The 72,089-nt window shown below is 38.4% G+C and overlaps 4 protein-coding genes across 6 annotated transcripts in view; 1 reads left to right on the forward strand and 3 right to left on the reverse strand.

Annotated features, from left to right (window-relative positions):
• Positions 1-6,978: 6,978 nt before the first annotated feature.
• On the forward strand, positions 6,979-15,724 carry kpna7 (karyopherin alpha 7 (importin alpha 8)). Its single transcript, XM_062032549.1, has 12 exons — positions 6,979-7,139; positions 7,199-7,342; positions 7,435-7,520; positions 11,930-12,098; positions 12,170-12,269; positions 12,398-12,480; positions 12,543-12,629; positions 12,786-12,962; positions 13,040-13,273; positions 13,357-13,539; positions 13,622-13,768; positions 15,610-15,724. The coding sequence occupies exons 1-12, from the start codon at positions 7,071-7,073 to the stop codon at positions 15,694-15,696; spliced, it is 1,566 nt and encodes a 521-aa protein (XP_061888533.1). The 5' UTR covers positions 6,979-7,070; the 3' UTR covers positions 15,697-15,724.
• Positions 14,345-22,439, reverse strand: xpa (xeroderma pigmentosum, complementation group A). Its single transcript, XM_062032550.1, has 5 exons — positions 22,049-22,439; positions 21,870-21,975; positions 21,632-21,797; positions 16,456-16,573; positions 14,345-16,268 (listed from the first exon to the last, which is right to left on the reverse strand). Exons 1-5 carry the CDS (start codon positions 22,293-22,295, stop codon positions 16,114-16,116), a joined length of 792 nt encoding a protein of 263 aa, XP_061888534.1. The 5' UTR covers positions 22,296-22,439; the 3' UTR covers positions 14,345-16,113.
• A 2,790-nt stretch (positions 22,440-25,229) lies between these two features.
• On the reverse strand, positions 25,230-51,024 carry LOC133639321 (sodium/potassium/calcium exchanger 2-like). 3 transcript variants are annotated; one of them, XM_062032553.1, is made up of 10 exons: positions 50,779-51,024; positions 45,538-46,655; positions 37,812-37,847; positions 37,627-37,738; positions 36,791-36,874; positions 36,440-36,522; positions 33,603-33,743; positions 33,406-33,495; positions 29,082-29,248; positions 25,230-27,790 (listed from the first exon to the last, which is right to left on the reverse strand). In XM_062032553.1, exons 2-10 carry the CDS (start codon positions 46,456-46,458, stop codon positions 27,541-27,543), a joined length of 1,884 nt encoding a protein of 627 aa, XP_061888537.1. In that variant the 5' UTR covers positions 46,459-46,655; positions 50,779-51,024; the 3' UTR covers positions 25,230-27,540. The 3 variants fall into 3 exon arrangements, with proteins under 3 accessions (XP_061888537.1, XP_061888538.1, XP_061888539.1); XM_062032554.1 differs by lacking the exon at positions 50,779-51,024 and adding an exon at positions 49,155-49,697; XM_062032555.1 differs by lacking the exon at positions 36,791-36,874.
• Positions 51,025-69,980: 18,956 nt separating this feature from the next.
• LOC133639337 (sialic acid synthase-like) overlaps positions 69,981-72,089 on the reverse strand; it is a 4,018-nt gene continuing 1,909 nt past the window's right edge. Inside the window, exons 2-6 of the mRNA XM_062032575.1 lie at positions 71,602-71,817; positions 71,420-71,519; positions 70,933-71,087; positions 70,585-70,851; positions 69,981-70,392 (exon numbers count right to left, since the gene is read on the reverse strand). Of these exons, the coding sequence (XP_061888559.1) occupies positions 70,174-70,392; positions 70,585-70,851; positions 70,933-71,087; positions 71,420-71,519; positions 71,602-71,817 (957 nt within the window). The 3' untranslated portion in view covers positions 69,981-70,173. The remainder of the gene's footprint in view (positions 70,393-70,584; positions 70,852-70,932; positions 71,088-71,419; positions 71,520-71,601; positions 71,818-72,089) is intronic.

Below are 72,089 nucleotides of genomic sequence, written 5' to 3' on the forward strand. Positions count from 1 at the left end.
TGGATCTGATTAATGTACCGGAAATGTGCACGCGTCCGCCATTGTAGTCAATGGGCTCCTTCTTTTTCTCTATCCTCCTGTTGTGGGGCATTCATCCTCCGCTGTTCCCATTTCTAATATAAAGTAGCGTACAGTTCTAATTTATATCTGTCAGTAGACTCGATATGGAAGAGCTAAAAACTACTAGTACAACAAAGATGACGAGGAAAAGGCGCTGTCGAAGTGGAACTACATAAATAAGACCGCCCACAAAACGGCGCATCCTGAAGACACGGTCAAAAAGCGGCTTGAAAATGCTGTGTAAAACATAATCTAGGCAACATTTTGACCAAAGAAAAACCATTACATGTTAAGTAGAACACAAGGAAGTGTTTTAAATGTGGGGAAAAGTCATTATATGACCCCAAAAGGGACAAGCGGTAGAACATGGATGGATGGATGGATGACCCCTTTATTGCGCCCTATAATTTGATGCGCCTTTGTATGAAAATAGACCTGAATAGACTCGCACATCAGCAGTGCGCCTTATAATCCGGTGTGCCCTATGGTCCGAAAAATACAGTACAGTACAAAGAAATGAGTGTCACTACACAACATCGGTTGCTATTTGTCTGTGTCTTCCTATATTCTCCTCAAATTATAGTAATGACTGTTTTTTTATTGATTACATTAATTTTGTACAACTGACCCCTTAAGGCAGGGATGTCCAAAGTGCGGCCCGGTGGCCATTTGCGGCCCGCAGGTCATTTTTTAACGGCCCCACGGCCCATTTTAAAATACGATTAAAAACATAAAAAGTGGTATGAAAGACCAAACAGGTGAAATGTAACAAGAAAATGTTGCAATGTTTACTCTAATAACACAAAGCTGCAATGCAGGCTGTTTCTTTCTTTAAAAAAAAAAAAAAAGAATGAAAATTAATGTTATTATGAATTATTGACCTATCCAAGGCTCCAATTACGTCACATTAAATATTGCACTTTGAGATATTTTTTTGGGAAAATGTTGCATATTTTGTGTTTGCCATATAAAAAATTGAGCTGTCTTTTTTTTTTTTTAAAGAAGGGCCTAAAACGAACAAACAAAAAACATAAACAACAATATAACTTATAATTGACGGATAGATCTGAAGTTGATCTCGAGATTATTGTGTTAAAAGTAAACCGTAAAAAAAATGTATAATTTATTTTTTAACTCTTTAATGAGTAGGACCCTTTTGGTTCCCCAATCATTTTTGTGTGATTTGTTTTTAAGTGTCATCGCTCAAAAAATAATAATGAATTAAAATCAATGGTGTTATGAGTTATTGATCTTTTTAAGGCTCCAATTATTATATAATCTCAAATATTCCACTTAAAAATGTTATTGGGTGAAAATATTGCATATTTTGTGTTTTTTCCATTTAAAAAACGGGTTTTCTTTGACAAAAAGAGCATACAACTTAAATCTTTAAAAACATTATATTGACAGACAGACCTAATGTTGATCTATGGATTTAAAACTTATATAATAATACAAATAATAATACTGAATAATGACACATTTTTTATATTTTTTTTAACAAAACCCTTTGGGGTCCCCGGGATCAAGTCTGAGTGGAGGCCTAAATGTATATTTTTTATACATATATTGTATTGGTTTTTAAAATGAACAAATATCAAAATGGCCCCCACTTGCTTTGATTTTTCAGTGTGCGGCCCTCAGTGGAAAAAGTTTGGACACCCCTGCCTTAAGGTCAATGAGGCCTAAGTATCAGAACATGCTCTTTTTGGTTTAAAAGGTAAGACAAAAAAAATATTATATTTCAAAAATCGGCCTCCATGTTCAAAATGAAATAAAATTGTTCTGTCTTTCTGTATATGTACATAATGTTGTATATCAATACATGTACTTGACTGAAATAAAATTAAAAAAAAACACTAAATAAACGTGCTCTTTTCCTTTTACAATTTTCATGTCATGCTAAAATTGTATTCCGTTATACGTTCGATTACAAGGCAGGAATTCACAATTTTTTTCTGGTAAACATTCAGTGATGTAGACCTGGGCCGATAATCAATAAGTAAATTAATAGAATGGAATCATAATGAACTTGCCGGCATTGATAAATTGCCAGATCCTTGTATATTTGCTTTTTCAGCTCTTGCTTTCAAACATACGAGAGCTTTCACTCTATGCATTGCTCTCAGCACCTGAGCGTGTTTGCTCAATCACAGAATTAAATGAACGGACGGAGTGAACACTCTTGTCGGTCATCTACAATTGTTGTTTTTGTGAGTAGAGGTGGGACTCAGCGACAGAGCCATGCTATTCGTTAGTGAGAAGAACCAAAAAGTAACAAAACTAAGGAGGAATACAAATGATTGCAAATCCAAATGTCCTATTATGGGAATATTTTGACTTCTAACTGAATGAGCAAGATTAGCCTATCAACACGGATGAACGAGGCATGCAGTATGCCGAATTTTCTGGAAAGTAATGGCACCAAAAAAAACCCTACCCAACATGGGAAAAATTACACTTCAATATGTATTTATTGATGTGCAGTTTTTGCTGACATATTTAGAGTCCATTTTATGTTTATCTACTCATTTAGAATAATAAAAAAGCTATTGACCTTCCAATTACAATGGTAAAAAGATGTATAAATAAATACAAGTATGATGCATTTCAAATAGTTACTTGCAATATTATTATATATTATGATTACATTAGAGCTTAAATTGGTCTCAAATAATGCTGACAATTATATTGTTTATTGCCAAAAATCTGTGGGTCAACATATCATTTGTTGTCGGCTCAGGTCTTAGTACATGTTGTGATAGCCTGGTAAAAATTGTGTTTTTAGTAGCTAAAGATATAGGCTATTTTGGTAGAACTTTTTTTTTACCAATATTTAACTCCCTCATCGATCAGTAATTGCTTCTTGTACTCTATGGCATTCTCTATTTTTATTGCATTGGATGATAAGTATTTTTTTAAAAAGTATCTATTATTACTAGTGTGTACCCCTACTGTAACTGATCATTTCTGCATGTACTGCATCGTGTAGTTTAGTAGTGTATGAGTCTGAAAGCCTGTAAACCTGCACAGTGGAATTTTCCGCCAATCATCTCCCATTGTTCAAACTGTAAAGACAACAAGGCGAGACCGAAGTAGTCCACACCCTTTGGAGTGTCTCTGAGGAACCGTTAACACTTCTAGGGTCAACAAGTTAGCAGGCAGATCGGAGTCTTAAGAGCAGCTCATATCAAAGTATTTTTGTATATTACCTCATTCTTACAACAAGCATTTGTGAATAGCTACGTCTTTGCTTACATTGTCGTTCAGTGAAGATGTTGAAACAAATAAGAGGATGTAAATGATCAAAATGGTGACTGGTGAGGTAGGCTGACAACTAATGAGACACATTTCCCTATGCAGTATCCTCCCATTATGTTTCCCACCCATGATGAAGGGAAACGGCTGTCATTAAGAAAATGACCAAAACATATATAGCGCAAAGGTAAAACGTGTGAAAAAAATACCCACACAAACACTGTTCACACCTGCAAGTTACTCAATATGGCCGCCACATGCTCCATACACACTGCTCATGCTTCATTGGGCAACATGACTTGGTGCCAATTTGCCAACACAGAAAATAGTATAGGCAGGTCAGAGACTCGTTTACATGAAGATGATTGTTTTAAAGCTATCTCAGATGCACTTATATGCTGGCAAATGGGTGATGGTTTATAGTTACGAAAATGACATTTACACTGTAAAATTAGCCTGCCTGCATGCAACCAGGACTTGGGACCAAAAGGGCCTTAACTGTGCTGCAAAAGTGTTAATCACCCATCCACTGTGCTGCATTAATTTTTAATTAATTTTTAATTTTCCTGAGGGAACTCTCCTGAAGGAATCAATAAAGTACTATCTATCTATCTATCTATCTATCTATCTATCTATCTATCTATCTATCTATCTATCTATCTATCTATCTATCTATCTATCTATCTATCTATCTATCTATCTATCTATCTATCTATCTACTAATGAAAACATAAGGATCAATTATGTGTTGTTTAGTATACGTAGACACACACAAACTATCAGAAAAACATTCTGTAATGCTTCTTGCTTGGGGGTGCAGTGCACATTTTGAGATAAGTCGCCTCAAATGACCATATTCTAGAGGTTATTGGAGGTGTTGTAACAGTATTGAGTGTTTGTACATGCACTACCAGGAGGAATTTAGTATAAATCTTTCTCGTGGGGAAAAAATACAAAAGCTCCTATTGTTCAGCCTTTCCTATGGATGCCCATTTATTCCATTAAAATCACAATTTAAACTTTTTATCTCATATTCATGACTTTTTATCCCAAAATATCGACTTTTTGTTTCATCATTTTGAATTTTTAATCTAAAAATATCGACGTTTTATCTCATAATTATGACTTTATCTCGTATGTTCGACTTTTTTTCTGCTCATAATTTTTTCTTTTTGTATTTTATAGTCATGACTTTTCATCTCATAATTTCGACTTTCTTATCACATAATTTTGACTTTTTATCTCAAAATATCGACTTTTTGTTTCATAATTTTAACTTTTTAATCAAAAAATATCTACTTTTTTATCTCGTAATTATGACTTTATCTCCTATGTTCGACTTTTCTTTCCTCATAATTTCGTCTTTTTGTATCTTATAATCATGACTTTTCATCTCATCATTTTGACTTTCTTATTTCATAATTTCAACTTTTTATCTTTCTCTTTTCTCTTCATAATTTCGTCTTTTTGTATCTTAGAATCATGACAATTTATCTCATAATTTCAACTTTCTTATCTCATACTTACGACGTTTTATCTCAAAATATCGACTTTTTGTTTCATAATTTAGATTTTTTAATCTAAAAATATCGACTTTTTATCTCATAATTTTGTCTTTTTGTATTTTATAATCATGACTTTTTATCCCATAATTTCGATTTTTTTTATCTCAAAATATCGACTTTTTGTTTAATAATTTTGACTTTTTATGACTTTATCACCTTAATTCGACTTTTTCTTTCTTATAATTTCGTTTTTTTTAAATTATATAATCAGGATTTTTAATCTCATAATTTCGATTTTCTTATCTCATAATTTCGATTTTTTTTTTTATCTCAAAATATCGACTTTTTGTTTCATAATTTTGACTTTTTATCTCAAAATATCGACTTTTTGTTTCATAATTTAGACTTTTTCTCTCAAAATATCGACTTTTTGTTTCATAATTTTGATTTTTGTAATCTAAAAATATCGACTTTTTTATTTCATAATTATGACTTCATGTTGTACTTTGTTGGACTTTTTTTCTCCTCAAAATTTCGTCTTTTTGTATCCTATAATCATGACTTTTTATCTCATAATTTCGACTTTCTTATCTCATAATTTCGATTTTTATCTAAAAATATTGACTTCATGTGTCATAATTTTGATTTTTTAATGTAAAAAAAAACACGATTTTTTTTTAATCTCATAATTTTGTCTTTTATAATCATGACTTTTTATCCCATAATTTCGACTTTTTATCTCAAAATATCCATTTTTTGTTGAGTAATTTTGACTTTTTATGACTTTATCACCTTAATTCGACTTTTTTTCCCTTATAATTTCGTTTTTTTGTACCTTATAATCATGATTTTTAATCTCATAATTTCGACTTCATATCACGTAACTAATTTTTATTTCCAAAGCGTTTTGACACTATTTCCACATTCACACACTGATGGCGGGAGCTGCCATGCAAGGCCCTAACCACAACCCATCAGGAGCAAGGGTGAAGTGTCTTGCTCAAGGACACAACGGACGTGACAAGGTTGGTAGAAGGTGGGGATTGAACCAGGAACCCTCAGGTTGCTGGCACGGCCACTCTCCCAACCGCGCCACGCCGTCCCAATGAATTAATTATGATTTAGCATTGGGGTATTTTTTTAAGAGGCGAAAACGACCTACCACACTTTCCTTTACTGAGGAAGAGACCGTCAGTTGTGACGTCACACGCACTAGGTCAGGGGTCGGCAACCCGCGGCTCTAGAGCCGCATGCGGCTCTTTAGCGCCGCCCTAGTGGCTCTCTGGAGCTTTTTTAAAAATGTATGAAAAATGGAAAAAGATGAGGGGAAAAAAAAAGTTTTTGTTTTAATATGGTTTCTGTAGGAGGACAAACATGACGCAAACCTCCCTAATTGTTATAAATCACACTGTTTGTATTAAACATGCTTCACTGATTCGAGTATTTGGCGAGCGCCGTTTTGTCCTACTCAATTTGGCGGTCCTTGAACTCACCGTAGTTTGTTTACAAGTATAACTTTCTCCGACTTTCTAGGACGTGTTTTATGCCACTTCTTTTTCTGTCTCATTTTGTCCACCAAACTTTTAACGTTGTGTGTGAGTGCACAAAGGTGAGTTTTGTTGATGTTATTGACTTGTGTGGAGTGCTAATCAGACATATTTGGTCACTGAATGACTGCAAGCTAATCGATGCTAACATGCTATTTAGGCTAGCTATATGTACATATTGCATCATTATGCCTCATTTGTAGCTATATTTGAGCTCATTTAGTTTCCTTTAAGTCATCTTAATTCAATTTATATCTCATGACACACTATCTGTATGTAATATGGCTTTTAATTTGTTGCGGCTCCAGACAGATTTGTTTTTGTATTTTTGGTCCAATATGGCTCTTTCAACATTTTAGGTTGCCGACCCCTCCACTAGGTGGACAAACTGGACATGTGTTATGCTGCCATCTATCGTCGACATAGAGCTATTGGCAACGCAGACTTTAAACTGTAGTTCTTTATCGCGGGCAAAAGTTTAAAGTTTCCATGTCATAACATCTAATATAGTTAGAAGCACGTTAGTTCGAGAGAAAAACGCTGATTTATAAGCGCAAATTGACTTAAAATGACGCGCACCGCGTTAATGAGACAATTGCTTCCACCTGCCGCCGTCGTGTTATTTATAACATGGCCACGATCGATCTCTTCACGTTAGCTGCTGAGATTATTTGGGACGTGACCTGGAACTAAACCTGCCATGCCCACCAAGGATGCCGCCAAGCCGGAGCGCCTCAGTAAATTTAAGAACATGGGAAAAGACACGGCCGTGAGTTTATTGTTTTATTTCTTAAGTTGTACATTACCATTTCGTGGTGTTCTCTCCAGAAACTGCGCGAAAAGAGGGTCTCCGAGTGCGTGGAGCTGCGCAAAATGAAAAAGGACGAGAACTTCATGAAGAGGAGACACATAAGGCTGTCTTCACTGCCCGACGACGACGCCCTGTCGCCAACATACATCTCCGACGACAAAGTCAGCTGAATGACTTCACTTGATTTAAAGCCACATTACCACCATTCATCTTCCTGACGTGCACGTACTGTAATGCGTCTTCTTTAACGCAGGCCCCAACTTTGAGCATTGAGGAAATTGTCAAAGATGTTGAATCTGAGTGCAAGGATGCTCGAATTCGAGGATGCCAGGCTGCCAGGTGAGCGAAACATGCTAAAATAGTACATTCGTGGTTTTGTTATATCTGGTCGAGTGGTTCTAAAACTTTCCCCACTAAGTACCACCTCTGAAAACACGTGGCTCCTTCAAGCACCACCCTAATGACTGACATTAACAATACAGTAGCATAATAGGCCTAACCAAGCAGGCACAAGACATTGAAACATTGACATCTGTTAGACCAGGGGTCGGCAACCCGCGGCTCTAGAGCCGCATGCGGCTCTTTAGCGCCGCCCTAGTGGCTCTCAGGAGCTTTTTTAAAAATGTTTGAAAAATGGAAAAAGATGAGGAAAAAAAAAAGGCTTTGTTTTAATATGGTTTCCGTAGGAGGACAAACATGACGCAAACCTCCCTAATTGTTATAAAGCACACTGTTTATATTAAACATGCTTCACTGATTCGAGTATTTGGCGAGCGCCGTTTTGTCCTACTAATTTTGGCGGTCCTTGAACTCACCGTAGTTTGTTTACAAGTATAACTTTCTCCGACTTTCTAGGACGTGTTTTATGCCACTTCTTTTTCTGTCTCATTCTGTCCACCACACTTTTAACGTTGTGCGTGAATGCACAAAGGTGAGTTTTGTTGATGTTATTGACTTGTGTGGAGTGGTAGTCAGACATATTTGGTCAGTGCATGACTGCAAGCTAATCGATGCTAACATGCTATTTAGGCTAGCTATATGTACACATTGCAGCATTATGCCTCATTTGTAGCTATATTTGAGGTCATTTAGTTTACTTTAAGTCATCTTAATTCAATTTATATCTCATGACACACTCTGTATGTAATATGGCTTTTAATTTTTTGCGGCTCCAGACAGATTTGTTTTTGTATTTTTGGTCCAATATGACTCTTTCAACATTTTGGGTTGCCGACCCCTGTGTTAGACTGACCATACGTCCTCTTTTCCCCGGACATGTCCTCTTTTGCGGTAAGGACTGTCCGGGCGGAGTTTTTTAAATGCCTCAAATGTCCGGCATTTTCAGTTATGGTTGCGTGTATTTTCAATGTACGTCCAGGGTTAAAAAGGGGTTAAAAACAAATTGTGCGCATAGCAGCATTGGTGAGGGAGGGACAGAGAGAGCGAGAGAGTTATGATAAACGCGCGTGCGTTGCCAGGCTCTGCTTTTTATCCATAGATTTATCACATTTAATTTTGTATTATCTATAGCAGGGGTGTCAAAAGTGTGCCCCGGAGGCCATTTGCGGCCCACAGCTAATGTTTTAAAGGCCCACGGCACATTCTAAAAATACTATTAAAATAAACAAAAACATAAGTGAAATAAAAAAGCTTAAAGGTGAAATGTCATTTAGAAAAACTTGCAATGTTGACTAATAAAACAAAGCTGTTTTTTTTTCTTTCAAACTGTCATTGCTCAAAACATAATATTGAATCAAAATCAATGTTATGAATTATTGACCTATCCAAGGTTCCGATTACTTCACATCAAATATTCCACTTTGAAAAATATTTTTGGTTGAAGATTTTGCATATTTTGTTTGCCATAAAAAACATAGTTTTGTTTGACAAAAAAGGGCGGAAAACAAACAAAAAAACAGCATAAAAAAAAACAAACATTTTGAAATGAGGAATAAATCTGAAGTTGATGTAGACTCCAGAGATTTATGCGTTAAATATAAAATGTCTGTATGCCCTGGCACACCATTATCATTTCATGACCCAAGCAAAACACTTTTATACTGAAATAAATACACTTACATCTTATTAAATAAAAACATAGAAAAAACTACCAGCAGTGGTAAAGTTTAGATCCATGAAGGAAAGAAGAAAGTGAATGAATGTTTATAATCTATACATTTACATATGTATCCAAATTTGTTTTATTTTTAATGAATTAAGTAATGTTTATGACAACCTTTTTCCAAAACACAATATAGAATGTGAGATATAACAGGATAATGCATATTTATCATTTTTTTCAAAACACTTACAAAAAAGTGGGACCCCAAAAATTTACTGTGGGACCCCATTTTTATGACTTGATGGGTCCCTGGGACCCCATTTTGAAAATCCCTAGCGCCAACACTGCTGTCAACAGAGGAGAAAAAATGCTTTATTTAAATAAATATATTTATAAAGCAAGTTCGAGTATCATTGGCAAATTTTCACCTAGTCCCGGCCTTGGCGTGCTGCCCGCCTTGGCACGCATACGTGTCCTCTTTTTGGGATTTCAGAATATGGTCAGCCTACATTTGTTGAATTAGGTCCTGACGTTGAGCAACTCAAACATACGACTCTGGGTCAGTCTGCGTTCTCAGCGAAGGCCTCACATCTGTGGAACTCTTTGCCACTGGAGTTAAAGTCACAGTCGGACATTCACTTTTCTCCACAAAACTGAAAAAGTGGCTTAAGGAAAATCAGAAGTGTGAGCACTAGAACTGGATGGAGTATGGACAAATGGGGCCAATTATTTTCAATGTGTTTATTTTTGTACTGGTCATAATCCTTTTGTATGCATTTCACTTTTCTCAACTTTTTTTTTTTGAAAGCCTAACCAGAGACAATGGTTGCAATTAGCCTGTGGCTAGAAGTCTTATGTACTTGACATTGTTACCTGTGGGTAGCAATGTTTAATTGTACTGTCCCTGTCTAGTAAATATACAAATAAAGTTGGAACAACACGCATTTTGACAATGTTTTATCAATGTGGCATTCTGAAGAACTCCATTGACCATTGAATTTTGGTCATTTCCCAACCAATGTTCTACAACACAGATACAACCTACTTTTTGACGTTAATTCAATGTCAGGTTGTGACGTTTTATTTGACCATTAAAATTTGGTCATTTCCCAACAATGTGAATCCAACATTGGCCATCAATGTTGTCTCAATTTATGAATGCAATGTTTTAAAGGACATGCATGTGTAAACGTGTCAATTTATTGTGCCTGCTGGGATGTATTTAAAAACAAGGCAGATGTTTTATTTACAAGTATATAACATTTTTGGCCACTAACATTACACTGAACAGTAACACTGTTTGATTATAGATAAAATTAAATTTTTTTGGCCCGCGCAGGATTTAAAACAGTATGTGGAATTTGGAGAAAAAAGTTGAAGCATGTGATACATCCATTTTTCAGAGTTAAAGGACAACATTTAGCCATAACGCAGTGCTTTATTAATAATAATAATAATAATACCTGAGATTTATATAGCGCTTTTCTAAGTACCCAAAGTCGCTTTACATGTTAAAAACCCATCATTCATTCACACCTGGTGGTGGTAAGCTACTTTCATAGCCACAGCTGCCCTGGGGTAGACTGACGGAAGCGTGGCTGCCAATTTGCGCCTACGGCCCCTCCGACCACCACCTATCATTCATTCAACATTCATTCACCAGTGTGAGCGGCACCGGGGGCAAGGGTGAAGTGTCCTGCCCAAGGACACAACGGCATGGTAAGAGGCGGGGAGCGAACCTGCAACCCTCAGGTTTCTGACACGGGCGCTCTACCCACTACGCCATGCCGCATGTCTCCTGGCTTTCGTGGGCCAGACCTGCCCTTGAGGCTTTGAGTTTGACACATGTGACTTGAACCCTATAGCATTATTCTATTGGACACTATAGTGCAGTGATGCTGAAGCGGTGTGCCACCGGAACATATCTTTTCACTTTATTGGACGGCGTGGCGAAGTTGGTAGTGGCCATGCCAGCAATCGGAGGGTTGCTGGTTACTGGGGTTCAATCCCCACCTTCTAGTCACGTCCGTTGTGTCCTTGGGCAAGACACTTCACCCTTGCTCCTGATGGCTGCTGGTTAGCGCCTTGCATGGCAGCTCCCGCCGTCAGTGTGTGAATGTGGAAATACTGTCAAAGCGCTTTGAGTACCTTGAAGGTAGAAAAGCGCTATACAAGTATAACCCATTTATTATTATTTATAAATATTGACTGGCTAAAAAAATAAAAATTCATATTGCTATTGCAGCTACACGTGACAGGGAGAAAAATTAAACATCCATGTGTAAATAACCTGCAAGCACATTCACCTGTTGCTACTCTTTCAAATGTGCTTTGGCGCGGTTAACAGTGCTTTAGTGGATCATGATCAAAATCTGTACTAGGAGTTAAACATTTGGAAAAAATGTAATTAGGAACATCTGCAATGTTATTGCTAAGAGACAAAGCTAATGTTTTCTAACAATGCATTATTATGGTACTATAATACACTTATCAGAAGAGCCATAATGACTTTGAATCATGAACAACTTCACTGCTATTTCACGATACATTGTGAAGTTAACATGTTGGTGTCTCAGTCTTAACACTAAATCTAACCCAACTGTTTCAGTAGTCTTTCAGTTATGACTAATAGGGGAAAGTTGGTTTAGAAGGGTTAAAATGTGGTACCTGTCATTGTCTCCTCCAGAAAACTACTTTCTCAGGAGCGTGACCCTCCCCTGAAGGAGATCATAGACACCGGACTCCTGTCTCGCTTTGTGCTCTTTTTGAGTATGGCTGACGAGCCCGCTCTTCAGTTTGAAGCAGCCTGGGCTCTGACCAACATCGCCTCTGGAACATCTTGGCATACGCAGCAGGTGAGGCACTGCTTTGGAACACATGTATGACTAACTGAAATGTTTGAAAATAATCTGATTTCTGTATGTAGGTGGTTGAGCATGGAGCTGTACCCAGCTTAATTCTTTTGCTTGCCTCACCACTGTTGCACATCAGTGAACAAGCTGTCTGGGCTCTTGGCAACATTGCAGGTGAGACAACATATTTTTGATTTGAGGGCATCATGTCAGGAATTGTAAGATAATACGGACATTAAGCTGTTATTATATAATTGTTTTGAAAATACCCTTTTCACTAATCACAAATGTAATCTTGGCAGGTGATGGCCCCATATATCGAGACATCCTCATTGAATGTAATGCCATTCCAGCCTTACTGGCACGTGTCTCTCCAGAGACCCCAGTAAGATATTAAATATTACCCATACTTCTTGGAGGTTGCCATAAATATCTTGTCACTTCTAGGTTGGATATCTACGTAACCTAACATGGACGTTGTCAAACTTGTGCAGAAATAAAAACCCATATCCATCCATATCTGCCGTTCAACAGGTATTTACCTGGCTGTATCACATCTTAAGACTGTCTGAGCTGATTATTCAGAATTGGGAGTGAGGAGGGAGTGGTATCACTGTTTTTAAAATTGCATTGAGTAGGTTGAGGATGGGTTTGTGGATGAATGTTCTAACTAGTGTTAAACTCCCACAGCTGCTCCCTACTCTGATCCAGTTTATCCACCATTTGGACAAGGACATATTGTCAGATGCATGCTGGGCAATCTCCTACCTAACAGACGGTGACAACGATCGTATTGATATCGTGGTGAGAACTGGCATTGTCCCGCGGCTGGTGGAACTCATGAGCCTAAAGGAGCTGAAAGTCACGGTAACTTCCTATCTTGGTTTGACTTCTAAAAACTGGCTTAGTTGGCTAAACTGTTATTTTGGACTGGTCCACCTCAGACCCCTGCCCTTCGTGCCATTGGGAATATCGTGAGTGGCTCAGACCTGCAGACACAAACAGCCATTGATGCTGGAGTTCTTGGCATCCTTCCTCAGCTCATGAAGCACCAAAAGATTAGTGTGCAGAAGGAAGCTGCATGGGCGTTGTCTAACATTGCAGCCGGGCCATGTAAGCAAATCCAGCAGCTCATCACATGCGGCCTGATCACCCCTCTGGTAGAGTTACTTAGAAATGTAAGTTTTGTTCCAGTGTCTGAGTATACCCTATAAATGGTTAAACAGGCCGCAGTTAACTACATTTAGTTTTTTTCCTCAAGGGAGATTTCAAGACTCAACGAGAGGCAGTGTGGGCAGTGACCAACATCACCAGTGGGGGCACTGTGGAGCAGGTGGTCCACCTGGTGCATAGTGGGGCACTTGAGGCAATCGTCAACCTGCTAGAAGTAAAGGACGCCAAAATTGTTCTGGTGATATTGGATGCCATCACCAACATTTACATGGTGAGGCAGCACTGCACTTTGATCTAAAAACTGACTGATCGGTTTGAGCCAGGCTTTAAGTTCCCGCTTTAATGCATTGTAGGCAGCAGAGAAGCTTGGTGAAATAGAGAAACTAAGTTTGCTACTTGAACAGCTGGGGGGACTGGACCGCATTGAAAGTCTCCAGAACCATGAAAATGAGATGGTGTACCAGGCAGCACACAACCTCATTGACAAGTATTTTGTGGAAGTAAGTGGTCACATGGCTATTTGATACAGTAATGACTCTTTACTAAGAGCAGAGTTATAAACTTGATGTAGACTGTAATCAATACTTTTTTGTTTCGACTAAATTTCCTTAAGCCATTGAGTCACTATTTTATGTATTAATTGGATGGCTGCCCAGAGTTCTGCCATAGTGATAAGTAGGGATGATACTCGAAACCGGTTTTCCCGGTTGTTCGATAAGAAAAGAATTTCTCGGACTCTAATCCCTTTTTGAGAACCGGTACCAGTTATCGAGACCACTATAGTAAAGAAAAAGAGTTGGTTCTTTATTCGAACCCCTCTGAACGAATCCCGTCCCGACCAGAAATGCTCCGTGGGACATCACAAGAAATCAGTCATGTAGCTCAGTCATTAGGCGCAGATAGCGAAAGCAGGAAAAAAATGGACGGGAAAAAGTGCTCCAAGGTGTAATAAAGTTCAAAACAAAAGGTATAATCCAATGAATAACTTTACTGGGAGATTTGAGCAGGGTAGAAAACACATGAAGGACACTTCTACGACCCACCGGAAACATAGCAACCAGGCTAGCAACGCACCTCCTTTACGGCAGCTGGCGCAACGTTCTTATAGCAACCGCAGCACATACATATATGACATGATCTCCCTTTTTCAACTTTTGTTTTTCTTTCCTTGTAAACAAAACAAAATCACACTGTATATGTGTTGTCTGTCTAATTATAAATAATGCAGACGAGGCGTGTTGGCTGAGTTCTTGACGTTTACTTTCACGGGTGACGACATGCAACAACACTTTTCGGGGCTACCGCGCATGCTCGTCACTCCCGTTGCATGATGGGCAGTGTAGTTGTTATATTCCCTAGCTCATAACATCTTTCCCCCTATAAAGAAATAATGTTAACTCAAAGTGTATTTCTTTTTTTAGCTTTAACTTTTCATTTTTTAGCATTGTAACCACATTTGCAAACAACTTTTCTCTTCATAGAATTTTCTTTCAATAAAGAAATAAAGTGCAAAAATGTCAAAGCATCATAACAAACAGTTATGTCAAATAGCAGCAGAAGTGCACTTTTTGGAGAGCTGTATTATTTTCAGTTTTGTGCCCAAGGGACTGATTTTATAACACTAGTATTTATACACCTATAGTGATCACAGAGACAGGTTGTTTTTGTGTTACCTTATATATTAGTTTTTCTGAAAAATCCCACTTAATATACTTTGGGTAACAACAGTCAATATTTATTTATTTTATTTTTTTAGGGGGGCAACAGTCAATATTTATTTATTTTTTAGATTAAATTGTTCTTATATAATAAAAGTGAGCTTTTGTTAAACCAAATATTGTGTTTTTTTCCATATACAACAACCTATCTGGACTCGATAAGAGAATCGATAAGGAATTGGTTCGATAAGAGGATTCGATAATAGACTTTAACTCGATAATTTTTTATCAAACATCATCCCTAGTGATAAGTCTAAATTAAATTGCTTATGTTCTTTTATATTGCCAGCATAATGCTAAAACACGAGGTGTTTGCAGCAGGGCAGTACACTTGGACCTCAATTGCTTGGATGTAATCTCCATGTCCCTTGTTTTGGGAATTGGGACAAATTGCAGAACATGTATACATTTTAAACTTATGACTTGACTGTATTCATGTATACTTAAAAGATGCTCCATAGTCATACATATCCAAAGTTTAGATTTAGACAGTTTGAAATATTCGACACTTTATTTTTCAGTTGTGACAATATTGTATAATAGCACCATACAATCATCTATTTTGGTTTTACAAACTGCTATATTCATATTTACAACATTCCCATCTAATTTGTTCTCCACAGGGTGAGATCGAAGAGCTGCAAGTTGATGCCACTGAAGATTCATTGGTATTTGATGGTGCCAAAACTCACAAAAGATTTGATTTTTAAAATAAAAACTATTTTCATACCAAACAAATGTGTGAAATTGATGCATTTTTAACTATTTGACAAATCCAATTTACCCACCAGAAAAGCTGTCATCTTAGTAATTTTTTGTTTAACTTAAGTTAAACGTAGCATGGCTACAGCTCAAAAACATATGAAATGTGACCATAAATCATCAGCTCTTGATTACCTAGCTATGCTAAAAGGGACAAGAGGTAGGAAATGGATGGATTAACCATTCTTATAACCGCATTATGTTCTGCAGACAAATACCAGGTTATTTGTTTACAGCAATCTAGTGCAGGTAAACCAAATATAAATTGTTGCCAGTTTTTAAATAACTTCTTTCAATACTTGAACTTGACCTGAATGGTTTGAGATGTGGAAAAACTAAGTGGTATTGAACCTGGTATGTCCGTTTTACATCTTCTCATAGGTGAGTTCATGTCCACAGGTGGAGCAGGTTTTCTTGTAGAGATCCTCCTCCAGATCTACCACCATCTCTGGTCCATACTGATGTTGGTGGGCGCTGGTATCTTTGGTCCACATGCTGCTCCTCACTGCTCTGCGCAGCTCTGACAAAACACATTTACCACAAAGTACTTATCCCCCAAGATATGTACAGTAAGAAATATATAATCTGTGATGATTTTGTACTTGTAAATATATAAACAGTTCATAAATATGGTAAACTTACAAAACAGCAGGTGATTAAATATTTTCCCATCTGTAGGTTTCTTTTGGATCCAGCAATCAACCAACCTTTTACTTTCTTGTTGAACCGTTTTTGTTTCTGCACTTCTCTGTTCTCTTCCCTCATCTCCTTGGCTTCCTCCAAAGCTGTCTCAGAACCCCACACCTCCATACATCGCTTTTCCACCTACTCAGACAAGACTTGTTAGAAACTGTCACCCCAAACAAAACAAATTGAAAGTGCATAATGAGAAACATTGTGCAAGGACTGTCTACTTTTAACACAGCTCAGTTCTCTGAACGTCGGATTATCTAGTTGTGTTTTGCTTTCTGGGACCAATCACCATGAGATGGTAATTAAATAAATACACTTGTTTTCAAATGTAGAAACCAGTTTACTAATTTAGCAGTTAACTACTTTTTAAACTTATAGGACAAATATTCAAAGTAATGTCATTTCAGCAGTGTTCTCCACACTTCTTTCTGGTCCTGAGAAAACATGTTTGCTCTGCTAGTAGGTTGGTTTTGGTCAGTCACCAAAAAGGTTGCCTATGACTTTAAATGTAAGCACATAATTGTAAATACAAAAAACATACTTGTCTCTACAGCAAAGGGAGAGTGTTGCTCTTTACTCTTTGGGGAAAGACATCAAAACATGTTTGATATCTACATTATATTTGGTTTGTTTCATCTCAGCTATAATTGTTGCTACGGCTGCATGATTAATAGACGATGTTTTATTTAGTGCGATAACCGTAAGAGGCTGAATTTTTTTTTCCCCACCATCTGCATTTTTATGACAGGCATGTGCACCAATCAGAATTGTTGAGCCTCGTGTTTGTCTCTCACTCTGTGCATGACTCAGCAGTTGAGTGTGTTTAACAGTAGAATTAACTGAACATGGTGAGCTCTCTAGTCATTTACAACCTTTTTTTTTCGGTGGGGGGAGCGCCAGATTTACACACACAGGAAGCACAGACAGCCTCGCAACTCGCCAGTAAAAAATGTTGCAAAGTAACACATGGAGGAAAAAAATAACGATAAAGCCAAATATGTAAGATTTGAGCTTCAAAGTGGATGGAAAATACCCACTCATCAAGGACAAAGAAGCAAGAATGACATCAAGTGATGTTTTGCTTACTTTTTGCTTTTATTTCCAAGTTAAAGTTTTGCTAACAGAAATAAGAGTCAAATTATTTTTTTTGTTTATTTAGGATAAATGTATTAACTTTCCAATTACAGTACAATGGTCAACAATTCTACAGTAATGAGAAATACAAGTGTATATCCTTTTAAATGGTTAACTTATACCTGCATTATTATATACAAACCCCGTTTCCACATGCCCTTTCCCAACTACTCTGGCACGTGTTGCAGCCATGAAATTCTAAGTTAATTATTTGCAAAAAAAATATAAAGTTTATGAGTTTGAACATCAAATATCTTGTAGTGCATTCAATTGAATATGGGTTGAAAAGGATTTGCAAATCATTGTATTCCGTTTATATTTACATCTAACACAATTTCCCAACTCATGGAAACGGGGTTTGTAATATGATTACATTATAATCACTGTATAGTTTAACCGGTTATTAAGTTTAGGAGCATGAAAGCTAAAGCTCTGAGTCTTTCTGCATAGAGCCAAATGTTTTTTTAAGTCAACTATTGCATATTGCTCCAATGTGTGGCACCTTGAGACAAGAATGTTGATTGACGGTCTTAAGGAGGGAATGGGGGGCTCAAATATACACTGTCATAACAGTAAATAAAATAGCTAAATAACGTATTGACAAAGTTGCACTTCAATATTCATCATGGAGGCAGTGGTAGAGTTGTACATTATTTGTTATTTATTTGTTGTATTCGCACACATTCGGCAAAATGGCTCCTTGGTGTTGATAAGCTCATCTTGTTCCAAAGGTTTAAACTGAACTATTCCCATATCGGTGGCATTTGGTTGCATGATCATTTTATCCATGTCCACTATCCAATCGCCTCACAAAGAGTCAAAGACACTTAATGAGGACAAGATGAGTCACCCCCTTCTTTTCATTCCGCTATGGCACAAACGCGCATAGCTGCTAAAAGCGACAAAAAGCGTGAATGCTCTTGAAGCATGCACACAGCGATTTATCGACGCTGGAAAACTTACCGATTAAATTTGTATTTATCGTCGATTAATTGACTTATTGAATATTGGCCCAGGCCTCAATACACTTACTATACAATGTCTGCTCTCACTGGGATGACGACTAATGGGATGTTCAGAACTTCCGTTTAGATAAAGAATAATAATCCTCGCAAAGGGTTAAAAAAAAAAAAAAGATGGGTGCAAACGGGCGTCTTTTTGTGGCTTTCTTGCCATCACCTGGTCTAAATTGGCTGTCAAAGTTGACAAACTTCTTGGTATATGGCTACAACCTTCTACTATCCAGGTGAGAGGCATGATTTATAATCTAGAAATAACAATCACCAGCTCAAAAGGTGAGAGAGCAGCTCACCAGCTGATTATGTAAATATCGCAGCATCGGCTGGTTACCTCCCTGTGATCAATGCGAGGCTAAAAGTACGTCCTTTATGTTAGCGCTTAATATAACAATATCACTTACGTTTTGTTAATATTCAGGTCACGAAATGGAAATGGAGTATTGTTGGGGCTTTTTGGACATTTTTTATTGGGTTTTATGGGCGCAAAGATGTCATGACTCCCATTAACTCAATTGTTAGCTGACTTTACTAGTGTTTATTTACGAGTTGAATTTTTTTTTAAAGTGTTCTTGTCTTACATAAGGATTGCGAAAAAATGGATGTAATTTTTTTTTTTAATGCATTTTAAATCGTAAATAAAAGTCATCTTACAGCGGAGCCAATGGTAGGTCCTTTATTCCAGTGGTTCTCAACCTTTTTTCAGTGATGTACCCCCTGTGAAAATGTTTTTAATTCAAGTACCCCCTAAACAGAGCAAAGCATTTTTGGTTGAAAAAAAGAGATAAAGAAGTAAAATACAGCACTATGTCATCAGTTTCTGATTTATTAAATTGTATAACAGTGCAAAATATTGCTCATTTGTTGTGGTCTTTCTTGAACTATTTGGAAAAAAAGATATAAAAAAAAACTAAAAACGTTTTGAAAAATAAACAAGTGATTCAATTATAAATAAAGATTTCTACACATAGAAAGTGCCCTATTTGAGGATTGTAATAGAGATCCATCTGGATTCATGAACTTCATTCTAAACATTTCTTCACAAAAAAAGAAATCTTTAACATCAATATTTTTGGAACATGTCCACAAAAAATCTAGCTGTCAACACTGAATATTGCATTGTTGCATTGTAATGAATGGAATAGCCTACTTGATTTGATGTTCAGTTTATGAACTTACATTCATATTTTGTTGAAGTATTATTCAATAAATATATTTATAAAGGATTTTTGAATTGTTGCTATTGGGTACTGATAGGGTACTCGTTATCGAGACCACTATAGTAAAGAAAAGAGTTGGTTCTTCATTCGAATCCCTCGGAACGAATCCCGTCCCGACCAGAAATGCTCCGTGTGACATCACAAGAAATCAGTCACGTAGCTCAGTCATTAGGCGCAGATAGCGAAAGCAGGAAAAAAATGGACGGGAAAAAGCGTTCCAAGGTGTAATAAAGTTCAAAACAAAAGGTATAATCCAATGAATAACTTTACTGAGAGATTTGAGCAGGGTACAAACACATGCAGAACACTTTTACGACCCACCGGAAACATAGCAACCAGGCTAGCAACGCACCTCCTTTACGGCAGCTATCGCAACGTTCTTAAAGCAACCGCAGCACATACATATATATACAACACATCTCCCTTTTTTAACTTTTGTTTTTCTTTCCTTGTAAACAAAACAAAATCACACTGTATATGTGTTGTCTGTCTAATTATAAATAATGCAGACGAGGCGTGTTGGCTGAGTTCTTGATGTTTACTTTCACGGGTGACGACATGCAACACTTTTCGGGGCTACCGCGCATGCTCGTCACTCCCGTTGCATGATGGGTAGTGTAGTTGTTATATTCCCTAGCTCATAACATCTTTCCCCCTATAAAGAAATAATGTTAACTCAATAAAGTGCATTTCTTTTTTTAGCTTTAACTTTTCATTTTTTAGCATTGTAACCACATTTGCAAACAACTTTTCTCTTCATGGAATTTTCTTTCAATAAAGAAATAAAGTGCAAAAATGTCAAAGCATCATAACAAACAGTTATGTCAAATAGCAGCAGAAGTGCACTTTTTGGAGAGCTGTATAATTTCCAGTTTTGTGCCCAAGGGACTGATTTTATTTAACACTATAGTATTATTTATACACCTATAGTGATCACAGAGACAGGTTGTTTTTGTGTTATCTTATATATTTGTTTTTCTGAAAAATCACACTTAATATCCTTTTGGGTAACAACAGTCAATATTTATTTATTTTATTTTATTTTTTTAGGGGGGTAACAGTCAATATTTATTTATTTTTTAGATTAAATTGTTTTCTTATATAATAAAAGTGAGATTTTGTTAAACCAAATATTGTGGGTTTTTTTCCCATATACAACAACCTATCTGGACTCGATAAGAGAATCGATAAGGAATCGGTTCGATAAGAGGATTCGATAATAGACTCGAACTCGATAATTTCTTATCAAACATCATCCCTAGTTGAAAATTGCTTGAGTATTTAAAACAAGATAAGAAAGAGATACAATTTGGAGATTCTTCATCTTTGCATTAGTTTTATTTTTTTCCAAGAAAATCTTGAATATATGATTGAATGTGATTTTCGTTTTAATCTGTAACATGATTTCTTACGTTTCGAAAACATTAGCCTATTTCATATTTCATTAATTGCTAATTATATCACAAACTTTAAAAAATAACTGTAGCTTCTTGCAATTCGGATTTGACTGTTAATTGGAAAGCCCTAATATTTAATTATTATTATATATAATATATAGTTATTATTATATATAATATTTAATTTATTTTTCATATTTATGTTATTTATTTTAATTTTACTTTTATTATATATTGACCATAATACATGTGGTATAAATGGTCTGTATTTGTCTTAAATAATAACAATAGTAATAATATTTTTGACTGACAAAAAATTGCCAATAAGAAATTATTGGTATCGGTATCGATGAAAATGCGAGAAAAAGTATCGGTATCGTATCGAATCCTAAAAGTGTGGTATCGCCCATCCCTAGCGGGTACCTGTAGTTTAAGGTAGAGCTTCATGTCCCCCCAGTGTGGATTGTGAGGGTTTTTCTTCAGTATAAATCGGAGCGTAGGCTCTCGCTTGTCTATGTCACAGTCCTTCAGAAGGTAGTGCTGCTTTGCCTCAGTCCGGGAGATCAACTTATGCTTCACATCATTGTCTCTATGCAATAAAAAAAAAAAAGATCAGCTTTATTTGAACAATGAGATCAGTAAATGGTGTTGATGTGTGTACCTGCACTTGTCACACACAGACAGGTCAAAGCTGTTGCTAAGGTAGGAGTCCATAAAGGGCTTTTGACAGTCATCACACACAAGATAGTCTGGCTCTATGACCGGGGCTGCAACCAATGGATCAGAGAATAATAAACACAAAGGGCTGAAAAAACAGATGATAAAAATGGGTCCCCTTACCAGGCTGGTGCACAACCTTATTGGTCCTTTGCTCTTCTTCGCCGCCGTCCTCCTCCTCGATGAAAAAGCCCGCACCAGAGTCAATGGTTTTGCAGACTTTGGCCGTAGTGGCGCCCTGGACTGCGGCCAGAGGACGGCTTGCTATTCGGGCTTGTCGGAGCATCAACGCCCGCTGTCGGTTTCTTTCGATTTTTGCCCGCATCGCAGCGGAAAGTTCAGGTGTGGAACTTTGTTCAACCGTCTCCATGTCACTCGTAAAGAGGAAACTCAATTAACTGAACATAAATTATGTCTCCTTGTGAAGACACGAAGTATTCTTATTCCATTTTGAACAATTACAAAAGTGACAGTCCTGCTTCCGGGTAAATCTTCTTCTTTTCTTGCTTGCTTTTCGGCTTAGACACATTTTACTACCGCCAACGTGTGGTGAGTGGTGGGATTACATATGTAGATGCTCGGCCTGTCAGGACTCCTTATTAATGTTTCTTTTTGACTGAAATTATGACCCCATTAGATACAGGGGCATTAGATACAAACACATTTTTGACTTAAAAAAGTATACATTTTAAAATATCATAGGCATGCCTTGAATAGATTGTATACAGCGGCGTCAAAGTGTAACAAGGATGAGGCAATATAGAAGAACGATAAAGATATAAATAATCTATTTATGGCAACATAGGAGAAAGTTATGTGCAAGTTTCACTTTTGCATCTCATTGCACGATTGTAGCTGAGATAGTCTCCAGCGCCCCCCGCGACCCCGAAGGGAATAAGCGGTAGAAAATGGATGGATGGATGGATGCACATAACGGTGGCGCGTTCAAAGACCCTCGATTAAAATTTGAAACACAGGTGTCACTAGAGACTAGAGCAGGGGTGTCAAACTCATTTTAGATCGAGGGCCACATGGAGAAAAATCTACCCCCAAGTGGGACGGACTGTTAAAATGGCGGTACAATAACTTAAAAATAAAGACAACTTCAGATTGTTTTCTTTGTTTAAAAATAGAACAAGCACATTCTGAATTTGTACAAATCATAATGTTATTTTTTTACACTTAATAGTATTCTATCTTTAGTTGTCGTTATTTATATTTTCTGAATAAATTATGTGATAATGTTCATCAGTCAACTCATTGGTGTTCATTTTCAATCTATCAAGATAAAAAAAATTATATCAAAATCAAATTACAGGATGTTATTTATGTAGTTTGATAATTTTCCCCGACTGATGGACTAACATCATGTGGCTTATTTTGTACATATGTAGCATCATCTACAAAGATACAAAGAATTGCTATTGCGACATCCAGTGGACATATTTAGAACAGCTGTTTCTTTCATACAAAAATTTCAGGATACTTTTTATACTTAGCAAACTTATACCGCGGGCCGGATAAAACCTGTTCCGGCCCTCGGGCCGTATGTTTGACACCCCTGGACTAGAGACTTAACTCCCTGGAGATGCACTAATAATAATAATAATAAAAATAATAATAATAATAATTATAATATCAATAATAATGATGATGTTTTAAAATGTGTATCTATTTATTAGGAGACATATTACCACTGATAATCGTTTGTCCATCCATCCATTTTCTACCGCTTATTCTCTTCGGGGTCGCGGGGGGCGCTGGAGCCTATCTCAGCTACAATCGGGCGGAAGGCGGGGTACACCCTGGACAAGTCGCTACCTCATCGCAGGGCTGGCAACACTAAATTGGCCCTAGTGTGTGAATGTGAGTGTGAATGTTGTCTGTGTATTAGCTAATACATACTTTAAACTTCAAAGTAAACGAAAACTTGATGAATTTATAATCTCTTTAAGTGAATAATGACAGGTTGTATGGTTATTCAAATTCATTTTCTGGCCACTTCGTATTCAAATTGATGGCACTTTTTTTGTAAAAAAAAATAAAAACAAAACAAAAAACATTTTCTTCAGAAACAAACCCACATTGATTACATTTAATTAGATATATTCTAGAAATGTTCATCCTAATCTTTAAAAAATATATATATATATTTGTTTTTTACATGTGTTTTAAAAAGCTAGTTTCAACCAGATGCATGCAATAATATTTGTTTAGTGCATGTAAACATACCAACTGTGTAAGTATGGGGCAGCCAGGTTGAATTTAGGGACCCATGGGGGGGCCCTACAGGAGTCTTGTGTATGGGAGCCCAGAGTTTGGTGCTACGCACCTGCTTGTATGGCATGGGAAAACAGTTTCTGTTTTAATTAACCGAAAACTGCAAAAGACGGATAATCTGAGGTAAGACAGAATGTATATAATTTCCTGCCATCCATGGCATTTGCAGAGCCTTGTTGAAAATGATTAGACCTAAAAATGACATTGATCCAACATGTGTTTATAAGAAATTGCCATGGTGTTCAATGTAAAATGGAAGAGAAATGGAATGTAAGTGAAGTGCAGTTGACCAAGATGACTGATACTTCCATTAGAATAATGTGAGATCCGCTTCTTACTGCTTTTGTCCAAACACCAAATTTAGGAGTGTTCATTTATTTATTTATTCTTATTTTTTAAATAAGCAATACACAGTAGTTTTGACATTGCGATACACGTTTCAAGTAATAATACATAAAAACAATTCCATACTTGCATAATTTAGGATGAAAATTACAACAAAAAAAAAAAAATGTTATGAAATCTAAAGAATGGACTCTTGGTGATGTTTCTGCAACGTTCACTCTCAGATAATCATACTGCATGAATGGCCTAAAGTTGCTAATGAGTTGACTATGATCACATACAGGACGTTATATACAATCTTTGATTTTTTTTTTTACTGTTTTATACACACAATAGCAAAATTAAACACATATTCAGACAATAGCTTCGGTCCAGTTCAATTCTTATGGAGGGTAAAAAGAAACTGCAGATCAAGTACAAATTGATATACCCAATAGGAAATAATGAATTGATAAAGCTGTAGTTCTTTATATGGAAATTAGATTAATGTAATTAAATAAGATAAACCCTGCTACATAAGAAAATATAGCTGAATATGAGTTGTGTTTACAACAAAAAGTACCAGCACCTCACCCCCTTACACTTTTACTCTAGTTTGTGTTGTTAAAAAAGTTTCAAATTGTTTTTCCAGTGCATGACCATAACAATTTTTTTTTTTTTTTTTCCATTTTTGGTATTACAATATGTATTGTCCCTTTAATGGACATTTAGTGGATTCAATAAATTCAGTCAAGTATGTCATACTCTATGTCTGACATAAAAATAGCCTTTCTAAAAATGTATGTAATATTTGAAACAGCCCATTGTTCTTTCCTCCATACCTCTAGATGCATTTGACACTCTGAATACGCTGTGCTCCCAAATACAATTGTAAATACTTTTAGGAAAAACAACAAACCTTAGAATTCTGCATCACTTTTACAGAAAATACACAACATTTGGATGTAAATGAAAAAGTGATTGTATTGGTGACGTATTGCACCTGGCAACCTCTTCTGATTAGATGATGACAACAGAATCCTGATGATGTCAATGAGGTTTAGCACACAGCAGACGTTGTACAAACACAACATTAATTTATGATCGCTTTAATTCATTGTGGGTTGGTCTAGACTAGGGTCTGGCAACCCTAATAACAAAAGAGCCATTTAACCCCCTTTTTCCACTAAAGAAAAATAGTCCGTAGCCTCAAAACATAACACAGCTTAAAAACTTTTTAAAAGTTGTAATGTTTTTGTTTTATTTTATAGGCAAAATAATATGTTGATGCAGAATTAAACTATTATTTTCCAAGATTTTTCTTTTCTGGGATGCACAGTATTTCTGGATAGCTTACGGGGGGAATGGGGGGGCGGGGCACCCTCAATAAGCTGACGTCTCTCTTATGGCACACACAGTCCTTGCCTTCATTGTGCTCATCCAATAACCAGTCATGACACACTCACTCACAGCCTCACACAGAGTCGACCCACCTACCCCCGATTCCAGTGTTAAAAAATACATCGTAGAATAGAGACTCAACAAGGATGTTGCGGGTTGCCGAGACTTCATCTAGACCAATTAGTTCCTTCAGAATCATAACAATTCAGTTAAGCAAGGTCCATAAAGGCAGGTGTGGTTAAATTTAGTCGGGAAATACTTGAGAGACCTGACCTCAACTCCGTCAAACAACTTTTGGGATGAACTCGGACAGAGATGGAGAGAGCGCATGCAGGTCCTCTGTCAGGTGCTGCATCAGTGAACTCTGACCTTGCAAGTGATTATCTGGTGAATTGACAAAGATTCCCAGTTGGAACAACTTTGGATTTTGTTTAATTTCCACTTACTGCATTCCACTACTCATTTTTCAGATCATGCACTTACTAAGAGTAACACTCCTACAACTTTTTGAATTGATTGTTTGTCTTATAGAAGACGTTTCGCCTTTCATCCCAACAGTTCATGCTCATCAGTTCTTGCTTAAAACTAGATAGGACAGCTCTACTCTGACTTGTTGGACTGTTCTATCAAGTCTTTGAGTATAAACTGATACTCATCACTTCATGCTCAAAGACTAGATAGACTAATCTGACTCGTTGGATAGTCCTAACTAGTCTTTGAGCATGAACTGAAGATTGAGAATCATCAGTTCATGCTCAAGGATAGGGCGGACTAGATAGGAGAGCCAGACAACTCAGGGTAAAGCTGTCCTGTAGGCGATATGTCTTCGAATACAATCTGAACAGGCCAGTTGCTATCGCTTCAGTGGCCTGAGAACACACAATCGTTACTTGAATGAAAATATTCACAGCCCTTATTAGTAAAGCCGACCAAAAAAAGTCCTCCCGATTGAAAGACAAATGCTGTAAATCCAACATTTAAAGGGCCAGCAGCAACACAGGACGATAGAGTTGGGGCATGGCGTGTTTAAAGGCATGCAGAACACAAATAGTTGTCCATAACTATACTGTATGAAAAACAAATTATTTTATCATATACCTGTGTATGGTTGTATATGGTGTAAGTAGGGCTGAATAAATATATGTTATTCATAAAATGAATGTACAGTACAGTACTGGTGCAAATTATTCTAAATAAACAAATAGCATGACATGCTTGAAATGAGAATATTTAGAATCTTAACATCTAGCCTTCATGCCTACACAGTCAGGTTGCTTTGCCTCTCTTTTTTCCACAGTGCCGAGGATCATTCCCAGAGTTTTGCAACCAAATGTCTGTTTGAGTCTGAGCATCAAATAACATTCATGACTGCGCCCATGTGTTGCTCTCTCCATCCCAGTTCTGGTACATGGTCCAACCGTCTCTTTAAGTAGGTTTCGACCCAATAAATGTAGTCACTGGGTTGATAGAGAGTACAACTTGGCTTCCGTGCCACAAAACAGGCCACTGGAAGGCCATGATGCATGTGGTCTTGTTGACAATGTGTGTATGTAGACGTGTATGTGCTTGTGTGTGTGTGCGTGATGTCAGACATTTCCAGGGCTTGTCTCTCAGACGGTGATAGGGCAGATGATGATTTTGTCCTCCAGCATGACGCTGACGATGAGGAACACAAAGTAGAGCAGGAACATGAGTAAGCCCAGCAGCTTGCTCATCCTCCACTTGCAGGCTCCGATGGAGATGATGACGAAGAGGAGCATGATGAAGAGGAGGACGATGGCGCAGAAGAGTCCGTTGCTGCTGACTTGCACTGGCTTGAAGTCGTTGATGATGTTGTAGACGAGCCATGGGAAGGGCAGACTGGAGGAAAATTCAAGTACAACATTTGAGGGTTTACAGTATGTTGTTTCACTCCCCTCTATCTGATCCCAAGTAGTGTTGTCCCGATACCAATATTTTGGTACCGGTACAAAAATGTATTTCGATACTTTTCGGGACTTTTCAATACTTTTCTAAATAAAGGGGACCACAAAAACTTGCATTATTGGCTTTATTTTAATAACCCATCTTAGGGTACATTAAACATATGTTTCTTATCGCGAGTTTGTCCTTAAATAAAATTGTGAAAATATTAGTAAGTAAGCAAACAAAGGCTCCTAATTTAGCTGCTGACATATGCAGTAACATATTGTGTCATTTTCCATTCTATTATTTTGTCAACATTATTAAGGACAAGTGGTAGAAAATGGATTATTAATCTACTTGTTCATTGACTGTCAATATCTGCTTAGTTTCTCTTTTAACATGTTCTATCAACACTTCTGTTAAAATGTAATAATCACTTATTCTTCTGTTGTTTGATACTTTACATTAGTTTTGGATGATATCACAAATTTGGGTATCAATCCGATACCAAGTCGTTACAGGATCATACATTGGTCATATTCAAAGTCCCCATGTGTCCAAGGATGTATTTCCTGAGTTTATAAACATAATATGAACTTGAAAAAAATGAAAAAAGATTTTGTGATGCTAAAAAATATTAATGTAATCATAGTAGTATGACTTGATACGCTCTTGTACTTGGTATCATTACAGTGTAGATCCACCAATGGCGTTTGTTTACATTCAGGTACGGTGTCATCAGCGGTGACGCCGGTGAGCTACGGTGTGCCGTGAAGCATGTTTAGCTATTACACGTCCTGCAGGGATGATACTTGTAAGAAACTTACTTTATTTGTCGCCATGGAGGCGAGGATTAGTGATTTAGAAGAAGCTACAACATTGTAAACTGCGGATGGACTTTAGCCGCTAGCTAGCTAGCCCTGTCTTAAAGCACCTCTTCCTGAAGGCGTTTCAGTGTTATAACTTCACCTTTATCGTTAGTTTTTAAGCTAAAATGTGTCCGTTCTCCCTTTTCTGTCTACACACTGTGTCTGCTTGTAAGTACTCTGTGATTGTGCGCTGCCAAACATGCTCGTCTGCTCGTAAACCAGCAATGTCACAATGTGACGACGACGGGAGGGCGGGGGTTGGGGGATCGATACTTTTTAGAGGCGGTATAGTACCGAATATGATTCATTAGTATTGCGGTACTATACTAATACCGGTATACCATACAATCCTAATCCCATGTAAGCATTCCACTCACCCAACTGTGATGTCAAAGATGTTGGAGCCCACTGAGCTGGACACAGCCATGTCGCCCAGGCCTTTACGGGCTACGATCACGCTGGTGATGAGATCAGGGATGGAGGTACCGGCTGCTAAAATAGTCAGACCCATGATCTCCTCTGTAATCCAGAAAGTCTCTCCGACCTATGGAGGGATGAGATGTCTCATTGATGCAGGGGTGTCAAAAGTGTTTTTAGAGGGCAGCTTGGAAAAGTATGTGACTGTTATTCTTAATCGCCTCATGATATTATTTCACAATTTCCTATGCATTTGATTATAACATTTATATTATGTTCATTCTTTAGATTATAACACTTGCTTTGAAATCATAAGTCAGGGTGACAAGCAGATATGAAAGCATTCATTTTAATTTCAAGAAAATAATGTTTGTAATAAATGATAATATACAGTAGGAAGGGGATTCATATGACCCCATTCGTCACGGTTTACCTGACATATGAAACGTGACAAATGAGGACGGGGGTGCACCATCCACTTTAGCCCCCAGATGGCAGTGGCGTGTTGAACATTTTAAAATGTGTTTGGTGGCAATTTCAACTTTGACCACAGCGTCAGTTGCTATGTAGAGCGACTCTTTCCATCATTTTCAGCAGACTGCATTGCAAAATAATTAATAATATTAAGAAGAACTGAACAAACTTAAAAGGTTTGACCAAAAAAAATGACTCTTTGAATCTCAGTAAAACTAAAATAATACAATTTGGTAACACTAGAAGAGGAATAGAGAAATAGAAATAGAAAACACAAATACAAATAGACTGACATTGAAAGAGTAAAAGAAGCCACATTTTGGGTGTAATAATATATGAGAAAGGGAACTGAAAATGTCATATAAAAATATACAACATAAAGTGCAAGAAATATGTAATAATTGACCTCTGTATGTACGATGAGATTATCACAAATCTTCAAGATGCAACCTTTTGATCAAATTCGAATAATAGGATATTGAGACTTGTTTGATGGATTTAAAGATTCCTTTTTTATTCATAAATGAAATTGTAAATGGGTATTTTGTGGGTAGATTTTGAAATGTATTGTATTGCACTGTATTTTGTATATTATATGATGATGTATATTTCAACTGGGGGTCCCTGTCCATAAGCTGTGTGCTTCTAGGGATGACCTTTTTGCAGAACGGAATCTGATTGTAACAAAAGAAACAATAATAAAATACAAAACTCTGTCTGTAAATAAATAAATAAATAAATAAATAAATAAATAAATGTCAATGATGCCCTTGCATCTATCCATTTTCTACCGCTTGTCCCTCTCAGGGTGCTGGAGCCTATCCTAGCTGCACCCTAGACAAGTCGCCAACTCAACGCAGGGCCAACACAGATAGACAGACAACATTGACACTCACATTCACACACTAGGGACCATTTAGTGTTGCCAATCAACCTATCCCCAGGTGCATGTCTTTGGAGGTGGGAGGAAGCCGTATTTCCCGGAGAGAACCCACACAGTCACGGGAAAAACATGCAAACTCCACAAAGAAAGACCCCAAGCCACACTCACTAATCCCTTTCCCACCATGCTGCCCCTGTTTCAATAATGAATAAAGCCGAAAATCAGTCCATATTCTCTACTGCTCACCAGTGTCATCACATCTGAGCGATTGTGCAGAATAATGGGGGAATAAAGTACAAAAGTGTACTTATTCACTTAGCATGGTACAAAAAAGTAAGATGAGTTAGAATAATACATAGAGTGATTAAAAATACAGGAGGCCGCCACCACAGTTGACATACTTCAAACAAAATTGTTGGTCCAATGCGATGTGACGTCTCGTGCAACAAAGTTATCAGGATGTGGCATCGTTTGACTTTCCATGAATTGGTAAAAGTATTCAATTTGGTGACCATCCCTAGTCATCCAATCTCTTTGATTTTTGTGGGTGGAGGCGGGGCTGCTAGCACAGACACACACAAACACACACCTACTCACACACACACACACACACACACACACACACACACACACACACGCACACACACACACACAAATTCAGCCTTGTGGTCAAATGTACTAATAATAGCACCAGACCGCGTTAGTCTTCTTGAAGCGGTGACCTACACAGAGAGAAGGTATTTGATTTTTTGATTTTTTTTTTTGTAGAATGACAATCAAGCTTCCTCCGTAACCTTGTACGCTTGATGTCTTGCTTCATGACTGCTTTTTGCAGCGTTACAGGTGATTTGGCAGTGGATCACGGCAGATTAGCTGGGATTAGCAGCCGAGGTCATACATTTAACACCCTGACTAATGCCTACTGTATGCGACCCCAAAATAGAATACATAGGATAAGGAGGAGAAAGGACATTTTGTTACACTGTTAAAATAATCGTTAATTGTTATGCTTTTTGCCTAAATCACCTCAAACAAAATTGTCTTTCTTAGATTTGCTGAAAAGCTCGAGCGGTCCAACAAAGACAGGTCAAACTCATAGCAAGTATGAAAAAAGTGTGCCCTGCTCTTTTACATTGAATAACAGATGGGAGGAGGGAGTAAGCATATGACATAACAACAGTGTAAGGTACCGACCGTTCAGACAATGGTGCACTGTTAACTGCCGAAATGAGCGACGAGAAGGGAGAAGAGATACTTTCACAGTGAGTCATGCGGATATGATCTTTCTCTGGTAAGAATGTGCTTTACACACGATGTGCTTTTCACAGTAATACGGCAGTTTTATACAAACGCCCATAAATGTTTCCAACACATTTGCCCCCTTTGATTCCAAAACGCCTACATCTTCAGTTGATCAGATCATGTGATTTTACCCTTTTAAGATAATGGCCTATAAGAAATAAATGACCTAGGCAATTTTTTGTGACTACAGCCAGATATGATAACATTTTATTTTGAAGGTGTCTACATAAGAGTGACAAGCGCATGTAATAAACATGACATGGGATGTGGTCATGGACATTAATGACTCTTTGAAGTAACTTAGTTTTTGACAGGCTTGTGTGACTTTTATGTAGACACCTTCAAAATAAAGTGTTACCATATCTTGCTTCAGTCACAAAGGCATGTTGAAAATTGTCTAAGTCATTTATTTATTTTAATTACTCACAGTTGGCCCCATTCAGCAATAAGTTCCTAACTTTTCCTCTTATCTTTCTTCCTTAGTGATTTCCTAAGAGGAGTCCATTCAAATTCATGACGTGTTCTTAAACCGCCAAATTGTTCCCACCTGCTGTTCTTAAGTTGCTGAATGCCAAATGGTTAGCGTGTGCGTGTCTATCACAATTTGCATAAAACATGACCTTATTTCCCCAATATGCATATGTAAACACCCTTATTTCTGTAATTTGCATAGGTAAACACCAATAATTCCCCATATAAGGGCACAATTCCGCCAGAAAAGCCGAACATCAAACACACGGAGAAAACACAAACAGATTGCAGAAGAGAAATTCGTATTATCCCGTGGGGGGAAATACATAATGTCAAAACGTAATTTTAAGAAAGGGGGGACTGCTGAGGTAGCCTAAAGCTTTCAAATAAATATGTGTCACTTCGGGCAAGTAGGTCTAAATGGTTGTGAAATATGCGCTCCCTCCCCACGGCACGATCTGCGGCATCTTGCAGTAGCAGCAAAAGCATTGCCATTTTTTATTTTCCTGAGGGAACTCTCCTGAAGGAATCAATTAAGTACTATGTATCTATCTATCTATTGTGTGAGTTGAGTTGCAACAGGGTGTGAGAGGCCTGTTGGTCTTTTAAAGACTCACCAATCACTAAATCAATGCCCGGTAATTGATGATTGTGTGTGTGTGCGTGCACGCACACGGTATTTTGAAATGTCTAAATATTGCTAATTTTGGTATATTGTGTTTGTCTGTCTGTCTGTCTTATCTATATTTATCTATCTATCTATCTATGATATTAATTTAACATTAGAAATTAGAAGTAAGGGAACTTGTCACACTTAAGAACAAATAGGCCACCCTAAGAGTGCTCTGGAGCACTCATAGATTGCGTTCTTACCTACAAACAAATCCCAGCTAAGAAAACATTGGTGAATACAAAAATCTCCTTAAAAACTTCGTAAGTGGGCCTAAGAACAACATTTGTTTTTAAGAACGGTTGCTGAATGGGGCCCAGTGTTATTACAATGCCAATAGCCATCCTTTGTTACAATCTTTTTGAGGGGAAATGATATGTTATGATACACTTTTGGTGAATTTTTTTTTTTGTTCCCTGAAAAACCTGAAAAAATTAGTTAAGCGATTATTTTACCAGGGCGTGTTTGTGTGTGTTTCAAGTACCTGATGAGCCCACCACACCATCAAGTAGGAGAAGAAAGCAATCCAACTGATGGCACCAAGGAAGGTGACGGGAAAGAACCTTTCTGAAGACTGAAACAACCACAAATTAATACACACACACGTATCATTTAGTTTGTGTTGGATAACATACTGCATAACAAGTGATACGTTGTTGTGTGTGTTGTGTATGTTGTCACCTCTCTTCTGACGTCAGGCAGTGTGAGCCAGAGAGGAAAGACAATTGGTAGGATGATGAGGTACGTGAGACGCTTCCTGGTGGTGTCGGGCCAGGCCAGGCTCAGAGGCTGGTCTTCATCTTCCTCCTCCTCCTCACCACACTGAGGAACAGCGCATTTGCTATGTTTGCTGTACATTTCTCACAGCTGTTTTTAGTCAAATCAAATCAAGCTTTATTTATAAAGCGCTTTTCATACATAAAATAAATGCAACGGAAAGTGCTTTACAAAGTTAAAAACAATGCCCCGGTGACCCATATCCCCCATTATCACATACGTATGCACGGACACAGATACCAAACACAAACACACACACACACACACACACACACACACGCACACAACATACACACATTGGCAACTATATGGACAAATGATTGCATGGCTGAATACAGAGGAGACATTTGAGTAAACACTATCACAGGAGCCATCTTCACCAGGAGGTCATAAGACCATAGCCACCAAGACGCTGACACAAAAGCGCCCCCACAACCACGGCCGATAACCCCTGAGGCAGATGGCTCATTTGAGGAACGTTGGAAAATAAAAATAATAAAACTTGTAAAATATTAAGAACCATGAGTAGAGATGGAGAATAAAATACAAGTAAGACATATGAAGATTAATAGAAAAATAAATAAATAAATAAAATTATATATATACACTACCGTTCAAAAGTTTGAAGTCACCCAAACAATTTTGTGGAATAGCCTTCATTTCTAAGAACAAGAATAGACTGTCAAGTTTCAGATGAAAGTTCTCTTTTTCTGGCCATTTTGAGCGTTTAATTGACCCCACAAATGTGATGCTCCAGAAACTCAATCTGCTCAAAGGAAGGTCAGTTTTGTAGCTTCTGTAACGAGCTAAACTGTTTTCAGATGTGTGAACATGATTGCACAAGGGTTTTCTAATCATCAATTAGCCTTCTGAGCCAATGAGCAAACACATTGTACCATTAGAACACTGGAGTGATAGTTGCTGGAAATGGGCCTCTATACACCTATGTAGATATTGCACCAAAAACCAGACATTTGCAGCTAGAATAGTCCTTTACCACATTAGCAATGTATAGAGTGTATTTCTTTAAAGTTAAGACTAGTTTAAAGTTATCTTCATTGAAAAGTACAGTGCTTTTCCTTCAAAAATAAGGACATTTCAATGTGACCCCAAACTTTTGAACGGTAGTGTATATATATATATATATATATATATATATATATATATATATATATATATATATATATATATATATATATATATATATATATATATATATATATATATATATATATATATATATATATATATATATATATATATACACAGTAAATAAATACATAAATATAACAAAATAAAATCTTGCATAACTAAAAGGATAAAAAGTAAAATAAAAATGACTTCAATAAAATAATTAATATCAGGTAATAATAATAATAATAATAATACCTGGGATTTATATAGCGTTTTTCTAAGTACCCAAAGTCGCTTTACATGTAGAACCCATCATTCATTCACACCTGGTGGTGGTAAGCTACCTTCATAGCCACAGCTGCCCTGGGGTAGACTGACGGAAGCGTGGCTGCAATTTGCACCAACGGCCCCTCCGACCACCACCTATCATTCATCATTCAATTCACCGGTGTGAGTGGCACCGGTTACAGCCAAATCAAAAAGGTGGGTCTTAAACCTGCTCATGAAAACATGAACGTTCTCCGCAGTCACACTGCAAATGATTTGCCACTTGCTAAGAGTTACATTTATATTTTTTGAAATGTCCCTAGTTGAAGAGCTATTTACTTATTTTAAGCCATTGACTAATCTTAGTTTTAGCATAAATAGTTATATTTTTTCTACTCCAGTTTAGAAATGTTAAGCTTGAGAAAAAAAACTATTCAAATAAGATATGTTGGTTTTGCCGTACATAGAACATTTTGTTTAAAGATTCTGCAACATCTCCAGGATGCTTAATTTAAGAATTGCAAGTTGAATAAGGCTTGTTTTCAGAATGAAATACTTATTTCAATCTTAAAAATCCTGGTAAAAAAATGAACATTTTAAGATATACAAATCTTAATTTAAGACGCTTTTGTGTGTCTACGCGGAGTAAATCTATGGAACAGCCTGGACTTAAAATACAAGCAATGTCAAACTATTACTCGATTTAAACTATTATACAAACATCAGGTCTGGATCAAATATAGGGATGAGGGTCTTTAATTTGACGTGTACTCTGTCTCAAAGTGTTAACATGTTCCCAATGTTTACTTACCATACCATTATTGCTATGTTGTCTATTACCATTGTGGGTACTTTCTCCCTTACCATTGTTGGTATTGTTCATTCTTCCTACATTGTTGATACAAATCAAAATTATTGTTACCTGTGGTAATGCCACCATGATACAACATTTGCATTATAATCCTTAAACAAAGTAACAGTGAAACTCAATGTATTAATCACTGAATGGAGAACAGGGGTGGGATTAAATAAATAATCTTCTTCCCACTCCCTTTCAGGCAAACTGGATCATCATGCTTACATACTGTACATTACCTTTTGCATTATATTAATTTATAATATTATTTGTTGTCTACCTTGTACTTTTATTTTTGTATGTCATTGCCTGAAATAAATGAATAAATGAAAAAGAAAAATGAATGAAATAAAATAAAATAAATTATCCGTCAATGCAGCTAGTTAATTTCACTAGTTTTTAGAAATGTTTTCCTAAAATCTAGTCTTTTTATTTTGATAGCTGTCCTTTTTATTTTTTTTATTGTAGTCAGTGAACACAATACCTCGCCTCCTGCAACTCCATTCATGGGCGGTGTGACTTCTACTGCGACCTTTGTGCTGTTGGGAATTTTTTTATTAGCTCCGGCTAGAAAAAAAAAACAAATACACACATTAGGGAATAAAAACACCACGAAAACCAAATATAAAAATTATAATGAAATGATGGATCAAGAGATGAAGAAAGTTGTGTCCATTATTTTGTTTCCTTTGTGACGTTAAAAAAAGCTATGACAAAATAATAATAAAAATACTGTCTGAATTCAATTCAATTCAATTTATTTGAATTTAATTTAATAAATTTATTTTAATGTTATTTATTATATTGTATGTTATTTTGATGAGGAGAAACTCACCTACACCGTTGGCACTAGCAGCCTCCTCTTTACACTTCTGTTTGGCCATTTTGTGAAGAATGGACGCCTTCTCTTTGAATCGTCCTGGAATTGGCAGAGGCGCCATTCATTACATTCTGTCTGTGTCGTACATGCTAAAGCAATTTGGCAGCGGGAATGATTTAGCGAAGCGCACTAATCTCTTTGTAACTACCGTAATTTCCGGACTATAAGCCGCACCTGACTATAAGCCGCACCAGCTAAATTTAGGGGAAAATACAGATTGCTCCATATATAAGCCGCACCCGACTATAAGCCGCAGGGTTTTGATGTGTAATTACCGTAGTATATAGGGGTTCCTGCTACCACGGAGGGGATTGTCGGGACAGAGATGACTGTTTGGGAACGCAAAGCGTCCCATTTATTAACAATAAATCTTTCAATCATTCAATCAAACTTTCACATCTTTGACATGGCGAACAGCATTCGTGCAGAGTACAAATAATACAACGGTGCAAAGTAATACAAAGTGCTTGCCTGTACGTTATCAAAATAACCAGCCTACCGGTATATGAAAAGTCAGTCTTTAATCATTGTGTCATCGTCTTCCTCCTGCGTACTAAAACCACCGAAATCCTCTTCGTCGGTGTCGGAGAAGAACAGGCCGTAAATAAGCCGCACCCTTGTATAAGCCGCAGGGACCAGAACGAGGGGAAAAAGTAGCGGCTTATAGTCCGGAAATTACGGTACTATTTTTTGTTAGTATATGCATGCATGAATGTATAAACACGATACAACGATATATACAACGATCTTTTTTACCTATCCATCCATTCATCTATCTCAGACGGACATACCTTCATCGCTTAGAGGGTCCAATGTGTGTATCATCAGCTGAAAGATGCTGTTCCTCATCAGTGAGTTGTGTAGCGAAGCACAGCTGCCTTCCCTCTGTAACCTCGGTTTGGCCTATGAGTATGAAGACATGCATACAATGTGTGTTATTCTTCAAAAAATAACGTTTTACGAAAGCAACACTCACCATCAGTTTGTTGTCATCCTCGGTAGGAGTGTTGACCTATGGAGAAGAGAAATTATTTCAACTGGTTAATATAGAATTTTAGTAAAATGATGATTCACAAAAGGGAAATACAACATAGTATAAGGAAAACTAAATAAATGCTATACTTCACAAAAATACTTTATTTTATAAAGATCACAAACATCTGTTCAAGGCCAATAGATATATCAATGTAGATAAGACTGCATGTGGGACTTTTTCCATTAAAGAATAATTCCTTATTAAATCAAACTCGGGCTGTCATAATTGACACATTATTGCGGATTAATCCATCTTCATTATTAGTCAGATCATTTAAAATTCACGCAATTAACTCCTTCATATGCAGTGCTGAATGACTCAAAATCCCTGAAATGTCTCTGGCATAGCATTTGTCCAAGTAGTGTTTGTCAGAATAATTGTATCTAAGTTATCACAAAACTTTGTGTTTCAATGAGTTCCCGGCGAGCAGACAAAAGCTGTCTTTGATCTTACCAATCAAAAGGCTTGTTAAACTCCACTGTGTAGGATGGGAAGCGACATGAAGGTGTCTGTTTCTTTGATGTATTGTAATCCACAAGAAGATTTTGTCTTGACCCGAGATCTACAAAGCGGAGAGGAAGCAGGACCTGACCCCCCTCCAGGCACCTTTTCTTTGAACTGTTTTGTAACCAAAGGCGATGGCTGTTTACGACCCCCCTTCCTTTAGAAACAGCTGTTGCCATGTATTCAGGGAAAGTCCAAATAAAAGAGGAGGCGTACAATCTTTCGTCAGAGCGTGGTGGAAGACTGTACAAAGAGTACAGCCCAGACGTTTCTCCTCAATTGAGCTAAATTGAATTTCGTCTCAGTTTAATTCCTTGCTTCTTTGTCTGTTTAATAGATGTCATCAGTGCTTGAACCTGACAGTGTTACTGTCGTGCATGCACAAATGCTCCGTTGATGCGGTAATGACAGGCCGCAGACACAAACAAGTCAATGTAGAAGACACTAAACAGTACTTTTGACCTCTCTGGGGAAAATTTTAGCACAAAAAATACTATGACAAAACAGTCAATCAACAAAAAAGTATTATACACTTGCAAGAAGGAAATGTATTTTCACTGAAGAACTTCCATCTTAAAATAGCACTCTAGTAACAACACAAAAGGAGTAACAGGTCCACATTATAGTGCAGAAATGTTTGTTTAGCAAATCAAACATGAACATGACGTTAAAGGTGCATGTATATTCCCTTATTTCTTGACTCTCTTTGCGCATGCAACACCAAACACCATTAATATGGATTGGAAATTAATCATATGTAATTGTGATTCATCAAAATTTATCCACAGCAACCCTGTGATGAGACACTTGTGATTTAGGGCTATATAAATAAACATTGATTGATTGATTGATTGATTGAATTAAATTCAAAATGATAATAATTTGACGACACTAGATTACACATTTAATAGAATAGCCTTAAAATGAATAATTATTTTTTTAAAAATTGGAAACAAATAATTAAATGTTAATTATAAAATTCATATAAAATGATAGCGAAAAATACACTTTTGTATGTTGTTGCGTTTGCATCATTGTGTAACCTTTTAACAGTTTGTTCTATTCATTTTCTGTGCAATTCTACAATATATAGTCGCACTAAAAATGACACGTATTTGCAAAATAAACTTTAATGAATAGAAACCGTTCTTACTCATGCATTATTACCACTTAAGCTGTTTTATTGCAAACTACAGTACAGCCAATATAGTGTTACGGTACATATCATGCAATACATCTTACTCGCTAAGTCGCTAGTAAGATGTATAGTCGGATGGCTGAGCTAAAACACCTTTGATGTTGGAACCACTCTGAGCTCCAGCGGGAAAATGTATGCAACAAATAAGTAACTTTTTTATTCATTATGTACTAATTGTACCATTAGTAATCCCTAACATACATTCAATATTCACTCTGCATTATATTATGTTGTGTGAGTTACAGCACACGAGGAATCAAACCACACAAATGCAGGCATGCAAGATTTGTGAGTGATGGTGTGCAACACAATCTACACTTATGGACGGAGTTTCTGATGTAATCTAATGGTTTGATAAATTAGGAATAATTTATGACAGCACAGGTAAACAGAAGAAAGAATGAAGCATGTACTCTGTGTATTACACTTTGAGTTTAGTGCAAGGAATAGAAAGACTTGCAACAGAGGTGCAGACACACTCTCATGATGGAAGCGTCAAGCGTTTGACCAGATAATCTCTTTAGCTTGAATTTGACAAGACACCTGCTGCTGTCATGGCAGCTAAACCAAGGTCAATGCAAGCAATGTTCTTCTGCAAAATATACTCGAGATTTATAACGTTCATTCAGTAGCACTCAATGCCACACGCAGCTTTTAACCTCCCAAACTATGCCTCATCAAAGTAAGCCTAAGGACATCACATAAAACCAAATAATGTTGGGACAAGCGGTAGAAAATGTAGGGATGGATGGGTTTAACCAAATAATATTGTTTAGTTTTTTAGATAAATGTATTATTGTTTCTAGGCAAAGTGCACAAAGGCACAAGAGGAAAGAACGCAGTGAACACCTTATGTATCATCCACGTGATCTGTGAACTGTGAGCTGACCGATTAGTTCCTGCTGCTTAATTCTCACATGGCTCATCAGAGAGGTTATATGCAACCTGCTGAACCGGCACACTCCACTAAATGTCCTCTTGGCTGACTTATTTGCATGTTTTTGGCCACATTTTTAGTGCACTGCCTGAGAAATTGAATCGTGCTATAAATAATAAAATTATATAATTACCTCCATCACAGCGGAAATGATATAATAATACCTGGGATTTATATAGCGCTTTTCTAAGTACCCAAAGTCGCTTTACATGTTAAAAACCCATCATTCATTCACACCTGGTGGTGGTAAGCTACTTTCGTAGCCACAGCTGCCCTGGGGTAGACTGACGGAAGTGTATAACAGGTAATCAACATGGTGTTAACTCCCATTTATATGTGATTTTTTTCTTGAATAGTTTAATTTTTTGACATTTTAGTGAGGTTCTGTTAATGATAACGTTAATTACTTAACATTTTATACACTTGTTTTTTTTTTTTCAAAATTATTCTCCAAATGACTTATTATAGCAACATTTTTTAGATTACATTTTATGCAGTTGCACTAATAATATAGTACTTTCAAGATATGACTTTCCAAAATGCTTAGAGCAAATATAAATGTGTTTTTCCCAGTCCAATTTTCTCATGTATTACCTCAGATTTGATCACATATCAGCGATGGAACATAGTAAGAAAAAATATGGAGTATTTTTTGAAATTGTTATCAGATATTCAACAATGTTCAGATTTTTTGCAGTTTGCGTTGTGTTTTATAATATTTACCTCGTAAATAAATGTTACACAGTACATCATAGTGTCTTCTTTTAAAAAGTGTGAGGATTGGAATCAACTGTGAATGGACCTACATATTTGTATATGTGTGTTGTCTTACATATGTTAAGTCTACCAATGCTATTGTTAGGAATAACACAATTAGACTACGCTGTTAAACACCATTATTTGTTGTCAGTGCGTAGCATTCCCTATGTGTGTGTGTGTGAGTGGGTGTGTACGTATTGCTGACTGTCCGGGCTGCAGGATTTAACCAGGATTAAACAGCAGAGGTCACCACTTTTAGAAGGGTCCCTTTCAGACCTGCATGAGTCTGACTGACTGGTAACCTGTTAACCATGCAGTCAAAGGACCACCAGACACTCTTAATGCACAACTAATCTTGACTATGATTCGTTCTATAAATACTTCAACCGAATGAGAACCAGACTCTTCCGTATTCACTCACATATTTTGTTGTCTGAGACAGTAACAATGAGATGAGGCCCATAATAGTCCATAATAGAATGGATGAAGTCCATAACAGACCATAATAATTCAGGTAAGGTGCATTAATTGATAGGGATACAGTGGTTAGGTTATAATTACCTGCATGTGAAATCTATGATAATATATTCAACTTGTATCATTCAAACATATTTTAACAGTAATTGCAATAATCTGAAATTTTAGGAACAAATTACCTAAATGTATGACTATAAAAAAAATAGCTCCTGTGTATTTGTATCAGGATTATATTGTTGCATTTTAGTATGGTTTGCTGGGATGTGTGTTTGCTGTCGTCACCGCAGGTAAGAAGTTGCTAAGGGGATCACAGAGGATTGGTGTCTTTCGTGCAATCAGTTAAACCATCAGCACCTCGCTCACTTTTCTATGTAGAAACTAAAGTAACGGATGACATTGTGCAAAACAATATCCCAAAATGCCTCCTATTAAGTCACAAGTGCATGCTGTAAACCCGAGTTGAGAAGTGGGCGTCTTTATATGCTCCTCTCTGTGATCTGGTGTGATTCTCTCTTGCCCCCAGAGAGCATCTGACTATTATTAGGGGCTCTAAAGGGATTGGAGAGCATTAACCTTCGGGATTATTTAGCAGCTACCGTTACCTGAGGACAGGACAGCTGGACATCAAGTGCTTGCAACCAAAAAGGAAACGCTCTTCTTTAGGGAGATGTTATGGAGCCGAGAGTAGAGCTGATTCCCAGAAAGGTGCCACTGTCACAGAACAATCTGGATGGACTACCATCACCTTGTTGGTGCTCAGAATTTTAGAAGAAAGAATATGTGACTTTCAGATGAGCTTTTTGGGGAGTTAACTCAATTGATCAAGACAAAAAAAGCAAGTCATGCTTTCTTAATTTGGTGGGTGTTCGCTAATCACCAGAGGGAGGAGCTTTCGTGGTGATGCTGCACATCTTGTCTCAAAGCATTAAACGCTTAGTTATGTTTATAGACGCTTGTCTTTGTTTGACCGTTTGCTGCGTTTTTTTTACGACAGCACTACAAAGCCCTCTCTAATTTGTACTTCCAGTAAGAAGTGATTGGAAGAGTGGCTGTCGAGTGATTACCATTGTGGGCGTGTTAGTACAAGGTCAAGGCACAGACAGCATGAGTCACAGAATAGGTTTAAAAAGGCCGAAAAAAAATCCAAGAATTTCAATGCTGCATAAAAACCCTCCATCTTTATCAACTCCATCTTCAAGCGATGATCTAAGTATGACTGTGACATTTCATTTCAAAAAGCAAAAGCAGGTGTGGAATAAAGCTAAACACCACTCAGTGCTCATTTATCACCGTCATTGCAAAAAGGCTGACTGAGTACTAGTTAGAAGGAGTGTTCTAAAAGTAGAAACCAAAGAGAAGGCCTGGTCCTCAAGTCAACGCATCTCCAGGTCTGGTCCCACCCAAGCACAGAAGGTGGGCAGAACCTGACAAATATTTACATCCTTTCAAAGAGGAATGTGTTAGAGTTCAAATGTATCAATCTCCTTTATCAACCCCTTATCTGCTCCGAGTTCATCAGATTTTGTGAACCCAGATTGTCACTAAAGTTCAAGTTAAAGTACCACTGATAGTCACACACACTAGGTGTGGTGAAATTACCCTCTGCATTTGACCCATCCCCTTGTTCTACCCCCTGGGAGGTGAGAGGAGCAGTGAGCAGCAGCAGCAGCAGCGGTGGCTGCGCTCGGGAATCATTTTGGTGATTTAACCCCCAATTCCAACCCTTGATGCTGAGTGCCAAGCAGGGAGGTAATGGGTCCCATTTTTATAGTCTTTGGTATGACTTGACCAGGGTTTGAACTAACGACCTAACCGATCTCAGGGCGGACACTCTAACCACAAGGCCAATGAGCAGGTTACACTAGATGCGTAACGGCAGATGAGCGGCGCAACAACGGAACGGGCCCGCCATCCACTGTCCGGCAATCCCCACTGCTGTCGTGCAGCGAAATAGCGTAGACTTTTACGAGATGTTATCATGTGATAAGGGGAGTTGTAGTAAAGCGAACCACAAACAGTTTGTTCTGACACACACACGGACACGCACACAAACACACACCAATCATCCATCCATTTTCTACCGTTTGTCCCTTTTGGGGTCGCGGGGGGTGCTGGAGCCTATCTCAGCTGCATTCGGGCGGAAGGCGGGGTACACCCTGGACAAGTCGCCACCTCATCGCAGGGCCAACACAGATAGACAGACAACATTCACACTCACATTCACACACTAGGGCCAATTTAGTGTTGCCAATCAACCTATCCCCAGGTGCATGTTTTTGGCGGTGGGAGGAAGCCGGAGTACCCGGAGGGAACCCACGCAGTCACGGGGAGAACATGCAAACTCCACACAGAAAGATCCCGAGCCCGGGATTGAACTCAGGACTACTCAGGACCTTCATATCAATTCCCTGCTTTCCCGGCCCCCGTATCACCTTACATTTGACATAGGCCTGCATAACCCCATCCAGCTGCCCAGGATATGCCTGTATATGATTTGTTATTTTTATTTTGGACTTCCAGAATCACCATACGTGTCAGCCAGGTGAAACTACATCTTAAAACCTTTGACAAGTCGACTTCATGTCCGTTGCTGGCCATCATAGTGTAAAAGATGAGTCGCCATGAAATTGGAGTATTTTGTTTTTAAAGTAAACGGGATGATTTATTCTGGGTTTGTGCACAACTTGTCCAACACAGAAGGATTTTAGCTATCTTGAACAGATGAGTTGTGGGGACCGGCAAATATAGGAACTCTGTGTATATTTAGCGCAGGAATGCTCAGCGGCACCAACAAGGCAGTGTTGTTACGTATTCCTGCAGTGGAAACTGAGCAAATTAACTTGAATAAAAACAGAAAGAGTCCATCGTTATGGAGCCGTCGTTTTGCCCCCGTTACGTACCCAGTGGAAATCCGGTGTAATTCCCTGACCACTAAATGACACATCTTAGTCTGCGTGGGATCATTGGGGAAAACATATGATACCAAGGTTCATAACTTCAGGCTGCCATTTTTAAATGTTACATTTATATATTCAAATGGTCTATATGTTCCCTGCTATTGCCCAAAGTCAGCTGGGAGAGGCGGCAGTTCCCCTATGACCATGAACAGATAAGTGGTATCGTAAATTAATGAGTGGAATTGTTCTTTGTCGTTCTGTAGCAAGCCAAAAAAGTCAATTTAAGACTACAATGTGGATTAGTGTCTGAGTGATTCTTGATTGGGGATCATGGGACATGGATGGAAGAGCAGAGAAAGCACACTGTTCATGCTTTTGACAGAGTGACTAAAGGATGGTATTTAGAGATGAATGTAAGGATGGAGGCATGGGTGGACTAATTGATGGACGGACAAATGAATGTAGGTAGGAGTGGATAGATGGAGGTAAAGATTGTTGGATTGTTCAATGGATGACTAAAATATATATGTACTGATGGATGGATGATGGATGGAGGGATTGATGGGAAGATGGAGGAATGACTAGATGATGGCCTGATGGATGGTTGGGTGCAGGATAGGAGATCTAAAAAAATAGATGAATGGATAGAGTGACAGAAAAGGTGATTGCTGGGCAGATATGTGGGTGGATTTATTGACAGATGAATTGGGTAGAGGCTGGATGTATGAATGGATGAATTCTCTGCATGAACAGAGGAGCAGAAGGACTGATGGATGGGTGAATGGAGGAAAGTGTGGATGGATGAGGATCGGATAGGTGAATGGACTGATGGGATGATGGACGATTAGACAGATAGACCAATGGATTGATGCCTGCATGAACGAGTGGACTTACCTTGGGTGCAGTCTCTATCTTGTCCACCTGGTTGCTGCCCAGCAGTCTCTTGATGAAAAGTTCTACTTTGGCGTTGAACTTCATAAAGGTCACGTAGGTGGTGTAGCACATGAGCAGGCTTATACTTTCCCCCAGTGTGATTTGATTATCCAGAAAGAAGTAGATCAGCATAAGCAAGCCAATAATATAGAAGGAGACGTCTCTGAACAGAGGCCACCAGGTGAGGTTCAGCACCTCTTTAGAGAACAGGGCGCACATCCCGATCACAAACAGGATGTTGAAGACCGCAGAGCCCACGATGGTGCCGATACCCACATTACTGTGGGAGACGAAAACTCCTATGACAGAGGTGAAAAGCTCTGGAGCCGAGCCGCCTGCAGCCATGAAGGTGGCCCCTGCTACGTCGTCAGAGATCTGTAGTTTCTCGGTGATAACAGTGAGCGCCGGGACGAAAAACTCATCACACACAATTGCTAAAGATATGAACATGTACAACATGCCAAACATATGAAATATTACAAAGCCCTGACGTCTGTCCTCCACGCTGAAATAGTCTGTGGGATAGTCCCCATGATTCATCTCAACTTCTGATGTCTGATGGGCCCCCACTGTTCCGGCCAGAAGGTCAGAGTCGTTCAGATGCTCCAGAAGAGTTCTTTGGGGCACTGCTCCCTCTCCTGAGCCCTCGGATTCAGGTTCTTTGGCCACCATGGTGGTGACAAGAGAAAAGGCACTCCATGAACACACTGTGCAGACCACTGCCATGCTTAAGATAAAACCCAGAATTCGCCCAGGTCGAAGTTTTCTTCTTACGCCTTGGTAGTGTTGCCTCATGCAGCTGCGAGGAGGTCTGAGAAGAGGAGCAAAGCTGGATAAAGCCATGGCGTCTTGACTTCTTCTTGACAGGAGTGATTCCATCATGTTTGCTTCTCAGGTGGAAGTATGAGTACAACACTCCCCCCACCAAAAGATGGGTTGGTGGTGCTGTTGGTTACGAAGGTGGGGGTTTAACAGGCCACACTGGTTCACCGATTGGTTTGCATGTTGCTTCTCTGGTTAAAGACCCTGCAGTCGGATTCCAGGGTCTGGTCCATTTAAAGGCTTCCTCATATTAGTCGCTGTAAAAAAACACAAATGTTTTAATGTATAGAAGCAAAATAAATAAATGCCCCAATATTGGACATTGGCATTCAAAAAGGTAAGGCTTTTTAAACAACATCATGTACCCGTCGACCACAATATTATGACCACTTGTACAAGCTAAGCGAGATTAAATACAAAGCCCAGTTTTGATTGACACCATCACAAAGGTATAATTTATCAGTATACTGTTGTGGTTGCATTTTGCTGTACAGTATTACTGCTGTCTAATATTCAGAGTCTCTCACGTACCTAATTGAGGTAACATATTACAAAACCCCAAACCAGTGAAGTTGGCACATTGTGTAAATAGTAAATAAAAACAGAATACAATGATTTGCAAATCCCTTTCAACTTATATTCAATTGAATGCACTGCAAAGACAAGATATTTAATGTCCGAACAGAGAAACTTAATTTTTTTTTTGCAAATAATCATTAACTTAATATTTAATGGTAGCAACACATTGCAAAAAGTTGGCACAGGGGAATTTTTACCACTGTGTTACATGGCCTTAAATTTTAACAACACTCAGTAAACGTTTGGCAACTGAGAAGACCAATTTTTGAAGCTTTCCCATTCTTGCTCGATGTACAGCTTAAGTTGTTCAACAGTCCGGAGTCTCCGTTGTCGTATTTTATGCTTCATATGCGCCACACATTTTCAATGGGAGACAGGTCAGTATAGTACCCGCACTCTTTTACTATGAAGCCTTGCTGTTGTAACACGTGCAGAATGTGGCTTGGCATTGTCTTGCTGAAATAAGCAGGGGCGTCCATGAAAAATACGTTGTTTGGATGGCAACATATGTTGCTCCAAAAACTGTATGTACCTTTCAGCATTAATGGTGCCTTCACAGATGTGTAAGTTACCCATGCCTTGGGCACTAATACACCCCCATACCATCACAGATGCTGGCTTTTCAACATTGCGCCTATAACAGTCTGGATGGTTATTTTCCTCTTTGGTCCGGAGGACACTACGTCCACAGTTTCCAAAAACAATTTTAAATGTGGACTTTTCACTTTTCCACTTTGCATCAGTCCATCTTAGATGAGCTCAGGCCCAGCAAAGCCGGCGGCGTTTCTGGGTGTTGTTGATAAATGGCTTTCGCTTTGCATAGTAGAGTTTTAACTTGCACTTACAGATGTAGCGACAAACTGTAGTTACTGACAGTGGTTTTCTGAAGTGTTCCTGAGCCCGTGTGGTGATGTCCTTTATACACAGATGTCGGTTTTTGATGCAGGACCACCTGAAGGATCGAAGGTCCGTAATATCATCGCTTACGTGCAGTGATTTCTCCAGATTCTCTGAAACTTTTGTTGATATTACAGACCTTAGATGGTGAAATCCCTAAATTTCTTGCAATAACTTGTTGAAAAATGTTGTTCTTATACTGTTTGACAATTTGCTCGCGCATCTGTTCACAAATTGGTGACCCTCGCCCCATCCTTGTTTGTGAATGACTGAGCATTTCATGGAAGCTGCTTTTATACCCAATCATGGCACCCACCTGTTCCCAATTAGCCTGTTCACTTGTGGGATGTTCCAAATAAGTGTTTGATGAGCATTCCTCAACTTTCTCAGTCTTTTTTGCCACTAGTACCAGCTTTTTTGAAACATGGTGCAGGCATCAAATTCTAAATGAGCTAATATTTGCAAAAATTAACAAAGTCTACCAGTTCGAACATTAAGTATCTTGTCTTTGCAGTCCATTCATTTGAATATAAGTTGAAAAGTATTTGCAAATCATTGTATTCTGTTTTTATTTACGATTTACACAATGTGCCAACTTCACTGGTTTTGGGTTTTGTAGAAACAGCTGTCAATAGGATGCAGTGCAGCTATGCACCACTATAAATAACCAAATAATAAAAATGTTTAAATTGAACACTATTATCTCTGTAAAGACAGGTTATGACCAATTGCAGTAGTTGACAAGAGGGGGCCTAAAATATGAGTTATAACTTATTTCATATTATTACTTTCATACTGTTACCTTTAACAGACCAAATTCACTCTGGTTAATCACATTTACAATTAAGCTTTTTTTTTTTTTTTTTACAGTGCCACTGGTATTTTTAATCTAGATAGAGTAGGTAAACAAAAGTGAAATGCACTTAAATTAAACGTTACGTTAGAGCACAAGGGTTAGACAAACCAGATCAGGCCCACCAGTTCATTCTACATGGCATGTGAAAGCCTGGAAATAATATATGTCAATATCCATTTTTTACTAAATGTCACGACTTGGACTTTGGCGTGGTTTGTTCTCCCGTGGTGCAAATGATTTGGACCGGACATGGCGTGATGTTAAATACATGATTTAATATTAACACTCAAAAAAGGAATAAACAAAAGGCGCGCACAAGGGCGGAAGTACAAAACTTGGCTATACAAACAAAAACTTGCACAAAGGCAGGACTACGGACAAAAAACAAAACTTGCAAACTATGGCATGAATAAAGAAAACTTACTTGGACGTGAAAAGGGCATGAAAAAGAGCAGCATGGATCATAAGGGTGTGTAGAGAGTGTGTCAAGCGTGCAGAGCATGAATGTGATGTCGCCAGGCCGACCAACAGAAAATGACAGGCTTAAATAGTCATGTGGTGATTGAAAACAGGTGCGTGAGTTCAAATGAATCAAGTGCGTGAGTCCAAGACGTGAAACAGGTGACACTAATGGTTGTCAAGGTAACAAACCAACAAGGAAGTGCAACCAGGAACTAAAAAAGAGTCCAAAAAACAAACAGCACATAGCCAAACAAAAACATGATCAAAAGACATGACACTAAATGTATTTGTTGACAGAAAAAATACATGTCCTGCATGCAATTGCAAATCTTTTCAGCTTTCATTTTTATTCTAACAATAATAATTATTAGAATAACTGGCAGGACAATCACTTACTGTAAAAAAAAACTATACTGTTTTTTCCATTTACAGTAAAGTGCTGTAAAAAAACACTGTATTACAGTAACATTTTTCTTACTGTAAAATCTACGGAGAGTGCACCTAAAAATATATAATATATTTTTTATTTTTTTTATTTTTTTTTTGCAAAAATATATATACATCTATTTTTATATTGCTCTTTTTATCTTTGGTATGAACAATATTATGTAAACTTGAAGTTATTATTATTTTTTTGGTTCTTTGTTGTTGCTATTTTTGTATTACAACATTTTATTATTTGATCATGTTGTACTGCATTTTAATCTTTTGTTTTGTGATTGTGTGATGTTTTTTGCCTGGACCCCAGGAAAAATAGTCTCCACTGCGGTGTAGACTAATGGGGATCCTTAATAAACTAAACTAAATCCATAGGCAATTGTAATAGTATCATGAGGCAAATATTTTTATATTTATATTCATGTATTCCTCACTGTTACAAGTGGGCCTCTGAGGGCAGCCATACTGTAACTGTGATGGATGGGGGAGGATGTTACTTCTTTCAAAGCTTGTTTATATCAAGTGCTTTTTTTCTTTATTATTATTCTGCTGATTAAAACAATAACAGGTTATTATTAGGCCATGCAATCATTTTTTTTTTTTTTACCACTTCTCTGCAATAGGGTCACTAGTGAGCTGGACCCCAACCAAGCTGACTTGGGGTAAATGGTGGCGTCTCAGGACACATATCGACAAACAGCTATTCGCACTCACATTCCCACCTATGGACAACTTAGAGTCTCCAACATGCATGGTAAGCCACACACGAGGAGAACATGCAAACATCACAGAAATAAATTGTATTCTGTTGATGTGCAGCTGCCTTCTTAACATACTGAGAACCTGTGAGCATCCTCTGACATTAGTGAAAGCTCATTATAGGGCTCTGTAATCCTTGAGAAGATATACTTAGATAAGCCACAGACCCGACACACTGATTCTGCTTTACTGAGTTCCCAAGCAGACACTAACAAGACTAATTTTGAAATTTTTAACTAAAAATAACATGCACTAAAAACGTGCAAATATCTTGGAATATTTAACTAAGCGTCTCTAAAAGAAAATCAGGGCACTGTAGGAAAAAGAACATCTTTTTGGCAAGTATACAAGCAAAAACAGCAGACAAATATGCACATTAGATATCTTACCCAACTAGATCTCCTCAGGTCAGCAGGAGGTTCCTCAGCCAGCAGACTGGAAGATGACAGGATATTCCAATCCCAATGGCAAAGGTGTTAAGATCCCAACAGCAAATTCTCAGTGAGATCTTCCTCCCGGAGCAGAGATCAAGTTCCAAAGCGACCAAGTCAGACTCCAAAACAGCAAGTGCTCCTCCCTCCCTCCCTATCTCTCTTGCTCTCGCTCCCTGTCTCTCTCTCTCTCTGTCTCTCTCTCTTTCTCTGTGTTCCTGCCCTCTTCCCTGCTTTCTGATGTTCAAGGGTCGTCCCACTTTCCTACAGTCTCTCTCTCTCTCCTACCTCACCCCTATTGCGTCTCCTCATCCTCACACCCAAGTCGATGGGTGTTGTCAGTCCCAACAAGCTTACGGCGCGATAAAGCTGCAGCCTTTCGTGCCATCGGGTCACAGGCCTGTGCATAAAGCCTGTTCTCTGATGTAACGGTAACGTTTAATGCTTGCGGGTATTGTTTGGGACATACATTCATACATGTATTCTGTGTAATTGCATACTATTTTTTAGATTCATTTGTACATTTCCCAATTCTGCTTACCTTGGCACTTTTATGAGATGAATTACAAAATTACAAAACACAAATATAGATATAAATGTAACTATTGTGCAGGTGGAATATTGACATTGAAAGGTGGGTAACAAATGATAGTAATAATTGCATAAAGGAACCACACTTTAAAAGCTAAAAATAATAATTATAAAAACAATTAGAAAATATATAGAAAAAATTCAAGTGGTAAATCAATTATATTATTTAATCAAATAAAACACATTATTAAATAATTGTGCTGATGAAAATCTGACATAAAAACAATGACAAATAATTAAGAGGGTTTGGAATGTAATGACTATATGTTATACATATTCAGAATATACAGTAAATAGAAAATTAGAAGTATATTAGATAAGCATTTGACATTACAATTTACACAATGAACATGGTAGATTGAGCCCAAAATAAGTGAAATTAAAAAATTATAAGCAATAAGAAAATAGAATACCCTTATGTATGCACATGAATTATCTGATTGGCGGGAAAAAACACACCAAAACTCCATACATCCATTTTCTACCGCTTATTCCCTTCGAGGTCACGGGGGGCGCTGGAGCCTATCTCAGCTACAATCGGGCGGAAGGCGGGGTACACCCTGGACAAGTCGCCACCTCATCGCAGGGCACACACCAAAACTGTTGGATTTAAATAATCCAGCCCTTTGTTTCTCACCTCCTACTGTTCCTATCCAATTAAACAGGAGCATACTTAATGGAGTGGCCTGCACACTTTCACTCACCAGTAAATGTTGCTTTAGAGAGATTAGAGGAAGACTGCATCCTGAGCCTGCAAAGACCCCTTTAAATCCTTAACTGCTAAAAGTATTTACTGTTAATCTAAATGATGATGACAGAGAACGAGATGCAGTCGAATGTGACTGTTTCAATTATGATGTTGAAAAGATTCTGTATTTGGGCCAGAGTTGCTATGTTTAGGTTTGTGCGATGTCCCAAAGAGGCTAAACCTGTTATGTAACCAAGCAAGGTGAGCTATTTCTTCTTCAAGGTAGCCTGAAGTATAGTCGATCGCCTGCGGTACCTAAAATACAAATAAGTATCTTCACATGCAAGAGAAACCTAACTTGACCTATAAGGGAACACAAATCCTGAGCGCTTTTACCTCAATTAATTTGAGCAAGTTGATGCTCGATGTACAAACCCCGTTTCCATATGAGTTGGGAAATTGTGTTAGATGTAAATATAAACGGAATACAATGATTTGCAAATCCTTTTCAACCCATATTCAATTGAATGCACTACAAAGACAAGATATTTGATGTTCAAACTCATAAACTTTTTTTTTTTTTTTGCAAATAATAATTAACTTATGTTGGGAAAGGGCATGTTCACCACTGTGTTACATGGCCTTTCCTTTTAAAAACACTCAGTAAACGTTTGGGAACTGAGGAGACACATTTTTTAAGCTTCTCAGGTGGAATTATTTCCCATTCTTGCTTGATGTACAGCTTAAGTTGTTCAACAGTCCGGGGGTCTCCGTTGTGGTATTTTAGGCTTCATAATGCGCCACACATTTTCAATGGGAGACAGGTCTGGACTACAGGCAGGCCAGTCTAGTACCCGCACTCTTTTACTATGAAGCCACGTTGATGTAACACGTGGCTTGGCATTGTCTTGCTGAAATAAGCAGGGGCGTCCATGGTAACGTTGCTTGGATGGCAACATATGTTGCTCCAAAACCTGTATGTACCTTTCAGCATTAATGGTGCCTGCACAGATGTGTAAGTTACCCATGTCTTGGGCACTAATACACCCCCATACCATCACAGATGCTGGCTTTTCAACTTTGCGCCTATAACAATCCGGATGGTTCTTTTCCTCTTTGGTCCGGAGGACACGACGTCCACAGTTTCCAAAAACAATTTGAAATGTGGACTCGTCAGACCACAGAACACTTTTCCACTTTGTATCAGTCCATCTTAGATGAGCTCAGGTCCAGCGAAGCTGACAGCGTTTCTGGGTGTTGTTGATAAACGGTTTTCGCCTTGCATAGGAGAGTTTTAACTTGCACTTACAGATGTAGCGACCAACTGTAGTTACTGACAGTGGGTTTCTGAAGTGTTCCTGAGCCCATGTGGTGATATCCTTTACACACTGATGTCGCTTGTTGATGCAGTACAGCCTGAGGGATCAAAGGTCACAGGCTTAGCTGCTTACGTGCAGTGATTTCTCCAGATTCTCTGAACCCTTTGATGATATTACGGACCGTAGATGGTGAAATCCCAAAATTCCTTGCAATAGCTAGTTGAGAAAAGTTTTTCTTAAACTGTTCAACAATTTGCTCACGCATTTGTTGACAAAGTGGTGACCCTCGCCCCATCCTTTTTTGTGAATGACTGAGCATTTCATGGAATCTACTTTTATACCCAATCATGGCACCCACCTGTTCCCAATTTGCCTGTTCACCTGTGGGATGTTCCAAATAAGTGTTTGATGAGCATTCCTCAACTTTATCAGTATTTATTGCCACCTTTCCCAACTTCTTTGTCACGTGTTGCTGGCATCAAATTCTAAAGTTAATGATTATTTGCAAAAAAAATTTTTTTTATCAGTTTGAACATCAAATATGTTGTCTTTGTAGCATATTCAACTGAATATGGGTTGAAAATGATTTGCAAATCACTTTTTCCGTTTATATTTACATCTAACACAATTTCCCAACTCATATGGAAACGGGGTTTGTACTAGCATTCCCAATTAAAAAAAAATCTGTATATCATTCGCTTTTTCGAAGGCTTCATCATTAATGTACACCAGACACATTGTGCAAACATTCTCGAGGAAGTTGACTTTATGTTAGGGCATGGGGTGTCCAAAGTGTGGCCCGGGGGACATTCGTGGCTCGCAACTGTTTTATTAATGGATCGCGGCACATTCTCCAAATATTACAAAAAACAACACATAAAAAAGTGGAATAAAAAAATCAACCTGGTAAAATGTACCGACAAACATTTGCAACGTTGCCTCATATAAAAAAGCTGCCATGCAGGCTGTTTTCTTTCTTTAAACCTGTCATTGCTGAACAATTATAATGCTTTAAAATCATTGTTGTTTCGAATTATTGACATATTCAAAGCTCCAATGTATACATATATATATATATATATATATATATATATATATATATATATATATATATATATATATATATATATATATATATATATATATATATATATATATATATATATATATATATATATATATATATATATATATATATACATACATATATATATATATATATATATACTGTATATATACAGAGCCACCAACCAAGTGTTATTGATTGTATGTTCCAAGGCGAGGACACTTGAAGAATTGGAACCACAGTTCTTGACAGAACCAATGATGATAGCTTTGTCAATTGATGATCAAACCTTTTTAGACACCTTCAACAAATAGTCTACAAAGATGATGCAAACAACTGCACCACTACCATTCTGCAAACCCCGCTGCCGTCCTCTTAACAATGGCGAGATGGCTCTGCTATGACTCTTATCTCTCAAACGAACACTAGACCGATGCTCAGAAATAAAAAAGCATATATTGGAATGAATGAAAAAGGTATTTGAAAATGACCAAGCAGAACTAAATCCAAAACTAGAGACACTTCAAGAAAGGGGGTACACTCCTCTGTTTGGTGTGTACTAGGGTTGTACGGTATACCGGTATTAGTATAGTACCGCGATACTAATGAAACGTATACAGATACCCAAATTTGTGGTATCATCCAAAACTAATGTAAAGTATCAAGCAACAGAAGAATAAATGATTATTACATTTTAACAGAAGTGTAGATAGAACATGTTAAAAGAGAAAGTAAGCAGATATTAACAATAAATGAACAAATAGATTGATAATTAATTTTTTACCACTTGTCCTTAAAGGCCTACTGAAATGAATTTGTTTTATTTAAACGGGGATAGCAGATCTATTCTATGTGTCATACTTGATCATTTCGCGATATTGCCATATTTTTGCTGAAAGGATTTAGTATAAAACAACGACGATAAAAATCGCAACTTTTGGTATCTGATAAAAAAAAAGGTTTGCCCCTACCGGAAGTAGCGTGACGTAGTCAGTTGAACATATACGCAAAGTTCCCTATTGTTTACAATGATGGCCGCCAGAAGTGAGAGAGATTCGGACCGAGAAAGCGACGATTTCCCCATTAATTTGAGCGAGGATGAAAGATTTGTGGATGAGGAAAATGCAAGTGAAGGACTAGTGGGGAGTGGAAGCGATTCAGATAGGGAAGATGCTGTGAGAGCTGGGGGTGACCTGATATTCAGCTGGGAATGACTACAACAGTAAATAAACACAAGACATATATATACTCTATTAGCCACAAAACAACCAGGCTTATATTTAATATGCCACAAATTAATCCCGCATAAAAACACCTAGGTGTTTGTTATGCTAGCTCCTAGCTCCTAGCTACTAGCTCGAGCTAGTTATAGCTCGAGCGGGTTATATGGACGGGATCCCGTATATATAATCCGCCAATACAATTCAAACACCTGCACAACACACACACTCACTCAGCCCAAAGAACCGTTCACCTAACCCAAGGTTCATAAAGCTTATATATTTAACCAAATTTACGTACATGACACACACGTACGGGCAAGCAATCAAATGTTTGGAAGCGTGCGGGTGGAACCTGATATTCAGCTGGGAATGACTACAACAGTAAATAAACACAAGACATATATATACTCTATTAGCCACAACACAACCAGGCTTATATTTAATATGCCACAAAATAATCCCGCATAAAAACACCTAGGTGTTTGTTATGCTAGCTCCTAGCTCCTAGCTACTAGCTCGAGCTAGTTATAGCTCGAGCGGGTTATATGGACGGGATCCCGTATATATAACCCGCCAATACAATTCAAACACCTGCACAACACACACACTCACTCAGCCCAAAGGACCGTTCACCTAACCCAAAGTTCATAAAGCTTATATATTTAACCAAAGTTACGTACGTGACACGCACGTACGGGCAAGCGATCAAATGTTTGGAAGCGCACGGGTGGGACCTGATATTCAGCTGGGAATGACTACAACAGTAAATAAACACAAGACATATATATACTCTATTAGCCACAACACAACCAGGCTTATATTTAATATGCCACAAATTAATCCCGCATAACAAACACCTAGCTCGAGCTAGTTATAGCAAGCGATCAAATGTTTGGAAGCGCACGGTATCGCGTCTGTGTATCAAAATCAAAGTCCTCCTGGTTAGAGTCTCTGTTGTCCGAGTTCTTCGATCTTGACTGCATCTTTCGGGAATGTAAACAAACACCGGCTGAGTTGTGTTGCTGACTTCCCTCGCAAAATATCCGCTTCGCACCGACAACTTTCTTCTTTGCTTGCTCAGCTTCTTTCTCCATAATGCAATGAACAAATTGCAACAGATTCACCAACACAGATGTCCAGAATACTGTGGAATAATGAGATGAAAACAGAGCTATTTCGTATTGGCTTCAATGGGGAAGCCATACCTCTGTTAAACTGGCTACGTCACGCGCATACGTCATCATACCGAGACGTTTTCAAGCGGAAGTGTGGCGGGAAATTTAAAATTGCACTTTTTAAGTTAACCCGGCCGTATTGGCATGTGTTGCAATGTTAAGATTCAATCATTGATATATAAACTATCAGACTGCGTGGTCGGTAGTAGTGGGTTTCAGTAGGCCTTTAATAATGTTGACAAAATAATAGAATGATAAATGATACAATATGTTACTGCATATGTCAGCAGACTAATTAGGATTGATTGATTGATTGATTGAGACTTTTATTAGTAGATTTCACAGTATTCCGTACAATTGACCACTAAATGGTAACACCCGAATAAGTTTTTCAACGTGTTTAAGTCGGGGTCCACGTTAATCAATTCGTGGTAGAGCCTTTGTTTGTTCACTTACTACTAAAAGACAAGTTGTCTATTATGTCCACTATTTTATTTAAGGACTTAACTGCAATAAGAAACATATGTTTAATGTACCCTAAGATTTTTGGTAAAATAAAGCCAATAATGCAATTTTTTTGCGGTCCCCTTTATTTAGAAAAGTACCCAAAAGTATCGAAATAATTTTAGTACCGGTACCAAAATATTGGTATCGTTACAACACTAGTGTGTACCATCCTCGAAAAGCAAAGCAAATCAGGGTGGTTTTTGATTAAAGTGCCAAACAAGACAGTGTGTCGCTGAATGAGGTGCTGGGTGTCTTTAGGAAATAAAATGTCACCATCACCGCTGATATTCAACGGATGTTCTACACGTTTGTCATCTTACGCTAACTTTGCTTGTTTTGTTTTTTTTGGTATGAGAACAACGACTTAAACAATGACATCACAGAATTGAGAATGAAGGTGTAGATATTTGGCAACAGACCCTCACCAACAGTGGCCATTTATGGCATGAGAAGAGCAACACAAGAGAATCAGGATGAATATGTCATGGCCAGCAAAGAGTTCCATCCATCCATCCATTTTCTACCGCTTGTCCCTTTCGGAGTCACGGGGGGTGCTGGAGCCTATATCTCAGCTGCATTCGGGCAGAAGGCGGGGTACACCCTGGACAAGTCGCCACCTCATCGCAGGGCCAACACAGATTGACAACATTCACACTCACATTCACACACGGTGCATGTTTTTGGAGGTGGGAGGAAGCCGAGGGAACCCACGCAGTCATGGGGAGAACATGCAAACTCCACACAGAAAGATCCCGAACCCGGGATTAAACTCAGAACCTTCGTAGTGTGCCACCGTGCTGGCCCAGCAAAGAGTTCATCATGCAAAATTTGACTGACTTGCTTCCAACAGCAGTGCAGTCTATAGAGCCTTTGCCTCGGCTGACCTTGCAAAAGACTTTAAAAGGCCTTGACCTTGGAGTTCATATACCACTCCAATGGAACCTTGGACTAATATGGAACTTGGAGAGTGACAGTTTCAGCTTCCAAGTATCTCACAAAAGAAGCTGTTCACCAAAAAAAGCATCTTTGCATCACTTCAAAGTCTCTATGATCCGCTATGGCTTTTGTCTCCAATCATAATTCAAGGAAAGGTTCTTGTGACGATCTGTCACTTCGTTTCTGTTTGTGCTTCGTTGTTGTTCTTCACTATAAAAGTGGGTGACATTGTTATCACCAGGAAGGATGAGGTCACCTACCTAGGTTCCATTCTAGAGGCTAATCTTTCCTGTGATAAAATGGCAACCAAGGTAATCAAAAAGGTCAACCAACGAACGAGATATCTCTATAGAATCTCCTCTCTGGTCAACAAAAGCACCATGAGGATTCTGGCGGGAACTCTCGTTCAACCCTTTATCGATTACGCTTGCACCTCCTGGTACCCCAGCACCTCCAAAACCCTCAAATCTAAACTCCAAACATCCCAGAACAAGGTAGTCAGGTTACTTCTAGACCTCCACCCCAGATCACACCTCACTCCTACCCACTTCTCCAAAGTTGGCTGGCTCAGGGTGGAGGACAGAGTAAAACAACTTGCACTGAGCCTAGTCTATAAAATCCGCTACACCTCCCTGATACCGAAGTACATGTCAAACTACTTCCTTAACGTAAATGACCGCCATAACCCCAACACCAGAGGGAGCTCCACTAACCATGTTGAACCCAGATTCCGAACTAACAAAGGTCTTAACTCATTCTCTTTCTATGCCACATCAATGTGGAATGCGCTCCCAACAGGTATAAAAGAAAGGGCATCTCTATCCTCCTTCAAAACCGCAATAAAAGTACACCTCCAGGCAGCTACAACCCTAAACTAACACCCTCCCCGGATTGTTAATAATCAAATGTAAACAATCAAATGCAGATACTTTTTCTTATGCCTTCTGATCTCTCTCTCTCTCTCTCTCTCTCTCTCTCACTCTCTCTCTCTCTCTCTCTCTCTCTCTCTCTCTCTATGTCCACTACTTGCTGTCCATATCCTACCAAGTCAGACCTACAGTGTTCCAATATCCATTTCTCTGTTCTCAATTGTTGATGACTGATGATAATCAACCAAACCTAACCCCCTAACCCCAACACCCCCCACCCCCATTGTAAATAATGTAAATAATTCAATGTGATTATCTTGTGTGATGACTGTATTATGATGTTTGTATATATCTAATAGTATATATCTGTATCATGAATCAATTTAAGTGGACCCCGACTTAAACAAGTTAAAAAACTTGTTTGGGTATTACCATTTAGTGGTCAATAGTACGGAATATGTACTTCACTGTGCAACCTACTAATAAAAGTCTCAATCAATCAATCAATCAATCAATCAGTTTTGTATTTACTTCCTATCATGGCTCTTATTTTGTTTCCATTTCTTGCTTGTCCTGCTGAGCACTGTTTTTTCCCTCACCTGCTGTTGATTGACAGCCGGTGTGGACCGGCTGTCAATCAGCATGTTCCTATTTATGGCTGTCTCGCGCACTCCTCAGTGCTGGAAGATTATGTTAGGAACTCGCTTGGCTGCCGGATTAGTCACCCCAAGATGCAGGAACCAGGAAACGATGCGCAGGTAAGATCCTTTTAATATAATTCAAAACAGAGGAGATGAAGCAGTCGTGCATAAAGGTCCAAACATAAATCAATCTTCGAGCACTGAGGAGTGCGCGAGACAGGCATAAATAAGAACATGCTGATTGGCAGCCGGTGTGGACCGGCTGCCAATCAACAGCAGGTGAGGGGAAAAACAGTGCTTAGCGGGACAAGCAGGAAATGGAAACAAAATAAGAGCACCGATAAGAAGTAAATACAAAACAAAGAAGCACAAACAGAAATGAAGTGACAGATCGTCACAGTTCTGGTCAGAGAAATGTTGCCCAAAATTTACGACTGGGATGATCTTCTCCCATCAGAAAAAACAAGTGTCCTGGATATTGGGATTGGATATTGAAGCTGCGCATAGTCGAGAACTCTACATTTTCTCTGAAGCCTCCACTCAGGCCATTGCCTCAGTAACCTACATGTGTGTCACGTGCAAATAAAACCAGCGCCATGTAGGAGTTATAAAAGACAAAGTAAAGCTGTCGCCAAATCCACCTCAAACATTTGAAGTTGTGTGGAGCAGTTGTGGCAGCTGAGGTGGCGGACAAGATCCGAAGTGAGATAAACATCGAGATGGAGACTCTTTTAGTTTAACCCAGTGGCCCAGAGCTCACAAGTTATCTCAACAATCAAGGCGGCACGTAAACTTTCACCGCTCCCCATTCCTCGCATATGGGAAGATTCTGAGAAAGGCTGAGGTGTGGCACGTCAGATTTTTGGATGGAATGTTGCTGCTGTCTGACACCAGCCGACTCACACACAAAGTGCTTACATCATTGATGGCAGGAGTCATGGCCATTCTTAATGCTAGGCCGTTGGTTCCGGTGTCATCTGACCCCGAAAATCCATACATTCTGACACCCACTATGATTCTCATTCAAAAAAGACAATTGGAGTTACAGCAGCAACAGCACAGAAATCCTCACGTGTAAGCTTCATCACAAAACCTTATCAAATCTTGGTAAGTAAATATTCACGTTAAAGTACCACTGATAGTCACACACACTAGGTGTGTTGAGATTACTCTCTGCATTTGACCCATCCCCTTGTTCTCCCCCTGGGAGGTGAGGGGAGCAGTGAGCAGCAGCGGCTGCGCTCGGGAATCATTTTGGTGATTTAACCCCCAATTCCAACCTTTGATGCAGAGTGCCAAGCAGGGCACTCCATTTTTATAGTCTTTGGTATGACTCGGCCGGGGTTTGAACTCACGACCTACTGATCTCAGGGCGGACACTCTAACCACAAGGCCACTGAGCAGGGTAAATATTGTGCATGGTGATATTTAGTTTGTGACTTTGTGATGTCGTTTATATCCATAGTTATATTCAGTTTGTTATGTTCAAAGCTCGTTTAATAAATTTGACCAGCAGAGGGCGACAACGCTTTGCCTTTGGTTTACTTGAATGCCATGTTATGCTGTGGATGTTGTTTGATTTCTAGGGAAGTGAAACATCTGTAGTTTATTGTGTGAATGTATTGACACTAAACCCTCAAATTCATTTATGTATAATACACAATGAATAATATACTTTTGTAATTTTTATTTTTTGTTTATATTTTCAGTCTGAGGGCAGAGGGCCTCACAATACGAAGGTCCTGAGTTCAATCCCGGGCTCTGGATCTTTCTGTGTGGAGTTTGCATGTTTTCCCCGTGACTGCGTGGGTTCCCTCCGGGTACCCACGTGACATGCACCTGGGGATAGGTTGATTGGCAACACTAAATTGTCCCTAGCGTGTGAATGTGAGTATGAATGTTGTCTGTCTATCTGTGTTGGCCCTGCGATGAGGTGGCGACTTGTCCAGGGTGTACCCCGCCTTCCGCCTGAATGCAGCTGAGATAGGCTCCAGCACCCCCCGTGATCCCGAAGGGGAAAAGTGGTAGAAAATGGATGGATGGATAGATTTTCAGTCTGGAGCTTCCCTTTCTTCATGCTGCTAACTATCTGCCTAGCTGCACACGCTGGAGATTAGTACCGAGGGCAGAATACTTTGAACCCAGTAAAAAGCTTATAAATAGATTTCAAGTCATTTCAATGGGAGGCATTGGTTAGAGACACTTATTTTGTGGGGATGGATGTGGGATCTGAGCCGAGGATGTCGTTGTGGCTTGTGCAGCCCTTTGAGACACTTGTGATTTAGGGCTATGTAAATAAACTTTGATTGATTGATTGATTGATATTTTAAGTTAAAAGCTCCATCACAGAACCAAATAAGCTTGTAAGTTGAGCTACTACTGTATATTCTAAATATTGTTTCTTGTTATATTATGCTTTATTTTTCTTTCTCACCTTTTTAATTTCTGCAATATTCATGATTCTTTTTGACAAGGAAACAAGCACTTATTTAAATTTATTTCAAGTTCATTGTTATTTAAATTTAAATAAACACTTTTTTGTGGAATAAATATTTGTATTTTTTTCTTCCCGTTTTTTTTCTTTTCTTCTTTTCTTTATTTTGGTAGATTTGATTTAATTTACGGTACAATGAGTGTACATAGCTGCTACCTGTTTCATTGTGTTTGCGTGAAGAGAGAAGTGACAACAGGAGAGGCTATTACTAGCTGCTCCTTGCCAGGAGATGCTGTCACGTCGTGTTTCCACTAAACTTAGGAGGTCTGAGTAAAAGCATGGTATGTACATTTGGACTGAAAAAAAAAGGCCTTTGACTGCAAGCATTTGACTGCCTATACTTTTGCTTTCTTTCCTTTTCTTGTCTTTCATTTTTCTTCTGGCTTCTGTGTGCAATTCCAGGCGATCAGTCCCACCAGGGCTGACGGCGGTATTGGCCAGCCAACTGGGTCGGAAAACTTGGCAATGATTGTGTACTGTCAGGTGCCTTTTTCCCGGAAATTAAAAAAAGTGGTGGTCAACCAAGCGAAGATGGTTGTAGTGCAGCAAGCAGCGCGAAAACTGAGTACGCAACGGGCCATGGTCTTAAAAATCAAACTATGCAATGGAGTAAAACCATATACTTTTTAAAGATTTGTCAAGTGATATTAAGCATTATCCGTTGGAGTAATTCCCAGAGATACCGAAGTATGTTTTGTTCTCCAGAGATCATTCTACACGACAAAACAGATGAAAACTTGGAAAAGCATGGAGGTTTACAACTTTTCTGTGTGTGGCTGGGACAAGGAAATTGGTATCCAGACTCTCCCGTTTAAATCATGCATCATTTTTGCTCGGGTAAGGTTGTTACAGTTGGGCGGTTGCATGGTTTTGCAGGGATTGTTTCCCCAAGATGCAGACGGAACTACGTAGGCAGCTTGCAGGTGGGACAATGATTTATCATCCTCAAATCAGGCAAAATACAAAAGTACAGGAAAGCGTGCCGATTGCAGGGGAAGCTAAGGAAAAAGCTAGTGGGAAAGCTTAGCATAGAAACAAGAATAAGAAGCTAGGATTTACCAAGGTAATGTTGCATGACATTTAGCGCTCATATTTAGATTTAAGATATAGATTTGTATTTTAAATGTAGCTTTAGATTTAACATTTATCACTCACATTTAGATTTAGATTTAAGAGTTAGATTTAAAATTAAGGTTTAAATTTAAGATTGAGATTCAACATTTAGATTTAACATTTAGATTTAATATTCAGCGCTGACATTTATATTTAAAATATAGATTTAAGATTTTGATTTTGATTTACAATTTAGGTTTAGATTTAACCTTTAGATTTAGATTTAAAATTGAGCTATTGATTAAAGATGTACATTTAGTTTTCACATTTATATTTAGACTCAACATTTAGGTTTGGATTCAATATTTAGGTTTAGATATAACATTTAGATTTAAATTCAACATTTAGACTTAGATTTAAGATTTAGATTTAAGATTTATGTTTGGATTCAACATTTAGGTTTAGATTTAACATTTAGCGTTCACATTTAGATAGAAGATTTAGATTTAATGTGACAAAAAAAAAAAAGATCTTATTTATGACTGGAAAAGTGGTTCATTACACCATTTTTAACTTTAAGCCTCAGCCGCCTGGTCCATCGGTGAAACCGCTGTCACTTTTGTTGCATTTTTATGCTGTTGTGTTTTGGCTTAAAGTTGTTAGGTTGTGTTGTTTGTATTTGGAGTGGCTTATGCAAATGTGCTATAGCTAACAGTTGTTGTGTTGTGGCGTTACGATGTTGTGTTTTGGTGTTTGCATTTGTTGTGACTTTTCTCAGCTACCGTAGCTGCTTATCAAAATGAGAGTATAGTCGAGGGTCAAACCAATGCTCATTGAACCTGAAAACAAATGGTCGCACTTCAGTTCTCAGGTAAACCTACTGTTGATTCAACCTGAAGAGATGTTGGTTTCACTTTGTTTTATATTAATTTTGTATTATTTTTATGTTGAAAAACAACAGCAAAAGTAGCAGTAAGTAAAAAGTAGCTCGTGGAGCATCAAATCAGACGAGCTGCAGTATTTAACAGACTGATGATGCATGTGCCTTTTTTAATGCAGCAACAGCCATTAATGGGCCAATTACCTTGATGAGGTCAACTCATGACAGAATGTCCTGCCATTATACAAAATTGTTGAGAACATTTCCTGTTAAACTAGAACTCCGAGGACATAATTGCACAACTTTCATTTTTAAAATAGCTTGCAGCTAACCAACTGGATAAAGGATGACAAAGCCCAACCGCATTGCTGCCGAAATATTTAAAGGCCTACTGAAATGAGATTTTTTTATTTAAACGGGGATAGCAGATCCATTCTATGTGTCATACTTGATCATTTCGCGATATTGCCATATTTTTGCTGAAAGGATTTAGTAGAGAACATCGACGATAAAGTTGGCAACTTTTGGTTGCTGATTAAAAAAAGCCTTGCCTGTACCGGAAGTAGCGTGACGTCACAGGTTGAAGGGCTCCTCACGTTTCCCCATTGTTTACAATGCAGGGAGAGTGATTCGGACCGAGAAAGCGACGATTACCCCATTAATTTGAGCCAGGATGAAAGATTCGTGGATGAGAAACCTGAGAGTGAAGGATTAGAGTGCAGTGCAGGACGTATCTTTTTTCGCTCTGACCGTACTTAGGTACATTGGATTCCACACTCTCTCCTTTTTCTATTGTGGATCACAGATTTGTATTTTAAACCACCTCGGATACTATATCCTCTTGAAAATGAGAGCCGAGAACACGAAATGGACATTCACAGTGACTTTTATCTCCACGACAATACATCGGTGAAGCACTTTAGCTACGGAGCTAACATGATAGCATCGTGCTTAAATGCAGACACAAACAAAAGAAATAAGCCCCTGACTGGAAGGACAGACAGAACATCAACAATACTACTATCAGGAGACACCGAACCAAACTCTGGACCTGTAACCACACGGTTAATGCTGTACCGCCTGGCGAAGCCTAGCAATGCTGTTGCTAACGATGCCATTGAAGCTAACTTAGCTACGGGACCTCGACAGAGCTATGCTAAAAAAATTAGCTCTCGACCTACGCCAGCCCTCATCTGCTCATCACGACCTGTGCTCACCTGCGTTCCAGCGATCGACGGCGCGACGAAGGACTTCACCCGATCATCGAGACGGAGGAAGTCAAGGTGAGAACAGCGGTGAGAACAGCGGTTAGGACAGCGGTGCGGCGGCGGGCGTTGTAGCTTTCGACGACACCCCGGCCGCCATCAGAGTCGGCAACAAACATGTATTTCCCCAAAGTTACGTACGTGACATGCACATAGTGACACGCATGTACGGGCAAGCGATCAAATGTTTGGAAGCCAAAGCTGTAGTCACGGTAGCGTGTCTGCTATCCAACTAAGTCCTCCTGGTTGTGTTGCTGTAGTCAGCCGCTAATACACCGATCCCACCTACAGCTTTCTTCTTTGCAGTCTCCATTGTTAATTGAACAAATTGCAAAAGATTCACCAACACAGATGTCCAGAATACTGTGGAATTTTGCGATGAAAACAGAGCTGTTTGTATTGGGATACAATGTGTCCGAATACTTCCGCTTCAACCCTTGACGTCACGGGCAAACGTCATCATACATAGACGTTTTCAACCGGAAGTTTCCCGGGAAATTTCAAATTGCACTTTATAAGTTAACCCGGCCGTATTGGCATGTGTTGCAATGTTAAGATTTCATCATTGATGTATAAACTATCAGACTGCGTGGTATATATATATACACTATGATGATAATGATAACAAAGATTGTCACCATGTGGATACCAACAGGCTAAACATGTAACATTCCTATTTTTGCTTTCTTGCTTTTCCTGCTCTGCTTTCTCCCTCCCCCAATAGTTGACATGACACCAGGGTAAGGTGGGAACATGGAGTACTACTCTACTCTCCTTCGTCTATGTCAGGGGTGTCCAAACTTTTTCCACTGAGGGCCGTACACGGAAACATTTAAGCATGCGGGGGCCATTTTGATATTTTTCATTTTCAAACCTTAACAAAACATATGGATTTTTTATTTATTTTTTTAACCTTTAGGGCTCCCGGGGACCATAAAGGGTCTCAGTCATTAAAATGTAAAAAAAATAAGTCAAATTATTATTATTTTTTATTTAACACTTACAGTAAATCTCTATATCAACTTCAGGTTGATATAAAGTTAAAAAAAAAAAAAAAAGGTTTTATGCCTTTTCTGTCAAAGACAACTTTGTTTTTTATAGTAAAACTGAAATATGCAGTATTTAGTAATTAGAGCCTTAAAAGATCAATAATGCAGGACACCATTGATTTTAATTATTTAATATTTTTGAGTAATCACAGTGAAATGTTAAATAAAATCCTACTAAATATATTTGGGATTCAAAAGGTCCCCCACTCATAAAGTGATACATTTTTATTCGTTGTTTTTTTTACTTTTAACACTTAAATTACGAGATCGACTTCAGATATATCTGTCGATTTTACGTTTGAACTATTATTTTGTTTGTATTATGCTCTTTTGTCAAATAGAACTTTGATGTTTTTTTCTGGCAACCACACAATATATGCAATATTTTTTCCACATAAAACATTTTAAAGTGATATTTTTTAAGTAATAATTCATTATAACATAGATTTTTAGTCTTTTTTTTTTTTTTAGCAATGGCAAAAAAAAGAAAAAGAAACTAAGACAAAAGAAAAAAAACAGCCCGCATGGCAGCTTTGTGTCAACATTGCAACTTGTTCTTGTTAGATTTCACCTCATTCCACTTTTTTTTTTTTTTATTTTAAATTTTTGCAATATTGTCAATTTTGCAATTTTTGCAAAATGTGTGGCGGGCCGGTAAACAATTAGCTGCGGGCCGCAAATGGCCCCCGGGCCGCACTTTGGACATCCCTGGTCTATGTAAACCATTCCACACGGCGGAAGCACGCAATCCCAGCCTCCCCTTAACTTTGCCTTTAGGTGGCCCTAGTGAAGTTACTTACAGTAATCACAAAAGTAAGCGAAGAATGTCTGCTGCCTCAAACAACACAACATACAAAACACGTTTGGTTGGCAGCTAGTAATTAACTCAATTATATACACTTCTTCACAAGGTGTGGCTCAGTGTCCCTGGTGTCCTTCGTGGGCTGGGTCTTCCTGTGGCTGTGTGGTCAACCCTTTCTACTGGTGCTCTCGGGGGGTTGTCCCTGCCGATGCCTGCCCCCGGGTGGAAGGACAGGTATTTGCTTGGTGGCGGACTCTTGAGTCATGTGGGGCCTGCCTGTTGATGGGGTGGGACTTGTGCCTCGAGCTCACTCCCTTTCCCCAAAGGACTACCGGTACCCATCACACAACATCAGGGCTCTGAGGGGTGCAGCGTTGTTTCTAGGGCTGGGAATCTTTGGGTGTCCCACGATTCGATTCAAAATCGATTCTAGGGGTCACGATTCGATTCAAAATCGATTTTTTTTTTTCAATTGAAAACGATTCTCAATTCAAAAACGATTTTTTTTTTTTTTTTTTTGGAAAACAATACACAACAATACCATAATAATGCAATACTATTTAATTTTGGAGTTCTGAACTTGTAATTTCTTGCAGTGTTTATTAAGTGGTAATATGTCACATTTGTCCCAATTGACTTTATACCCTGATAAACAGCCATATTCAGTGATGACATTATTGATATAAAGAAGACAGGAGTTAACATGTGACAGGTAAAAAAATTATGTCGTCACAATACATCGATAGCTTATTATACTGAGAGCCAATATTTATACCATGAATATTATTTTCACTTCTTATTTTTGCAGCTAAGGGTTCAATAACCAAATTAAATAATAATCCAGATGCAGGACATCCCTGTTTTACTCCTCTTTTTAACAAAAAAGGTTCTGGAATATGATTATTGGTTTTGACTGATGCCATGGGCCTTGTATAAAGCATCTTAGTCCATTGTATAAAATTATCTCCAAATCTAAATTTACGTAATGTGCAAAACATAAATGAGCAGTTTATGCGGTGGAATGCCTTCTCCGCATCAACAGTACATACTGCTGTGGGATAAGGGAGACTTCTAGCATAGTAAATAACATTAAACAATTTCCTTGTATTGTCTGAAGATTGTCGACCTTCCATGAAGCCAGTTTGGTCAGTATGAATTAATTTTCCTATTACATTTGATAATCGTGTGGGTAAGATTTTTGCCAAGATTCAAAAGGATTCTCTATTCATTCAATACATAGATTTCAGCAGGATCTACCCCAGTCTGCTGACATGCAAGCAGAGTAGTAGATTTTTGTAAAAAGCTTTTATAATTGTAAAGGACAATGTTTTATCAACTGTTTGCAATGATGTACATTTGTTTCAACTATTAAATGAACCAAAAATATGACTTATTTTATCTTTGTGAAAATATTGGACACAGTGTGTTGTCAAGCTTATGAGATGCGATGCAAGTGTAAGCCACTCTGACACTATTGTTCTTTTTTATTTTAATGTCTAATGATAATGTCAATGAGGGATTGCATTGTTATGGTATTGCTGTGTATTGTTTTGTTGGATTGATTAATAAAAATAAAAATTAAAAATACAATTTAAAAAATAAAAATAAAAATTAATTTAAAAACAAAATATCGATTTTTTAAAAATGAGAATCGATTCTGAATCGCACAACGTCAGAATCGCGATTCGAATTCGAATCGATTTTTTCCCCCACCCCTAGTTGTTACCCACTACACTTGGGGACAACCCTGTCCCCTTTGCGTCCAAGTTTATATTCAGTAGATTAATACCACAGAGTAGAACATTTCATGGATGTATTTCTTAATAATGTTGATGATTATAGCTTACAACTTATAAAAACTCAAAAAGTCAGTGTTTCATAAAAAATGTATAAACTACTGTTCCATCCATCCATCCATCCATCTTCTGCCGCTTATCCAAGGTCGGGTCGCGGGGGCAACAGCCTAAGCAGGAAAGCCCAGACTTCCCTCTCCCCAGCCACTTCGTCCAGCTCCTCCCGGGGGATCCCGAGGCGTTCCCAGGCCAGCCGGGAGACATAGTCTTCCCAACGTGTCCTGGGTCTTCCCCGTGGCCTCCTACCGGTCGGACGTGCCCTAAACACCTCCCTAGGGAGGCGCTCGGGTGGCATCCTGACCAGATGTCCGAACCACCTCATCTGGCTCCTCTCCATGTGGAGGAGTAGCAGCTTTACTTTGAGCTCCTCCCGGATGGCAGAGCTTCTCACCCTATCTCTAAGGGAGAAACTCATTTCAGCCGCTTGTACCCGTGATCTTGTCCTTTCGGTCATAACCCAAAGCTCATGACCATAGGTGAGGATGGGAACGTAGATGAACCAGTAAATTAAGAGCTTTGCCTTCCGGCTCAGCTCCTTCTTCACCACAACGGATCGATACAGTGTCCGCATTACTGAAGACGCCGCACCGATCCGCCTCTCGATCTCACGATCTACTCTTACCTCACTCGTGAACAAGACTCCGAGGTACATGAACTCCTCCACATGGGGCAGTTTTGATTTTTTTTAAATGCTGACACATACTTTTTTAATTAAAATCTTTATTCACAGACAACGCCCTCCTCTTTATATAACTTTGGCTACTACTTACTCATAAACAGATGATTTCCCTTAGGAACAGACGACAAATAGCTTAGTGTCACAGCTGAGGACAATTACCATTCCCTTGTCCTGGTAACTGAAACTAAATATGAAAACAAATCACCCACCAAACTATGACAACCTGAATAATGTCCTCATCGTTTACGTGCTTTACTTAAGTCTTAAAAATATTCGCAATTGGCCTTCTTCCCATAGCTGTCCACCACCCCTGGTGTGACACTCTCATCTTCTCCCACGTCTTCCGTGACAACCCTGCCAATCAGCTGGAAGATGTCCTCAGCAGCTACACCCATGGGCTCGGCCACCTTCACCGCCAACATGTCCAGAGTGAGGACAGTTCCTTTGGGGATCTTCACCTTGGCCACCACAGACTTCCCCAGCTTGACAAAACAATACATCGTCATTCATTTTTCTATTTCCAGGACCCTGGTTGACTTATGATTTGTTCAGATCTTGAATATTGTATAATCATTCAACTTCTGTAAAAATAACTTTTTAAGTAAATCAATAAGGGTCCAATATGACACACATAATGGGTGTATGTACACTTTTGACTATAACGGTTGTCTCACCTTGTCATAGCATGTCTTCTCACAAGGAAGCATCCTCTTGACGCCACTACCCAGTGCCTTCTCCACCACTCGGACAGAGCGAACCAGCTCGGCCAGCTCAGAGGGCTCCAGCGACGCCTCATGGTCATTTCCTTTCCACGTCTTGTCCAGTGTCACGTGGCGCTCGAGGACTTTTGCCCCCAAAGCAACAGCTGCCACTGAAATACTGATTCCAGACTCGTGGCCAGAATATCCAATTGGAATATCTGGGAATTCCTTCATGTATTCCTGTGGATTTAAATATTTAACAACAATGCATGTTTCTATAATCAATATTCATATTTTGAGGTTGTATTGTCTTCTATTTACTTTGATCACTCTGAGGTTGACATTCTCAGGATCAAGAGGGTAGGCGCTGGTACACTGCAGAATGGCAAAGTTCTGGTTGTGCGCCTTCACTGTCTTGTACGCCTGACGCATCGTCTCCATGGACTGCATCCCACTGGAAACCACCATGGGACGTCCTGACAAAACATAAAACAAGACTTCAACTTTTTTTTCTCTCAGGGCATTCAATGGATCGCAACTGGTCTGTCTGGTTTGTCTTAGAAGACGTTTCTCCTCTCATCCAAGTGTCTTCATCATAGTTCATGCTCAAAGACTTGGATTGGTCAGATCTGGCCATAACCCTAACTAGTTATGTAAGGGTGTGCCTGGACAAGGATGGTTACACCTTATTGTAGTGAAAAAAACAACTGTTGAGATGCAAAAGAGCAACTCTTCTGTCAGACAGACAGACAGAAGACATCAACATGACAGTAATTCATATATTTTAATAAATCTATCCAGTTTCCACCTTTCTTGGCTGTCTTCTCCAAATAAGGGAAGTTGCTGACGTCTAATGAGGCCACTTTAAAGAAAGGCACTTTAAGCTCATCGAGAAACTCTACAGCCATCTAGAGGTGGGAAAAAAAATTACCGTCAAATTTTGTTTAAGTGGATATATAAAGGAGAATGTTGTTGCAGTTTTTGACATACCTCATCCTGTCCTGAGGCGGTGAAGAAGATTCCCACGTCCTTGGCATATTTCTGCAACTCCCTGCACTGCTCATGGCTGAACTCCAGGTGGCGCTTGTGATCTCCATAAGTGGCCCCCCAAGAGTGTTTGGACGTGTAGGGGCGTTCTAAGGCACGTTTGTTAAATTTGTACTGCAGTTCACTTTTCTGGAATTTGGCACAATCAGCACCGCAGTCCTGTACATGAATTAAATAGAGGAAAACAAATGGAGTAGAATATTTAAAAACATTGTATTTACTATATAACAATTAGTGTTGTCAAAGGATTGTAAAAAAAAATCAGACTATTCAGTTTGGAATAATTGTGATTAAGCACAGTAATTACTAAAAAAAGACCCCAATTGTTGACACAAATGCAATTTTATAGTCAGAAAGGGACAAGCGGTAGGAAATGGATGGATGGATGGATTGTCATACAGGATTCTTTTTTAATTGTGTCACTTGAATGC

This window comes from Entelurus aequoreus, linkage group LG22 (assembly GCF_033978785.1).
Source record: "Entelurus aequoreus isolate RoL-2023_Sb linkage group LG22, RoL_Eaeq_v1.1, whole genome shotgun sequence".
NCBI classification, from domain to species: Eukaryota; Metazoa; Chordata; class Actinopteri; order Syngnathiformes; family Syngnathidae; genus Entelurus; species Entelurus aequoreus.

Excerpts from the sequence above, each read along its gene's own strand:
- xpa (XM_062032550.1), bottom strand. The coding sequence starts at position 22,295 with ATGGAGACGGTTGAACAAAGTTCCACACCTGAACTTTCCGCTGCGATG. Across the intron at positions 16,574-21,631 it reads AGCTCTACCTTAAACTACAG|GTGGAAAAGCGATGTATGGA; the intron begins GTACCCGCTAGG and ends TTGTCTGAGTAG. Across the intron at positions 16,269-16,455 it reads GTTCAACAAGAAAGTAAAAG|AGCTGCGCAGAGCAGTGAGG; the intron begins GTTGGTTGATTG and ends GTGTTTTGTCAG.
- kpna7 (XM_062032549.1), top strand. The coding sequence starts at position 7,071 with ATGCCCACCAAGGATGCCGCCAAGCCGGAGCGCCTCAGTAAATTTAAG. Across the intron at positions 7,521-11,929 it reads CGAGGATGCCAGGCTGCCAG|AAAACTACTTTCTCAGGAGC; the intron begins GTGAGCGAAACA and ends TGTCTCCTCCAG. Across the intron at positions 12,099-12,169 it reads CATCTTGGCATACGCAGCAG|GTGGTTGAGCATGGAGCTGT; the intron begins GTGAGGCACTGC and ends TTCTGTATGTAG.
- LOC133639321 (XM_062032553.1), bottom strand. The coding sequence starts at position 46,458 with ATGATGGAATCACTCCTGTCAAGAAGAAGTCAAGACGCCATGGCTTTA. Across the intron at positions 36,523-36,790 it reads TGCTAGTGCCAACGGTGTAG|CCGGAGCTAATAAAAAAATT; the intron begins GTGAGTTTCTCC and ends TTTTTTTTCTAG. Across the intron at positions 33,496-33,602 it reads TGCCTGACGTCAGAAGAGAG|TCTTCAGAAAGGTTCTTTCC; the intron begins GTGACAACATAC and ends TGGTTGTTTCAG.